The following is a 60,257-nucleotide window of genomic DNA, read 5'->3' as shown; positions in this document are numbered from 1 at the left end:
TTTATTGAAGTCCTGAGGAGTTTCAATCCGTTGGAGATCCCACGCGGGGAACTCCTCCGGCAGAAACCGTAGGCGACACCCAAGTCGGGACGGGAACGTGGTGACGCTCCGCCAGTTCTTGGGCCCTCTGGACGGCCTTGAGTTGGAGTTTGAGGTCCGGGCTTTTGAGGGCTTCTTCCCATTCGGGCTCACTGGAGAGAGGGCCCTTTGGTAACGCGGTACATTGCCATAGCATGCGCGAGAGTGAGCAATAAGGTTCTGCGCAGTCTGGGCAATTTGCCGGGATTTCTGAGTTATAGTGACTTAGAAGGCCTCGTGACGGATACGAGTCCGTTTGTAGCATTCGAAACGCGGCCGCCTGCGCGCGTTCGAGTTTGGCGTGTGGGAGCGGGAATTTGGTTCTGCCTTTCCGATAGTGGGAGGTGATTTTTTATTTTTATTTTTATTTAATACGTACTGCCAGCCTGAATGTCAGGCTTTAGGCAGGAGTGGGGTACATAACAATACAGCATGTAGGAATACAATGTACATTTGGTCGAGCAAGTACGGCATAAGAAGAACCCACATAAGCCATACAAAGCGGAGTACAAACAATATGCCACGACAATGTGAAGTAACGTTAGCTATTGCGGAATGCGCTCAAGAAAGAAGACACCGTCGAACACTCAACCACATTGGCAGGTAGGTTATTCCATGTACGAATTGTGCTCGGGAAAAATGAGGCTTTGAATGTATTTGTTCTGCACAAGAACTCGCTCACCTTCTTTGAATGGAAGGAACGGGTTTGTCGCTGGGTAATTGAATGAAAATATGCATTTTTATTTATTCCAAGTTGGTTATGGTAAATTAAGTAGAACATTTTTAGTTTGTCCTGGTGTCGTCTTACCTGTAGTGTCTCTAAATTGGCTGTTTGCAAAAGGGCTGATGGGGATTTTTTCCAACTATAACAATTATATATGAACCTGACGCATTTGCGTTGGACATTTTCAAGTTTGGTAATATTACACTTTGTGTGTGGATCCCAAACGATTGCTGCATATTCTAGAATTGATCTAATGAATGTTTTGTACGCGAGTAGTCTAATTTCTGTGGAGGATTTACTAAGGGTTCTTCTTAAATATCCAAGTTGTTTCATTGCCTTACTTACGGTGTACGTTATGTGGTCATTCCATTTCAAATCTGATGTAATTATGACTCCTAAGTATTTGTATTTTGTAACCTGAGACAAGGCGTTGTTATCGATGGTGTAGCGGAACTTCAAAGGATTAACTTTACGTGTCACAGTCATAGCTACTGTTTTTTTTAAATTAATGCACATTTGCCAAGTTGAGCACCAGGCTTGAATTTTACGTAGAGACATATTTAACAATTCCTGATCGTCGTTGCACAAAATCTCATGGTAAAGTATGCAATCATCGGCAAACAGACGTATTTTAACTGATATGTTGGCTGCAATATCATTTATAAATACCAAGAAAAGTAATGGTCCCAGGACGGAGCCCTGAGGAACACCGGACTCTACAGGGGCAGGGTCCGAACTGATTCCGTCTATATATACTGTTTGATGCCTGAAAGATAAGTATGCTGTTATCCATGCGAGCAATGTATCATTTTTCAGAATAGGTTTAAGTTTCAAAAGCAGTTTTTGGTGGCACACTCTGTCGAAAGCTTTCTCAAAATCCAAAAATATCATGTCTATTTGGCTGCCCCTATCTAATGCTGCTGCGAGGTCATGGACAATCTCTAGTAACTGCGTTACCGTGGAATGTTTGCGACGGAAACCATGCTGTCGGCTATCAATAATGCAGTTTTCCTCAGCAAAAGTGGAAATATGCGCGAAAATAATGTGCTCAAGTACCTTCGCACATGTACATAGCAAGGAAATAGGCCTGTAGGAAGAAACAAGAGACCGGTCGCTGGTTTTGGGTATCGGTGTGATTTTAGCATGTTTCCAATCGTTCGGAAGTTCAGCACAGGACAATGATTTATCAAAGATCAAGCATAAGTACTTTGCGCACCATTCAGCGTAACGGAAGAGAAAAGAAGCAGGAATGCCGTCAATTCCCGGCGACTTTCTGACATCTAGATTGAGCAGAATTTTCAGTACACCCTCTTCACTAATAGATAGATTATTTATTGCAGGAATTCCTTCAAAAGCATTGAATTGTGGAATTACGTCATCATCTCTGGTGAACACGGAACAGAAGTAAAGGTTTAGTGCATTGGCTACGTCCCCTCGATCTGTTACAGCAGTGCCATTTATGATAAGGTTTGAAACCGATTGCTTCTTTGGCGACAAGTGACGCCAAAATTTTGCTGGCGACGCAACAAGAAACTCTTTTAAACGTACACTCTGATAATGGTCTTTACTTTTTTTTATAGCATTCTTGAGAAGCAGTTGCAGTTCAGATAACTGGTGTGCGCCCTCAGGTGAAGGTCGTTGTAGAAACCGTTTCCTTGCTTTTTTTACTTTACGGCCTGCCCTGGCTATTTCTTTAGTCATCCATGGCTTGCAAGTACGTTTTACAACCTTTTTGTGTGGAATGAAACATTTTGTGCAGTGCATCACTAAATCTTTGAATTGCAGCCATAACATATCAACGGATATGCCATTGCATTCATATTGGGAAACAAAGGAAGAGAATGAATTGTCCAATGCATCGAGTACATCCACATCACTGGCGCGAGAAAAATCGAGTACAAAGGTCTCCGTCTGTTGCAGTTTTGAAACTTTCTTCAATTCCATGACAAAGGACACTATTTTGTGGTCTGAAATCCCTTCAAAAATGTGCACGCTCGGATTCATACGAATAATTTTGTCATTTGCGAGGAATAAATCTAAAGTTGACGCACTTCCACCGTGAACACGAGTAGGCAGTTTCACTAATTGCGTTAAATTGTGTAGCAGAACTATGTCAACAAAGGGCTCCGCAGTAGGAGAACGCGCATTTGGGAACTCATTATCCCAATCGACATCTGGAACGTTAAAATCACCTGCCAACAAAATGCTATAAGATTGGTTCCTATATTCGCATAGAAATTCATTCAGGTTTTCAAAAAATGATCTTCAGGTTTTCATGATTCAGGTTTTCAAAAATGATCTCACTATTATCTGCTCACTTACCAAGTGATCTCTTGGTAAGTGAGCAGCGGGTCATTAAACTGAATGTCCAGCCCCTCGTAGGCCGTGGGACCGTCGCGGCGGGCAAGTTCTCGCGCACGGTCGTGGGCCGTTTCATTGAGGTTAGCTTTTTGCGGGTGAATGTCTTTCCCCATGTGAGCGGGGAACCAGGAGAGGCACCGTTTGCTCTCCTTTGAGCTCGCTAGTAGTATACGCGCTGCTTCTTTAGATACGTTGCCGCATTCGTAGGCCCGAATTGCGGCACGCGAGTCCGTGAAGACATAAGTAAATGTGGGGTCTGCCATGGCAATGGCTACGGCTATTTGTTCCGCTTTAGCGCTGGTGCTCGTTTTAACCGATGCGGATGATCGTAGCGTTCCGTTGCCGTCCACGACCGCTATTGCGAAAGTGGATGTGCTGCCGTACTGGGCCGCGTCCACAAATGCGGTGGCTTCACGATCCGCGTCGATGCGGTCGAGAATCGCGCGGGCGCGGGCCCGGCGCCTACCCACGTTGTGTTGTGGGTGGACGTTTCTGGGAAACGGTGAGACTTTGTATTTGTCACTAATTTCGCTCGGTAGGGTAACCGCGTGCTCGAGATAGGGAGACGGGGAGACATTGGCGTCATTTAGGATTAGCCTACCGGCTTTGGACGAGGATAGGCGGAGTATTTGCGCCATAGTCTGAGCCTCGATCACTTCGTCGATGTTGTTGTGCATACCTATATAGCTGGTCAACCTTTGCTGTACTTGCTCTTTGTGGAATTCCCAAGACCTGTTTGATGCTTTTGCGCATAAGTGTGTTTAGCTTCGTCTTTTCTAGTTTCGTCCAGTTGTGGGCAGAGGCGACGTAATTAATGTGACTCATAAGGAACGCGTGGTATACGCGCAGAAGGTTATCTTCGCGGAGACCCTTCCTGTGCCCCGAGACTCTGTGGATGAGTCTGATCATGTTTTCGGTTTTGGCGGTTAAGTGTTTGATCGTGTGTCCGTGGCATCCGGTGGATTCGATTAGGAGCCCAAGAATGCGTATGTGGTTGACTCGCGGAATCTGTTGTCCGTCTCTTGTGTGTAGTGCGAGCGGAAGTTCGTCTAGAGGTGTTAGGTGGCGGACTCCTTGGCAAGACTTGCGAAATAGTAATAGTTCCGATTTCTTTGAGGATAGTTTCATTCCTGTGTTTAGGAGGTACTGTTCCGTGGCATCAAGGGCAGACTGTAATGCCTGCTCCATGTCTCCCAGGGAGCCTCCCGGGCTCCAGATGGCAATGTCATCTGCGTATAGTGCGCAGTTTACGTTTGGGATGTGTCGTAGTTTGTCTGCAAGTCCCTTCATCACTATGTTAAATAGTAATGGAGAGATGACTGCGCCTTGTGGTGTTCCGACGGAGCCCAGCGCGTAGGGGTCCGACTTAAGGTGCGAGACTCGCAGTCGGGCTTCTCTGTCTTTTAGGAAGGAGCGTACGTACTCCTGAAATCTCTGGCCGAGGCCGAGGCCTGCCACAGACTCCAGTACGAAGCGGTGCGAGACGGTATCGAATGCTTTCGTGAGATCGAGGGCGAGGATGCCTCGAACGTCTCTTGTTTTAACGTCGAAGATCTGTCTCTTTAGGAGAAACATCACGTCTTGGGAGGATAGGTGGGGTCGAAACCCTACCATGTTGTGTGGTAGGAGTTCGTGTTCTTCAATGTAGCGTGACACTCGGTTTTGAATTACGTGCTCGGCTACTTTACCCACGCATGACGTAAGAGAGATGGGTCGTAAGTTGTCGAGGTTAAGTGGTTTGCCGGGTTTTGGTATGAGGACCACCGTGGCAGAGCGCCATTGCGTTGGTACCTCTCCTGTTTCCCACACGTGGTTGATGTTTTTCGTCAGTAATGTAACGGCTTGGTCGTCTAGGTTACGCAACAGTCGGTTGGTTACACCGTCGGGTCCTGAAGCAGACCTGCTGTTTAGATTGTGTAGCGCCTCTCGGACTTCTGCTTCCGTGAAGGCAGCGTCTAGTTCGGGAGTGGTTTCGCACTTTATGATCGGGTAATCATTGGGGTGAGCGACGCCTAGCGGAAGATACCGTTTGGCAATTTCTTCCAAGAAGGACTCTTCCGTTCCCCCTTTCCCTTTATGTGAGTGTAGAAGTCGGTCTAGCGCGTGACTTTGATTATCCTTCGTTTGGCTGTCGTCTAACATGCGTTTCAGGAGGTTCCACTTACCTCCTGTCCGCATGCGGCCGTCTACTGCCGAACAGAGTTCGTGCCATTGGAGTCTTGTGAGCTCCGTACAGTATTCGTCTATGTCTCGGTTGAGGATCGCGATGCGTTTGCGCAGGCGTCTGTTGAGACGCTGCTTTCTCCATCGCGCAAGTATCGAAGCCTTGGCCTCGAGTAAGTGTGCGAGGTGAGGGTCAACCCTTGGGACTTCCAGTTCCGTCTCTATGGTTTTCGTGGCTCTGGTAACGTCGCCCTTTATCGCAGAGAGGAGTTCCGCGATGGAGTCATACGTATTCGTATCTTCCTTCCGTAACTTACGGAAGGTATCCCAGTCTGTGAGGGTGAAAGATCGGGGTGGGGCCGTCGTGTTCGGTATTTCTGTGCGTATGACGAAGTGATCGCTGCCCAGGTTCTCTTGCGTGTTCGTCCATATGTAGTTTGCAACATTTCGGAGTAACGTGAGGTCTGGCGTAGTATCGCGCTGCGTCGACGTACCCAATCTGGTGGGGAACCTGTGGTCCGTCACCAGGGTGAGGGACAGGTCGTCTATTGCGCGCGAGAGGTTGTTGCCGCTAGGCTTGATTATGGGGTAACCCCACGACGTGTGGGGGGCGCTGAAATCACCTGCTATAATGAGCGGTGAGTTTCGTGCCAATGACGTGGCTTTAGTGAGGATCGCGTGAAAGGATTGGTTGTAGTGCGCGGGGGAACTATAGACGTTTAGTACAAAGACACTTTGTTTTAATAATCGGTTAGGGACGAGCTCGATTAGGATCGCCTCGATGCGACTGTTTTTTGGTGGGACGGCGTGAATGATGTGCGCGAGCTTTCTACTAACGAGCGTGGCGATGCCTCTCCTGGCGTCCCCTTCTCTTTTTGAGACGGTGCAGTACCCTGAGAGCGTGAGGGTTTCGCATAGGGTTTCCTGTAATAGTATTACGTCCGGTCTTTGGGGTTGAATTTTGAGGTACTGTTGCAGCGAGGATTTGCGTTTCGCGTAGCTAGCGCAATTCCACTGCCAAATTTCTAAAGTATCCCGTGTCGTGTTAGCCATGATGGTGTTGTGAGGAATTTATTGGCGCCGAAGGCTGCGTAGTCGTGTCCATTTGTTGTGGCTGGCTAGCTTTGTTTTTTATTTTTATGGCGACTTTGTTTTCGACAACCTCTACACGATTTGCTAGGGTACGAATACTTTGTAGGTTCTCTCGCGTGAGGCGCAGAATTTCATCTAGGGTGTCTTGCGGTACATTACACTCTTCTTCCGTCTCTGGGAGCGGAGGTGGTTTGCGTTTCGCTGTGTTTACTTTTACATTTGTCTCCTGGGGTGGTGCTTGTTTGGGAGATTTAAGGTTTTGAATCTCCTGTTTCGCGTCATTAAGCTGCGCTGTAAGCACTTGTATGGTCGCTCGGCGACCCGCTAGTTCCTGTCGTAGAGCTGTGACTATCTCGCTCTCATGCTCGGGCAATGAAGACCGCGTTACCTGTTTCATAGATGAGGCGTCCTGTTGCTGCTGCTGGTGGTGTTTCCCTCGCACTCGGTCGGCCCACGTCAGTTCGGTGGATGGATGGATGGATGGATGTTATGAGCGTCCCCTTTGGAACGGGGCGGTGGCTTGCGCCACCAAGCTCTTGCTACTATGCTGCCTAATATCCTACCTAGGTTAACCCATGAGAAAAAAAAAAACACACTATGAACTACCACGTCCAAATTTTCTGATACCCTATTGCGAACTGTGCTTTTGTACGTCTCCGTCCTTTGTCGTTTCCCTACTTTTCTTCCACCAATCCTCCAATCGCCTCTTACTGATGTCTATTGCGGACCTGTTTGCTTTACCACTGCTCCCGCTGAACCCAAGGGCTTCAAGGAGGCCAGTGGTGCCTAAATCGACCGCTGGATAGATGTCTTCACATTCTAATAAAATATGCTCCGTCGTTTCCCTAGCTTTACCGCAGCAAGCACATGCTTCTTCTTCCTTCTTATATCTCGCTTTATACGTGCGTGTTCTAAGGCATCCCGATCTCGCTTCGAAAAGTAATGAGCTTCCCTTTGAGTTATCATAAATGGTTTCTTTCCTAATTTCGTTTTTTCCCCTTAAGTAGTTACTCATGGCAGGTTTCTTTTCCATTGCCGCCACCCATGAGATTAATTCAGCCTCTCTGACTTTCCGCTTGACCTTCTTTGTTGCTGTGTTGCCCACCCCACAGGCCGCATACTTGCTGGTAAGCTTCCTAGTTCTTTTCCTCCACTGTGAATCAATGTTTTGCCTGTACAGATACCTGAACACTCTCCCAGCCCATTTACTTTCCTCCATATTCCTCAGCCGTTCTTCATACTCAATTTTACTGCGAGCTTCCCTCACTTCAAAACTAGTCCAGCCCATATCCCCTTGCACAGCTTCATTTGTAGTCTTCCCGTGAGCGCCCAATGCGAGGCGACCCACTGACCTTTGGTTCCCGTCGAGTCCTGATTGTACCCCTGATTTAAAGCAAACAACCGCATTTGCAAAAGTAAGTCCTGGAACCATTACCCCTTTCCACATACCTCGGAGGACCTCGTACCTATTGTATCCCCATAGCGCTCTGTGCTTCATTATGGCTGCATTTCTCTTCCCCTTGACTGTTATGGTTTTTTCCTGTGTTTCCATATATCCGTTGCCTTCGTTTATCCATATACCAAGGTATTTATATTCTGTTACCCGAGGTATTTCTTGGCCCTGTATCTCCACTGTCTGTTCACTGTTTTCATTGAATACAATAACACCTGATTTTCTAACACTAAATTTCAAACCTAAATTGTTGCCTTCCTGTCCACAGATATTAGCCAGACGTTGCAAATCACTTTGCTTGTTTGCGAGCAACACAATGTCGTCCGCATAAAATAAACCTGGGAGTTGCTGCTCTATTACTGTACCTGCCTGTTTGTATGAGAGATTAAACCCGATATTACTTCCTTCTAGCGCCCTCTCCATCCTCACCATGTACATCATAAACAGCAGCGGGGATAAAGGGCACCCCTGCCTCAGTCCCTTGTTGATATGAACTTTCTCCGCGCTCCTCATCCCTTCCCATTCAACGCAAACAGTATTTTCTAGGTAAATCTCTCTCAAAAGCTGTATACAATCGTTACCTAAGCCTTCCCCTTCCAGAATATCCCACAAAATGCTGCGGTCTACGTTGTCGTATGCTCCTGTAATGTCCAAAAAGGCCACATACAACGGTCTGCTTTCTGCTTTTGATATTTCAATACACTGAGTAAGAACAAACAAGTTATCATCCAAACGCCTACCTATTCTAAAGCCATTCTGAAGCTCTCCCAAAATGTCATTATTTTCTGCCCATGCTTGAAGCTTTAATTTGATTGCCTGCATTGCTAGCCTGTATATTACCGATGTAATGGTCAACGGTCTATACGAGTGAATTCTGTCTTTCTCCCCCTTACCTTTATAAATTAAATTCATTCTACTTTGTCGCCAACTGTCTGGTATTCGTCTATCTTTTAAAGTTTTTTCAACTGCTTTCACGAGAGCTTCCTTACTTTTTGGTCCCAGTTCATTTATCAGCCTAACGGGAACCTCGTCTAGCCCTGTGGTGTGGCCTAGAGTTACTGTATATGCTACCGCTACCTGCGGTAGCACATACAGTAACTCTAGTGTGGCCGGATGTAGGGCGCCCCCTGGAGCGGGAGCAGATGTTGCGTCGTCCCCTGGAGCAGGAGCGGCTGCTGCGGAGGGCGCTGCGGCGCTCGGGTGTCGGCGTGACTGAGCGACTCCTTGTGGTCGCTACGGGAATTCCCGAGGTGGCGCTCGAATCGCGGTGACTGGCGCCGCTCGGTCCTCGGGAGCGGTTGCGGCCGCGTTGGTTGCGTCTGCGGCGGCGTCTCTGTCGCACGATGTAAGGTACTTGAAACTTGCGTTTGCAGTCCTTGTCGGCGGTGGGGTGTGGTCCACCACACAGAGTGCAGTGAGGAGTACACTGGTGATCTTCTGGTGGTGTTTTGAGGCCACACTTACGGCACCACGTGGTGCTGGGGTTAGGACAGACATCTGCGCGGTGACCGATGTTGCCACAGTTGTAGCAAATTTCCGTGTGCCTGCGAAAGAGCGTGCATCGAACAATGCTTGCTCCGCAGTAGATGTAACTTGGTACTTGCATTCCTTGGAAAAAGATTGTCACGGCTGTGGTGTTCTTGATTCTCTTCACCTCCAAGGCGTTGGGGTTGCGCTTCGTGACGATCTGTTCTCGGAGTTGGGAGTCGTTGAGCTCGAGGTCAATGCCTCGGACTACGCCTTTGCAGGTATTATCGGGTGGGGCCGGGTATACCGCGACCCGATACGTAGAGTCTTTCATGCGAATCTGTTGCACCGTGGCGTATGCTCTTGCGTTACGTTCGCTGGGGGTGCAGATGATGAAGATATTCTGAGTAACGTTGGGGCATATGGAGTCTTCCGTGAGGTCTTGAGGAGCCAGGGCTGCCGCCATTGCCAGGGCTTGCTCAACCTGCACTGGTGTGGATTTGGCCACGTTGAGACCATCTCGGGGCCTTACGATGATATGGAACGTGTCCCTCGGTAGCTGAGGGAGTCTCGAGGTGGCGACGAGGCGCTGGTATGCGCTGTTCGGTCCGGCGGTGCGATCGCCGTCCCTTCGTCTGCCACGTGTACATGACGAACTTGCTCCTTGGGGTTGACTGGCCTTGCCCTTGCGTGGTTTGCGGTTATATGCCGCGATCCAGCCCGGGTCATTCGCGTCTTCCGGCGATATCGTCTCACCGGGGACGATTTCCATGTCGGTAGTGAGTGACTTGCGTTGGTCGCCCTAGGCCTACCTGCCTTTGCACACCGAGGTTGAAAATTCCAACGCAGAAAATGTTGAGAAAGGGTCCACCCACCGAAATAAATCCGCTATCCACGGAATCCGTGTAACTTGCTGCCTTCGTTGGTGCGCAATTCACTTCGATTTGGGCTGAATAACCTCGTGAAATCATTGATGATATAGGGAGCCCTCCGTTCTGCACACAGATATTTTTTTTTCATGGTGACATTAAGGCGAGGCCTTACAGAGTGGAATATTTTCGAGACGCTCGTACACGACTGTCTCTCATGCCGGAAGTAGTTGCTCTGTTTGTATATTAAATGAACCATCTGTGGGCGGTGACTTTCAATGGCGAAGAAGGAAAAAAGAAAGTTCTCGCTGCGAACGCTTTTGACGTGAAGGACCACCGCTTTGTGGCCGTCGACCCATGTGACCTAGACGTCCGTATCAAGCTCTACTGGCTTCTTCACGGAGCACCTGACGACGATGTTCGCACTGCCTTGTCGCCTTTTGGAAAGGTGGCTGATATCACTAGGGACAAGTGGCAGGTGCAAAGATGCGTTGACATAGGATCGACCACCCGTTCTGCCATATTGAAGCTAGAGTTGGGCGTCACCACCGAGGACTTGCCCCAGCAGCTGCGAGTAAAGGAAGATGTTGAGCTCGTGCACGTCCCAGGCAGAGCTCCCCTCTGTCTCCGATGCCGTGGACTCGGGAACATAAGGCGCGAGTGCCGTTTACGACTCTGTGGGCTTTGTCGTCACTACGACCGCGACGAGACCCAGTGCGTGCGTACAATTGTGCCACAGTGACAGGCCCGGCATCGAGGGAAGATGTCACAGATCACCTGATGGACGTGGTAGACGCAGTAGAAGCCATGAAAAAAGGGAAAATCAGACATGCACCCGTTCGTAGCAATTGCTACAAAGGTAGAAGTAGAAGCCACTGGTGAAGAGAAAGATGCCCTGTTCTCGGTGTTAACGCCCCTGTCGAAGGCAACGCTTGCTGATGAAGCGAAGTCATTGGATGGCTGGAAACCCGGGAACAGCACGACACTGACAACACCGTGCTGTCAGCGTCAAGTAGTGCTACTGCTAAGAGGCTTTACGAGGAAGCGGATGAGAAGGAGGAAAATGATCGAGAGACAGGTAGTGACGAGCCTCTACCGAAGGCTAGCACAGGACGCTGACCCGGCGTTCAAGCCCAAGCCCGGCGCTCCAAGCCAAAGGCCGCACTACAACCCCGACGCTTGCGTAGGCGTTCCTAGGAGAGCCTGAGAAGTGTTGTTGAGGTCTGGAGACTGGTATTTGCGGGCAGGATGCACGTCGACCGTCGTCATCGTGCTTTGAAGCCCAGAAAACCGTGGTCCGCCTGACTAGACCGTCGAGTCAACGAAGCAGATGCGAGACGGACGATGAGCGGTAATTGGTTTAGATTTTCTATTCTTTAAATGGCAGCTAACCTTTCGGGCGATCTCTGTGTCGCAACATTGAACGTGCGTTGACTAAGCGGGCGTAGAAAGCAATGCCAAGTTAACCGTATTCTTGTTGAAAATAACATTGGCTTATTGGCTGTTCAAGAAACAAAAATTCCGGTTGATGAACACACGGAGCAATTGGTTAACCTTTTCCACCTCAGATATACCGTATGTGTATGTCACGCAGTGGGGAGGTCTGCGGGCTGCCTTATTTTTATTTGTTTATTTTTTGCGTAGGAGCATTGCTGTGGTTAAATGAATGAATGAATGTGTGGATTTTATTGGCGCAAGGGCCAGGTATGGCCAAAGAGCGCCACGCAGCTGTTAGTAATTTCGCGGTGGAGTAATGGGTTCTATGAAGTTGATGTGACGTGGCTGTCATCATCATCAGCCTGGTTACGCCCACTGAAGGGCAAAGGCCCCTCTCATACTTCCCCAACTACCCCGGTCATGCACTAATTGTGGCCATGTTGTCATTGCAAACGTCTTAATGGCATCCGCCCACCTAACTTTCTGCCGCCCCCTGCTACGCTTCCTTTCCCTTGGAATCCAGTCCGTAACCCTTAATGACCAGCGATTATCTTCCCTCCTCATTGCATGTCTGGCCCATGCCCCATTTCTTTTTCTTGATTTCAACTAAGATGTCATTTACCCGCGTTCTTTGCCTCACCCATCTGCTCTTTTCTTGTCCCTTAACGTTACACCCATCATTCTTCTTTCCATAGCTCGTTGCGTCGTCCTCAATTTCAGCAGAACCCTTTTCGTAAGCCTCTAGGTTTCTGCCCCATATGTGAGTACTGATAAGATACAGCTGTTATACACTTTTCTCTTGAGGGATAGTGGCAACCTGCTGTTCATAATTTAAGAATGCCTGCCAAACGCACCCCAGCCCATTCTTATTCTTCTGGTTATTTCCTTCTCATGATCCGGATCCGTGGTCACTACCTGCCCTAAGTAGATGTATTCCCTTACCACTTCCAGTGCCTCGCTACCTATCGTAAACTGCTGTTCTCTTCCGAGAGTGTTAAACATTACTTTAGTTTTCTGCAGATTAATTTTCAGACCCAGCCTTCTGTATGGCCTCTCCAGGTCAGTGAGCATGCATTGCAATTGGTCTCCTGAGTTACTAAGCAAGGCAATATCATCACCGAATCTCAAGTTGCTGAGGTATTCTCCATCAACTTTTATCCCCAATTCTTCCCACTCCAGGTATCTGAATACCTCCTGTAAACATGCTGTGAATAGCATTGCAGAGGTCGTATCTCCCTGTCTGACGCCTTTCATTATTGGGATTTTGTTGCTTTCTTTATGGAGGACTACGGTGGCTGTGGAGCCGCTATATATATCTTCCAGTATTTTTACATGTGGCTCATCTACACCCTGATTACGTAATGCCTCCATGACTGCTGAGGTTTCGACTGAATCAAACGCTTTTTCAATCAATGAAAGCTATATATAAGCGTTGATTATATTCCGCACATTTCTCTATCACCTGATTGATAGTGTGAATATGGTCTATTGTTGAGTAGCCTTTACGGAATTCTGCCTGGTCCTTTGGTTGGCAGAAGTCTAAGGTGTTCCTGATTCTATTTGCGATTACCTTAGTAAATACTTTGTAGGCAATGGACAGTAAGCTGACCGGTCTATAATTTTCCAAGTCTTTGGTGTCCCCTTTCTTATGGATTAGGATTGTGTTAGCGTTCTTCCAAGATTCCGGTACGTTCGAGGTCATGAGGCATTGTGTATATAGGGTGGTCAGTCTTTCTAGGACAATGTTCCCACCATCCTTCAACAAATCTGCTGTTACCTGATCCTCCCCAGCTGCCTTCCCCCTTTGCATAGCTCCCAAGGCGTTCTTTACTTCTTCCGGCGTTACTTGTGGGATTTCAAGATTCTCTAGACTATTCTCTCTCACATTATCGTCGTGGGTGTTACTACTGTGTAAATCTCTATAGAACTCCTCAGCCACTTGAAGTATCTCATCCATATTAGTAACGATATTGCCGGCTTTGTCTCTTAACGCATACATCTGATTCTTGCCTATTCCTACTTTCTTCTTCACTGCTTTTAGGCTTCCTCCGTTCCTGAGAACATGTTCAATTCTATCCACATTATAGTTCCTTATGTCAGCTGTCTTACGCTTGTTGATTAACTTCGAAAGTTCTGCCAGTTCTATTCTAGCTATAGGGTTAGAGGCTTTCATACATTGGCGTTTCTTGATCAGATCTTTCGTCTCCTTCGACAGCTTACTGGTATCCTGTCTAACGGATTTACCACCGACTTCTATTGCACACTCCTTAATGATGCCCACCAGATTGTCGTTCATTGCTTCAACACTAAGGTCCTCTTCCTGAGTTAAAGCCGAATACCTGTTCTGTAGCTTGATCTGGAATTCCTCTATTTTCGCTCTCACCGCTAACTCATTGATCGGCTTCTTATGTACCAGTTTCTTCCGTTCCCTCCTCAGGTCTAGGCTAATTCGAGTTCTTACGATCCTATGGTCACTGCAGCGCACCTTGCTGAGCACGTCACATCTTGTATGATGCCAGGGTTAGCGCAGAGCATGAAGTCTATTTCATTTCTAGTTTCGCCGTTCGGGCTCCTCCACGTCCACTTTCGGGTATCCCGCTTGCGGAAGGTGTTCATTATCCGCATATTATTCTGTTCTGCAAACTCTACTAATAACTCTCCCCTGCTATTCCTAGAGCCTATGCCATATTCCCCCCCTGACTTGTCTCCAGCCTGCTTCTTGCCTACCCTGGCATTGAAGTCGCCCATCAGCATAGTGTATTTTGTTTTGACTTTACCCATCGCCGATTCCACGTCTTCATAGGAGCTTTCGACTTCTTGTTCATCATGATTGGATGTAGGGGCGTAGACCTGTACGACCTTCAATTTGTACCTCTTATTAAGTTTCACAACAAGACCTCCCACCCTCTCGTTCATGCTATAGAATTCCTGTATCTTACCAGCTATATCCTTATTAACCCGGAATCCGACTCCTAGTTCTCGTCTCTCCGCTAAGCCCCGGCAGCACAGTACGTGCCCTCTTTTTAGCACTGTATATGCTTCTTTTGTCCTCCTAACCTCACTGAGCCCTATTATATCCCATTTACTACCCTCTAATTCCTCCAATAACACTGCTAGACTGGCCTCACTAGATAACGTTCTAACGTTAAACGTTGCCAGGTTCAGATTCCAATGGCGGCCTGTCCGGAGCCAGGGATTCTTAGCACCTTCTGCTCTGTCACAGATCTGACCGCCGCCGTGGTCAGTTGCTTCGCGGCTGCTGGGGACTGAGGGCCGGGGTTTGATTGTTGTATTCATATAGGAGGTCATATATATAGGTATTCATATAGGACGTGGCTGTAAAGGGGCTTAAAGATAGTCGCTGTAAAGTGCGTAAAATGTACATGTAATAAGATTATGGCGATGACCAATGACGTGTACTATGAGCATTAAGGTGCATTGCTAAATAATGATACGAGATAAAATATATGTAAGATGCTAAAATTCACTAGAATACCACTGCCTCGTTAGAGCCCTTGAGACACAAGGGCCTGGAGGCATGCGCTATGCAGATCAACTATCACAGCGGCATCCTCTGGAAAGAGAATGCGCTGCGAATTTAATGGGCTGATAACATGTAGGACGACATCATTTAAATAATTTAGGACTGCTTTGGTGCTAAAAACCGGTTCTTTACCAAGAAACATAACTGGGTGGAGAAGGACGCAATAATGATATGCAAGAGGGAAATGTTTCTTTCAGATTCGGCTTTCCGACACCCCAAGAGGACGTGGAGGACGGTCAGCTACTCACCATATCGACCACAGTTTGGCGGTTAATTTTCAGTAAGCAAAAAATTGTGGGTACCAAATGTGTGCCCTATTCGGAGGTGACAGAATAGGACATCTGTTCGCCGAGATATTGTTGGGGAGGGCCAAAAACCTAACTGTGGCTTTATAACGTGCAGTTTATTATTTGTTTCTGCGTTCCACATGCATTGCCAGTGTTGTCGCAGTTTCTTTCTTAAGAAAGGCTTAAGATGTGTGGCAGGGACAGCAGCCGTAGGAAAGGTGGTTAGGAATGTGAGTTATGTGGCCATTTTATCAGCTAGTACATTACCCTCGATGTCTCTATGCCCAGGCACCCAGTATATTACATGTTTATGTGATAGATAAATATTGCATAAGAGAGAGTAGAGTTCACTGAAGACAGGATTTGTATGTTTTCGTAACGAAATTAACGCTTTTACAAGACTTAACGAGTCTGTAAGTACTATTGCTCTGTCGAGTTTTATTTATATGTTCTACTGCAGACAGTACTGCATAGGCTTCTGCAGTGAAGATGCTTGTTAAGGGATTCAATACGCCAGAGTCAGAAAATGAGGGACCAACAGCAGCAAAGGATACGCCAGAATGTGATTTTGACGCGCCTGTGTAGAATTCTGAGTGTATACGTCGATTGAAGTTCACGGAAATGCGCAGCGATTTCGAAGTCAGGTGCGTGCTTTCTGACCTCTACAAAGGACACGTCACAGTCTATCACTTGCCACTCCCAGGGCGGTAATGGCTTAGCTAGAGGCATTACGCGATGTTCGAGAACTGGGACATCCATTTCTTCGCTAAGTTCTCTTGCACGGAGTGACAAGGGAAGTCTCATGGAGGGTCTATTACGAAAAAGTGTTTCGCAGGTCAAGCTGCTTACAGTTGTGAAGCACGGATGTTCTTTATTAGAGCTGACTTTGAGGAAATAGGCGAAGCTGATGTATGTTCTCTGCAAATGGAGTGACCACTCATCTGACTCTACATATAGACAGGGTTTGTTCTGAAGGGCTTGTTCTGAAGGGCTTGTTCTGAAGGCGCCAGTGGCTAGGCGGATACCCAGATGATGAACGGGGTCTAACATCTTTAGCACGCTCGGTGCGGCAGAGTGGTAAACCATGGCACCATAGTCCAGTCGTGATCGAACTAGACTCCTGTAAATATTCAATAAGCACTGTCTGTCGCTACCCACGTTGTGTGGGATAGGATTTTAAGTAAGTTCATTGTTCTAAGACATTTTTCTTTAAGATATTTTATGTGAGGAATGAAAGTAAGCCTTGAGTCAAGTATAACACCGAGAAATTTCTGCTCTTTGTTGACAGGAATTTGTTGTCCGTCCAGTTCTACAAAAGGATCTGGGACCAGGCCTCTCTTTCTTGTGAAGAGAACACAATAACTTTTGTGGGGGTTGACTTTATATCCATTTTGGTCTGTCCCTTTGGACACTGTTTAAGCCCTGCTGTACCTGTCTTTCGCATACTATGAGGTTGCAGGATTTAAAGCCTATTTGTATAGCATCTACGTATACGGAATAAAAAAATGGCCCTTGGCAGTGAAGCACGCAGTGTGTTCATCTCAACGATAAAGAGAGTGCAGCTGAGCACGCCTTCCTGTGGTACACCAGTTTCCGGCGTAAAAGGACATGACAGTGCATTGCCGACTTCTACACGGAAGGTACGATTGGACAAATAGCTTTAAATTATTTTCAACATATTTCCACAGATGCCCATTCTCGACAAGTCTCGCAAGATCCCGTTACGCCATGTTGTATCATATGCCTTCTCTATATCGAGGAATATCGAGAGTAAATACTGTTTGTGTACAAATGCATCGCGGATATATCCTTCAATGCGCACAAGATGATCGGTTGTCGACCGCCCTTGTCTGAAGCCATACTGACAGGGATCGAGCATATTGTTGAGTTCAAAGAAATGTATGAGTCTGTGATTAACCATTTTTTCAAAAAGCTTACACAGACAATTTATAAGAGCTATCGGACGATAACTTCCTGCCAAGGAAGGGTCTTTTCCCTGCTTCAGAACAGGAACCGCAATCGCTTCTTTCCATGTAGATGGGAGGTATCCCGCAACCCAAATAGTGTTGGATAGTGTGAGTAGTGTAACTTGTGTGTCAGTATGTAAGTTTCTGATCATGTCATACATGACTCTGTCAGGTCCCGGTGCAGTGCTTTTGTATGTGTTCAAGGCAGCTCTCAACTCGGCAATACTGAAAGGCCGGTTATAGGGTTCATTCTGTCTGGATTTTCCTATCTTTGGCTTACATTCTTCTATTTGTTTAATTTGAGAAAAGATTGAGAATAATTTGGTTGAGCTCGACACGCTCTCAAAGTGCTCCCCAAGTGAGTCTGCCTGATCTTGCAGGATATCGCCTTGTGTGTTTACAAAAGGGAGTGAATATGCTTGTCGCCCTCTTATCCTATTAACCCTGTTCCACACTTTGGCCTCATCTGTGTACGAGTTGATACTCGATAAAAACTTCTGCCAACTGTCTCTTCTGGCCTGTCGGCGGGTTCTCCTGCCTTGGGACTTTACTTTCTTAAAGTTGACAAGACTATCTGCAGTGGGAGAAGCGCGCAGCAACCCCCACGCTTTGTTCTGTCTCCTACGAGCGATCCTACATTCGTCGTTCCACCACGGGACACGCCGTTTGCATGCCAAGCCACTTACTTCAGATATGCATTTAGATGCGGCATCTATCATGAACTCTGTAAACTACTCCACTGCAGCATCAATTCCTAACGAAGACATGTTAGCCCATGAGATAATAGTAAGAGTTCGAAATTTCTTCCAATCAGCTGTATCAATCTTCCGCCTAGGAGCCTGTGGTGGACATTCTTTTTCTTTAGGGGATCTTATTAGTATGGAGAAGTGGTCGCTCCCGTAAGGACTGTTGGTAACTTCCCATTCAAGTTCAGGAAGTATAGACGGGGAAGCTATGCTAAGATCAATTGAAGAGAACGTTCTGTTTGCAAGACAGTAATATGTGGGTTCCTTAATTAACAGGCACGCACTAGTAGAAAAAAAGGAACTATTCAACGAGACGACCTCGCGCATCTATACGAGAGTCGCCCCATAGGCTGCTGTGCACATTGAAATCGCCAAGAACAACATAAGGTTCTGGCAATTCATCTATGAAGGACTGAAATTCAGGTTTCTTTAATCGGTAATGTGGGGGTATGTAAAGCAAGCAAATGGTGATGAGTTTGTTTAGGAGGGCAACGCGAACCACCACTGCTTCAAGGGGCGTTTGTAGCTGTAAAGGTTGACTGGCTATATTTTTATGAGTGGCAATGGCAACACCACCCGATGATGCGGCGGCATCATCGCGATCTTTGCGAAATGTAACATACTTTCGGAGAAAGTTTGTGTGTTTGGATTTTAAGTGTGTTTTCTGTAAACACAGCACTTATGGATTGTATTTGTGGATGAGTTCTTGCACATCATCAAGGTTTCTAAGAAGACCTCAAATCACATACACAAATCATTCCATTGAATGATTTGTGTATCCACATTTAAAGTAAGTTGGTGCTGTGTATACAGAAACAGAAGTGATGCCTTAGATTACAGAGCTCTTTCCAGGCCCTCTAACGGGGATTTTGCCCTTTTTGGAGCGTTCGAGGGAGCCTCGCCGCCTCAAATTCCAGGACTCTGATTTTATCAAGCCATGCGCGCTGCCTGATCCTGCTAGTCATACCGAGGAACCGCGTTTCTTATCACTGTTCTAGGTAAAGCATCATTTCCAGCCGGCAGTATTTTTTCTTTTGGTATAATCAATGCCTATTTTGCTAGTGTTTCCTGACGGAACTTTTCGGATTCCACAATAAAAACTTCGCACGAAGGCCGCGTTGTGTCTACACACTCTAAATCTAGGCTTTTTGTGCTGTAGCAGGTTTTGCTGAAATGTTTAATTGTAAAGTGCTACGCTGACTTGGTGTGGGGTGTAAACAAGGCAGATGGATCCTGCGCATTTTATGTTTGTTCTAAATATTCTCTGTTACACCTTGTGTGTAACAGAGGAAAGCGATCGCTATCCGCACACCATGTTCGGCTTCCGCCAGATGCTCTCCACGCAGGACGTCCTCTTCCAGCTTAAGGAAGATATTCTGGACCATTTGAGCAAACACAGCAAGTCTTCCATTCTAGCGCTAGACGTAAAGGGCGCCTTTGATAACGTGAGCCATGAAGCCATTCTCGGTAACCTAGAAGATATCGGCTGCGGTGCCAAAACATACGCCTACATGCGCGCTTTCCTCACCAACCGTACGGCTACGGTGGGGATTGCCAACCTCCGGAGCAAGACATTTCACCTACCTAACAGGGGTGCGCCACAAGGTTCGGTAGTCTCGCCACTCCTCTTCAACGTGGCCCTCCTCAAGCTTCCCCGCCTCCTAGACACCGTCCCAGGGATATTCCATGCTCTGTATGCAGATGATATCACACTGTGGACGAGAGGCGTGAGCACGGGTGAACAGAAGGCCCGTCTTCAGGAGGCAGTCAACATCATCGAACGGTACCTCAACACTTGCGGCCTCCACTGGGCTCCAGATAAATCCGAGCTGTTAGTACTCGGGGCACGCACCCGGGGCCGGCCCCCGAGCCACGACGCACCCGACCCGCAAGTCCTTCTTCAGTGAGTCCCGATACCGAAGGTCGACTCACTTCGAGTCCTCGGGGTCCATATACACAAGGACGGGTCTGGTTCCGCGACACTCCCCAGGCTACACAACACCGTGGCCCAGCTTACTCATCTGATACGACGGGTGGCCAATCACCGCAATGGCCTCAAAGAGCACGACACTCTGCAAATGGTACAAGCCCTCCTTTAAAGCCGCATTACATACGGAACGCCTTACCTCAACCTGAAGACAGCCGAGAAACAAAAGCTAAACCTTCTAATAAGAAAGGCCACGAAGCTCGCCCTAGGACTACCGACAACCGCCTCCACTGACCGATTGCTTCGCATGGGAGTTCACAACTCCTGGGAAGAACTCGCGGAAGCGCACCTCGTCAACCAGATCGAGAGACTTAAGCTCACAACCACAGGCCGAGCAATTCTCCGACGCACAGGATACGCAACCAATCTAGAACACGACGGAGAACGTAAGGAAAAGATCACATCGAAGCTGCGAGAATGTCTACAAGTTCTTCAGATCCCTCGGAACATGCATCCAGAATACCATCGAGGCAGACGGCTCGCCAGGGTAAACGCCATCAGGAACAAGCACCATAACGACCCGCAGGCGCGCTACGTGGATGCAGCCAAGTATCCGGGCCGAAACGCCTTCGCCATCAGCGTCACAGACTACAAGGGGACGACACTGGCGTTGGCGACAATTCTCGCCAAACGTGCGGATACAGCCGAGGAGGCCGCTATAGCACTCGCCACCCATACAAGCGAGGATGCCATAGTGGTCTTCACCGACTCTCAAACAGTGGCACGCAACTACATGAAGGACAGGATCTCCATCAAAGCGATCAACTTACTGAAACGTGGCGATATTCCTCCCCCTTACACCTGCGTCAAGTGAGTTCCGGGACACGAGGGACTCGAGGGGAATGAAGCGGCACACACCGCGGCCCGCGCAAGCATCAACCGGGCTTCCCCACACGACATTCTAGACAGGTCCCACCCACCCAAATCAGAGGAGGAAACGGAAACAATACCGTTAACTTACCAAGCACTGCTACAACACTATCGGCTTGGACGCAGGATCTACCCTCCACCACATCCAAAACTAACAAGAAACGAAGGCACCGACTACAGGCGACTCCAGAGCAATACATTTACCCATGGAAGCATACTGCACCATCTCCACCCGACGCCATACAGTTACATCTGTCCACATTGCAACGTGCCAGACACCCTGGCGCACCTCCTCATGCAATGCAAGAACGCCCGAGCAAATATCACAGCGCCCCAACTAATAGCAACAGACGCAGACCCAAACCTCCTCGCTGAAATGTGGGAGGCTGCGATCTCCAAGCCGGACCTGGTCGACCAGCGCGAACTCGTCGTCCAGGACCGGAGAGCGATCCAAGCCAGAGGGTTCCTGGAATAAGGGACCCTCCCACCTCGACTGACAAATCACTACCTCAAATAAAAGTTTCTTTCTCTCTCTCTCTCTGTAACGCCTTCTAAGAAATATGCCATATATGTCGAAATATTAAAACGTGTTACCTGACAAATCTTTTGCAAGAAAGTTTCTTGATTCACCCTTTCAAACTGTCTGCTCAAACTTATATTATTCTTGCGGTGTGGCGATTTTTCAAATGAAAACACTGCCACATACATTTGTGATACCAACATCTCTGATAATATTTATTTTTATTTTACAGTGCAAGCATCTCCTCCAAGTAATGGTGAAGTCGCTATGGGAAGTGGTAGCAAATTCAACGAAACCACCGCGTTATCGTGGTCCCCAGGGGCCTGACCAGCCCGCAGTCATCCAAGCACTGACCAACCTGCCTACCGACGTCAGCTCCCTGCCCTGAAACCCCTGGCCCGCCCACCGTCTTCGGCACCTTGCCCAATTCCTATCCTGAGGGCAGTGCCTGTAAATGAACTGTTTGAAGATAACCGAGCGTCACCCATCTAGGTCAACAGAAAATGCCTGTTTGTGAAAATTTATTCGCAAATAAACTGTCATAAAAGTCAATTTCAGTATTTTTATATTATTATTTGCGAGCATAGAGGACTTCTGCTCCTTGACATAGTATCTCTTTGTCGAGCTTTCCTAGCTACTATAGAGGAAGATGGTACGGGGACAATCGCTATAAAAATTGCCGCTGGCAAAAGGTTTGCGGTAAGAATGGCTGCGTGCTCTAGAGCCAGTGTATCTAAAATATTCGTCATGCACAGGGCATTGGCTCAAAGCTGGCATTAATAATGGCAACGATATGGCTCAACACTGTTCCTACGCTGGCAGCACAATGGCTGCTGCATTGGCTCAAAGCTGACATTAATAATGGCAACGATATGGTTCAACACTGGTCCTACGATGGCAGCACGATGGCTGCTGCATTGGCTCAAAGCTGGCATTAATAATGGCAACGGAATGGCTCAACGCTGGTCCTACGCTGGCAGCACAATGGCTGCTGCATTAGCGTAACATTGGTCCAATCTTGTCTTTAATGCTGGCCCAGCCCTGAATTGGGTTGCACTTTGACAATATGCCAACATCGGTCTAATATTGGTAGCAATTTCTGCCAGCATTGGGCCATGGTTGGACCATTGCTGGTGTGCTGCCTGGGTGGTTTAGATTTTCTATTCTTTAAATGGCAGCTAAGCTTTCGGGTGATCTTTCTGTCGCAGCGTTGAACGTGCGTTGAATAAGCGGGCGCAGAAAGCAATGCCAAGTTAACTGTATTCTTGTTGAAAATAATATTGGCTTATTCGCTGTTCAAGAAACAAAAATTGCGGTTGATGAACACACGGAGCAAATGGTTAACCTTTTCCGCCCCAGATATACCGTATGTGTATGTCACGCAGTGGGGAGGTCTGGGGGATGCCTTATTATTATTTCTTTTTTTGCGTAGCAGCATTGCTGTGGTTAAAGCGATCACGTCATGCGAGGATGGTAGAATAGCCTTCCGTGATTTTTTCAGAGATGCCTTGTATGCTCCGAACGTAGCACGGGAGCGGGAAGTCCTTTTTGGTGTTGTTCAGCAGTACTTGAATTGCGAAAGTCGTATGTTATTTTACTGGGTGATTTTAATTGTGTTTGCTTTCTAGAAGATAAATCTGAGATGAAAGATGTTTGCGATAAAAGTGCCGTGCTTTTAAGTTAGATTGTAAGCGAACAAGAACTTGAAGACATTGATTATGTGTTGTCAAGCGAAAATCAAGCCATGTATATGCACTACCAAGGTGAGTGCCATAGCAGGCTAGGCAAAATTTATGCTCCGTTAACCTTTCTACCTCTATTTTTATATTATCAAGTGTTACATGTTAGTTTTAGGGATCATTGCCTGTTTATATGTATATGTCAGCCATGGAAAAGAAACAAAAAGCGTCAAAATTCTATAGGACTTATGAAAGCTGAAGGATAAGCTTTCGCAAGACGAGGTTTTCCAAAAGGCAGTGCAAGCTCAAAAATTTGCTCAGCACAACTACGTTAGCGTTCCTCATTGCAGAATGAGAACTCGCCAAAAGAGACGTTAAATTAACCGCAATTGAAAGAGCATGCGTAGTCCAACCCAAAGAAAAAGAGCGTGAAAGAGAATTGCATCTCAGGTTAAAATACATGCTCTGCGCAGAAAGGTTTCCGCCAGGATTATTCTTCAAAGAAATTGAAGAAGGTAAGTCTGAACTTGAATTCATGGATGAAGAAAGGTATAGGGGCGCGGTATGAAGGGCATGGGCTGAGAATTTATGGATGGGAGAGACGCCAACCAAGCGAGCATTAAGCGACGAGAAGAAACACACAGTTTCCAAAGAAATACCAGAAGTAAGGTATCAAGGGGAAGTCGCTAATGGTGTTGGAATGACAGAGCACGCATTTTGGCTTTATTATGAATGTTTGAAGGCGAAAAACTATGTGATATTAAACGTTTTAGAACTGACTTCTTGCCATTAATGCGAACATTATCAGATGAGATCTGTGAAGCGCTCGACAGACCAATAAGCCTTTCGGAAATTGAGGATGCGATTGAGGAACTTAGTCCCGGAAAGTCGCCGGAGCCTGATGGTCTTTCAGGGGATTTCTACAAGAGCTTCAAAGTGGAATAGCTGTAGCATTACACTGTTAAACCGGTTGCACCCTTTGGGGTGTATATTTGTCCCACAACAGTAATCGTCATCTACCTTTCTTGCGTTTTCTTTCTTGAAAACTCGGCGCTGGCTACTTTCCTGCCGAGAATGCTGCGTCACACTGATAACACGCAAGCCATTCGTGACTGGGAAGTACCGGGCTCGCAGCTTTAAAGAAAGGGAACGCGGGCAAGACAGATGACGATAATCGTTATTGGACTTGATAAGCCCTAAAGGATGTAATGTTTTTAGTAGTGTTCTCTTTAAAAATGTTAACACCATTTGGGGCTTATCTTGTCCCACAGGTGCACGCAAGGGTGCAACTGTTTTTAGAGTGTTAGGGAGATGTGCGAAAACAAGGAAGCGCCTCCTTCTTTATGGACATCGCACGTTATTTTATTCTTGAAGCGAAAGACAGTGCGACGCTTGTAAAGAATTTGTGGGCCCCCATCAGACATGCGGTATCAAAGGCAGGTCAATCTTTTCGAATATACATGCTGCAATGTCCGTACTGGAATGTTGTGATAAAAAGGAGGACCGAGTCGCCATGATACAAATTGACCTTGAAAATGCTTTTGATAGAGTCGTCCATGATGTATTAGCCTTGCTTTTACAACCTGTTAACGCCGGTGCAGTGATGACATATGGAGTAAGAAAGGTGTAAAAAGACTGCACTGCAAAGTTAGTGGTTAATATGAAATTAAGCGGTGGTATATAAGTGGTAGGATCAGTAAAACAAGGATGCTGTTTGTCGCCTCTTTCGTTTGCCTTGCATTTAGAGCAATTTTGATTGAAAACAATTAAAAGCCAATCTATTTGTGGGCTTATCTATGCTGGAATGGAGACTAGAGTTTTGTTTTATGCGGATGACGTGGCAATTTTTTTGCTTTGATACAGAGAGTGTGAATAAAGCTATGAAAGAGGTTCTTTCTTTTTGCGCCACAACTGGAAGTGTAGTCAGCTGAACTAAGTGCCTAGGCTTATGGCATGGCAGCTGGCCACAAGCACCCGAGTATTTTTGAAACATGAGCTGGAGCTTCCCCTTAAAACTATCTTGGGATTCCAGTGCAACATTTTCGGGACAGTGCAGAGTATTGAACCGAATAAAAAGAAGAGGCAAAGATCAGACAGAAAAGTGGGGTGGGCATAACTTTTCGATGTTTTCTAGAGCTAGTGTTTGCAATTTGTTTTTAGTTACAAAAGCGTACTATGTACTACAGGTTTTATGCATGGCAAGAATTGAGGTGCAGAAATTTAATAGAGTGTTTACGGTATATACAGGGTGTCCTACCTAACTTTACCTAGAGTTTAAAAATATGCGAATTCCAAGTAGCCGGACAGAACCAAGGTAATGTTTGCCGTCACTTGGAGATACTGAAATTATTTTTTCATCACGCCTAATTACATAAGTAGTCTTAATTAATTAATCAACTTCTCAAATATAGTTCGCTCAAGAGTGTCAAGGAGGAAATTGGAGAGCAACATGAAAAACTCCCTATGTAGCTTTCTATTGCTTGATACGTACTACATAAAGTGTTTTTTCGAGCGTGAAAGAAGCCCGCGAATACACGCAAAGTGCCTCGAGCGGCCAGTCACGCCGCAATTTTGCGTGCATTTCTTTCGTGCAATTTTGCCTCCTGTTGCTACAGCGATCGAAACTCAGCAATCTCGGATATTATGCGAAACTAACTCGCATGCAGAACGTTATCGCGATGTTATACAGTCGGGCAGCGCTTACTAAAAAACGTAATGCGTGCATATAACTTCTTGCTGTCTTTTATCACTACGAACAAGCTATGGTGAAATCTATCGCCACTCCTACATTTACTTTCCCCTGCTTTCGATACAAAACGCAGGCGTTCGCAACAAAGGTGGTGCGGTGGGGGACCCGAGTTTGAAATCCGAGTCAAGGGAAACGCCAAAATCAGTGCTGAAATAATTACGCGCAAGCGCGAACCATTTCTGAGCGCACACGCTTGAAGCTTGAGAACACATTTTTCCCTCCGGACACGCTGCGCCATCTGGCGGGGCCGCCGCGAAGTCATGGCGTGGTACGTGTGTGAAAATATGTTCAGACAGGATCGTCTGAATATGTATGACGCGGGTTCGATGCCGTCCAGCACCGGATAATAACATCTTAAATTCTTTTTTCGTCGTCGTAGAGCTACATACACCCAATGACATACCCAGTGACCCAAGTTGGCCTACTTTGCCACTCCATCACGTCTGACTGTGGCTAACTTTCCACGTTTCTCATTGCTAATTTAACGTACTCATACTGCTGTTTTAATTCTTCATTATGACGACTGGAGGTTGGCGCACAAGCTTGTACTACCTTTAATCTATTATCCTATTTAGCTGTATTACGATGTCTGCTACGCTATCATTATTGTTGTAGAGCTCATCAACGTTTATTGTACACTATATAGTTATAAACAATATAAACGTTATATATTATTTGATAGCGGCGCTTGTGTATGTTCGCTGTGGTGTGGCTGGTTTTCGCGCCGTTAAAACGAATGTATAGCAAAACGCACCAAATTGCCGAGCAACAAGTTCTTTTCATCAATCGTTGACTGCTATATCCCTACGAAATAAAATCCTACCCCCTATTCTCGCTTATCTGAAGACATCTGCAGGGGAAAACGCGACCATTAGTCTCCATTGTATATAGCTCTCCAGTTCTATAAGCTCACTAAGCCCATGATATTGCAGACAATGCCTGAGAGTTCCTCAAAGAGCCCTGATAAGCCAGATTTACTGAAGAAGGCTTACATGTTGAACGTTACCGGGCTCAGCTTCCAGTGACGGCCTGTACGTATAAAACGATTGTTATCACTTTCCGCTATATGTATATCGCAAGTCTGACAGCCACCTTGGTCAGATTTTCCGCAGTCACTGGGGACTGAAGACCAGGCGTTAATTGCAAGAGTCATGATGGAAGTAGTGGCCAAATACTGCACCTTACAGTGAGGTCAATTCTTGTTCGGGTGAGGGAGTGTCTTGTTGAAGCTCTGTGGGCTTTCCAAATTTGGCGGCAGCTGGACAAGTACAGCCGTACCCGACTTCGGCGATTTTTCTTGCCTGTTTCAGGCACCACTTTAGGCCAGGAAATAGCTAAGACGAGGATATAAATGTGGCACCATGGATATAAAAACCCGATGGTTTTCCTCTACACCTTGCCACCACTATCCCATAATGCTTCTCATGGCCAACCGCACTTCCACTAGCACTACCTGCAACAGACCTGCCGGCTACCGGAGCCACAAAAAAGTGCTCAACAGATTCGCTATTCAACTACGTCATAATTATAAACGTCCCTCCCCAACTTCGAAGTGAACAACACCCCAGTGCCGAATGGAATCATCCCTGCGGCTATTCGCGCGTCCTGCCAGAGGGACAGCAGTAGCTTTTACTCCACAACGTCAACCATGTATGGCGAAGAAGTGAAATTGCTTATGTCAGCAGGCGACTGTCGTGCATCGTGCCAATCTCAAAGCGAGGGAAACCGCCCAAACGTCCGGCCGGAGAGTACCCATTTCGTTCACTACCAATGCGTGTGAACTGATGGAACCGGGACATAAAATTTCTTCTAGAATCCGCCGACGTATTGCTCCACGTGCAGATTTGTTAACCCAGTGGTCTCAGCACATCGATCATATCATCCTGCTTTCAAAGGCAGGGGGTATTCCGAAAATTCTGCTTGTCATCGATAAGAAAAGGCAGTTCGAAACAGTACCGCACGTTAGTGTCCTAAAGGGCGCTTGAGCAGCTGGCATTCCGAGCCTGTTGCTTACTTTTCAGAATCATTCAAAATGCGTGGTATAGTTATATAAAATTACGACACCGCGCCGAAATATGCTTTTTTTTTCGCCGCCTGACTTCTCGTTTGAACCACTGAGTGATCTTTGTCTTGTTCAATGTCACGACTGCTAACCGTGGTCGTCGCAAAATCACGCCAATCTTCGATCCACGCCTCGCGCGCGAAGCCCAGGACAGGGGCGTATTGGTTGGCTAATAGAGGCTGTTGGTTCAGCCCGTTGGCGAATTGACGCACATGCCACGGCACAGTGGGACCGGCAGCTGTGCTTCTAGTCTGTCGTGCCACTTCAGCGCACAATCGAATAAAGAAAGTAAAGAGAAAAAAAAACACATTCAAAGCATTAAAAGAGAAAATATTACTGTAAAAAACGCAAGAAAAAAGAACAAGACCGAAAGGGTAATTATCAAAAACACTACAAATTGTGGAACTATTCGGTAGGAAACTGAAGTGTTACATAATAAAATTAAAAAAAAGGAAGAGGGAAGGTTTTCTATCAGCAGGGCTTTCCGTTCAACAAGACACCCTGTTTGCACCTTTTCTGGTTGCGCAAGAATCGCACGTCGGCCGTCAACAAAATTTAGTGCTGCAGCAGCCTACGCACGAAAGGTGCGTGCTTCGCCCGAACATGGCCAACTTAGTGGGCGCACGCTAGGTTTGACATCACTTCTACACAGGGATCAATACCAATGCACTCTCGAATTCTCATTCTCCACATTCTGGAAAACATCGGCATCGACAACGGGCAAACAGCAAATTCTAGAATCGGCCCAGCACGCTCGACAGCGACATTTTGATTGGTCGAGACAGGCCACCGAGACGCGGGCAGCCAATAGGAGTGCAGAGAATGTGAGGGCGAGAAGGATTTGCGTATAAATCACGTGCCCTTATGCTAATTCACGATGGCCTAGCAGAAAAGCGTAAAAGGACTCCCGTGTACATCGTTGAGTCTTTCGAAAGAAATCGGCAGAGGACCACTTGCATCTGAAACGGTGCGAAGAAGAGTGAAAAAAAAATGGCGCCCCTCTGGATGTTCTGCTTTCTTTTGAGCCTGACGATGGTCGCGGTTTGCGACGACTCGAACACGACGACCGAGCCTGCTGCCGCCACCACCACGACCACCGTTGCGAACGCCGTCACGAAGGAAGCTTCGCACTGTGAATGTGAGTGCATGTACCATGTACTTGCTTTTCTCAGGGCGATATTGTTCTCGCTGTAGCATCAATAGATGTTATTTCTGCTTCGAAATCATGCATGACTTTGAAAGTAACCGATATAAGTTCCCAGGCTGCATAGCGAAAAATAAGTAGACTTGCGGTATGTTGATTGCACACTGCGACCGAAACAGCTATCAAGAGTAAGCTAGTGCTTTTTCTGTTGTGTTCGTGATCAACTTCAGCATCAGGTACATGCTGACAAACTCACGCTAAAAAGACGCAGATACTAAACGTATTCGCGAAGTATGTGAGTTTCCTGCGGCACAGTATTGTGGTATATACCTTCTAGAATGCATCGTTGAATGACGGCTGTAATATTTACTATCATACTGGTGCAACTTCTGCGTATTTGTGCCTTTTTATTGAATGATTAGACGTATAACCCACGACATTGCTCATTCAAGATAGCAGGAACCATTGCAAACATTCGAAGATAAATTTTGAAAGATTACACACCTCGAAGGCAACCCGCCGTGGTTGCTCAGTGGCTATGGTGTTGGGCTGCTGAGCACGAGGTCGCGGGATCGAATCCCGGCCACGGCGGCCGCATTTCGATGGGGGCGAAATGCGAAAACACCCGTGTGCTTAGATTTAGGTGCACGTTAAAGAACCCCAGGTGGTCAAAATTTCCGGAGTCCTCCACTACGGCGTGCCTCATAATCAGAAAGTGGTTTTGGCACGTAAAACCCCAAATATTATTATTATTACCTCGAAGGCATTTCATTTTATGACCCAAGGAAGGCTTCGGACAGAGCGCTCCAAGAACCAGTGCAAACACAAAGTTGAGGTATGGAGAACCAGCGCTGGATAGGCGGCGCGTCGAAAAGAGTGCGTTGCACGTCGCCCTGGCGACCAAACGCGACATATTCCAGCCGCTCGACCAGACGACACATCCGCGGCCGTTTTATAGTTCGTATGCTTTCGTTTTCGCGTCGCTTCAAGTGGACAGTTTTCGTAAAGAAGCTAGCGCCATCAAGTGAAGAAATGACGAAAGAAGCTTTTTAAGCTTTATATATTTTTCACAGTGTGTCGCGGCGAGCACGTGTGTTTCTTTAACGGTTGCGCCGTGTGCCGTTGCCATGCTTGTGTGGCAGCCTGCCTCGCAAATATAGCAGCTATGGCGCCGGTCGTGCTGCGCTATGGTTTCGGAAGTATTAGTTGACCTGAAGACATTCCATATTTCTCTGGCTAGAGATAAAAAATTATGATGTTACTTCGCCACAGGAATCAATGGAGAAGAAAACTTTATCGCATCAGCTGATTCGCGCAAACAAAGGTTTGAGTGCTCCGCTGCTTGATCCGTAAGAACCCTGGCTACATTTAGCACTAATTACATAAATTTACCGGATGCATCTCAGCGTCGAGTCATCATCCGCATGCGGATTTTTAAAAACACATAGGCGGCTTAGTCGCGCGTGCGCCTGCAGTATGCGCACACAACTCGTATTACAAGACAGCTTCCCTCTCACGTAATTCTTGGCAATGAATGGATATATTTACCTTCCGTATCGTTCGCTTGGTGCGGTGGCATTGGAAGGGGCTTGGCGATGGTATTGCGAAGGAAAAATGGTTGGTACATATGCCGGATGGTGCATGCTATTGCTCATTTTGTTTCCGACGAAATGCGGACTGCAGATTCTGCTGTTTGGTACTGGCTACCATGGGCACGTTGCAAGTGCTAGGCGGCGCTCTGTCTTTCTGACCCCTAGCGCCATCTGACGAATAGTTGTGCGAATGCGGTAGGATTACTCACGGCGTCAGCAGCTCGCGCTGCGTGTTTGGCGCCCTGTCAAACGGTAGCGAAGGCGCGAAACAGCGTGCCGATATTAATTTTAACCGGGTTTCGGGAATTACGAGATCTTGACAGCTTTTTTCGTGAAAAGAATTTAGAGAAAGGAAGTCGTCTATTTGAAGTGGGGCACGTCTACGACATGAGGAAAGTGTTGAACTCGCACTGATCGGAAGTGACTACTAGGTGTATTCCGCAAACGAAACATAACGCACCAGCGAGATGCGTGAAGCTCAGCGTAAGGCACTTCGTTACCTACGGTGTGGACGCATAAAATTATAGGTGGCATTGATTCTTGAAGATCGGCGACGGCAGACAAATACTAGCGGGGAGCTGCGATTGCCGTGCTGGCTTCGCAGGGAAGTACAAGGACGCCGCGGTGGTTTCGCTGTACATACAGGACGGCAAATGCGAATCCAAAACATCTCATCCAAGAACGTGGGGCGTACGAACGAATCGTAAGACCTACCCAAGCTATTCTAACGTTGCTCTCCCCAAACACAAATAATGGTGAGGAACTTACCAGTTATGTTAGACTACGCTGGGAAAATATTTTCGCCCAAATTACTGGAAGTGCGATACATTTATGTTGTGATTTTTCAGTGCGTGCAAAGCAGGTTCCAATAAACCACGTCTTCACAAATTTTGGTGATCTCAACTGCCCCTTAGTTGATATGCTGGGCGCAGAAGGGTGTACGCCAGCTTAGCCAGCTGCAACCCCTCCTCAAATCTCTCAGCAAGCCCTAGCGCTGTTTGAATGGGAGAGGATTGGGAAAGAGTTCCACAGCTTTACTGCGGTACAGTGTGGAAACAAACAATTTTTTTGCTGCATATCTGGTACGCACTGCAGGTGTCCCGCTGCTGCCATCATTGTTGTAAAAGCAAATAATTCAGCGTTATAACGCACTTTGCATAACGCCGGAACATAAAACAGCTTATGCCGTCGGACGAGCGCTATCCAGGGTTGACGCCGTTCTGCTTCATACGGTCGGCTTGGAAACCTGTAAAACTTAGTTCCTCGTGAGTTGGTGTACGTGTTGTTGCAGCCCACTACGCAACAGCTCGGATTGCACTTCGGCATTGCTCAGAAAAGGCAACAGCTACGTGCGAAACAGTGCACAGGCAGGCTTTCCGAACGCAAGCGGGCCGGTCGTATCCTGCCGGTGCCGCGCTCGCCGCCGCGAGGGGCGCCCTAGTAGGCGCGGGAACTACTTTCGCAACCTGCCTATGGCTGACCGTCTTCGCTATCGAATAAACCAAGCACACACACTGCAAACTGAGGTTGGCCACCTCATCTGTAGTTACCGGCAACCATAGTTCACTCCGGTAACTGAGGTAACTGAGACCTAGGTTTGATTCCCAATCGCAGCCGCTGGCATGAGGAAGCGCGGCAGCACTAGCGAGCCAACTGACCTTCGTACTGCCTCTCGCTCCAATGCCAAGAGGCGAGAGCACAGCGCAAACGAAGCTATCATCCCTCGGCGCACCTAGATTCTGTCCCCCATCGCAAATCGCTTTCGGAATAGGCCTCGCGCGGCTGTGCCATATTGGGGGCGAGCTCCACCATGTTATTGGTTGGTGCTAATTAGCACCAAACAATGAGTGTATACTGGATTAAGAAAACAAAGCAGCCAGAAATTTCTCGCCGGGAAGACTGATAAACATACAGTGCCGTGCAACGTGAGAAATAATGCTGTTGAAAGGTCCAAGATGATAGAAAAAATGAAAAAAAAGAAAGATTGAATCGTCGCGACGGCACATCACAAGTCGCCGTAGGCGTCGAAGTCCATATAGTCAGAACGAAATTATTTTTGAACATCTCTGATAGCGTCTACGCTACCACGGTTGCTTGTGCACTGTCAAAATGTTGATATACCGCGGCCTTATGCTCACAAAACGGTGCGAAAACGCGCTCGCAGCGAAAACGAAACATTGTGCGCGGATATGCATGCAGACGCGTAGTCGGTCGCTGCGAACCCGTGCGATCGCTGCATTGAGGCTTCATTCTGTTATGCTCCATTTAATTATAGAGACAGCCCGCTATAAGAACACATTTTACACAGTTTGCGCACAGCGACTGCCTGCCTTTCACGCACGAAACCGATTCGGGGGACCCAATCGCGGCGACCGCGCGCAGTGGGCGTTCACTGTACGTATTCGCTAGAGGGATTGGGTCTGTAAACCATTCTGTGCTTTCTTTTTATCCAAGATTATTATTTTGACAGTAAAGAACGTCTGTCGTTTCGGGAGTACTTACAGAAACGTCCATGGAGAGCTCCCGGCCGCGTGGTGTTTTTATTGAGCAACGACAGCCAAACTAGAGTGCACCACACTCTAAAGACAGTTTACACTGTTTGGAGCTTATCTCATCTCCAAACGATAATCGTCATTTGCCTTGCTTGCATTTCCTCTCTTGAAAACTCGGCGTTCGCTACTTTCCTGTCGAGAATGCTGTGTAAAGCTGATAACACGCAAGCCATTCGTGACGAGGAAGTACACCGGGCTCGCTGCGTTAAAGAAAGGAAATGCGGGCTAGGCAGATGATTATTGTTTGGGGGCAAAATGCAACCTAAAGGGTGTAAGCTTTTTTTTTAGATTGTATTTACAGTTGAATGGGATGAACGGCTGGGGCGGCGCATGCTTTGCATTGAGGCACGCGACGACGAAAAATACTGTGGCCGTGCTGTGATCGATGTGGATTGGGTAGCACCAAGGTCGCGCCGTTGGAAACTGCTGACGATTTTGCTCGGCGTGGTCGTCCGTACAGCTTCGCGCGCTGCTGTCGCCTACTGGACCGCTCAAGTGGTGTTTATAATTGGATATGACATGTATTTATGCCTTAGGAATAAATGACTTTCTTTCTCTTATTTCATTTTGTTTATTTTTGATGCCACTCGGTGACTGCGCGTGCATTGTGGCCGCAGTGTCGGCTTACATTATACTATGTAATTGTACGGTTCCCTTTGGAGCACAAATATTTTCTTGTTCTTCGAGCAGTATGTATCTGTCGTGTGTATTTTTGCGCAATATTGTCACGATTCACAAGCAGCAGGAACTGAGAAAACAGGGCAGGACACTTTAATTATAGGCAATCTGAAAACGATTACGCAGGGACCTCGTCTTCTCTTCTTCAATGCGCGAGATCTTCGTCTTCCTCTACGTGCCGCATATTGGATGTGGCATTTGCCACTCTCCAGAGAGAGCATCGTTCCGATGCTCACTGCAGGAAGATATGCCAGATGAGGTGCGGGCACTTCATTTCATTCCGAACAATAGGGTTTCATGCGCACAATGCGCACGACTTCTGGCGGACGCTGCCTCGCCCTGGAGGAAACAGGACTGTCAGGGATGATCTCATAGTTCAGGTCGCTGAGGCACCGTACAGCCTCGTACGGCCCAAAGTACCTCCTGAGTAGCTCTTCTGAAAGCCTTCGCCGACGGATGGTACTCCGAACCCACACTTTGTCGCCTGGCTGATATGTGATGTATCGGTGCTGTATACATAGAGTGTAACGTCGAGCGTCACAGTCCTGTTGTCGGGCGATTCTGACGTGGGCGAGTTGTCTTGTTTCTTCAGCCAGTTGACTGAAGGCTTCAGCGTCCGTGCCTGTATCACCGCAGTCATGTGGCAACATCGCATCGAGCATCGTCGTCACTTCACGGCCATGAAGAAGGCAAAATAGTCTTTTCGCGTTGTTTCCTGTTGCGCAGTGTTGTGAGCGAATGTGATGTATGGCAGAATGTCATACCAATTTTCGTGTTCCACGTCTACGTATACATACTCAGCATGTATGCGATAATCTTGTTCAAGCGTTCTGTTAGGCCTTTCGTTTGCGGGTGGTAGGCTGCGGTCTTTCGGTGAGCCGTGCTTCTGAGGCTAAGCACTGTCTTTAGCAGTGTAGCTGTAAAGGCAGTCCCTCTGTCCCTTATTATCCCCATTGGCGCACCAGGCTTCAGAAGCACGTTTTCAATAAATGATCGCGCTGCATCGACTGCGGTGCCGCTTGGAAAAGATTTGGTTTCTGCATACCGTGTCAGGTAATCGGTGGCAACTGTTATCCACTTATTGCCAGTATAGAAAGTCGGGATTGGTCCGAGAAGGTCCATCCCGATTTGGGCAATGGGGTCATGGGCACTTGCACTGGTTGTAGTAGCCCAGCTGGTTTCATATGCGGTGGTTTGCGCCGTTGACAATAGAGGCACTTGCGCGCGTAATGTTTCAGAAAGGTGGCAATCCTTGGCCAGTTATATTTCTCTTTGACTCAGGCCAGTGTTCGCGTGTAGCCGAAGTGGCCAGACGTCCGTTCATCGTGGCAGGCTTGCAAGACCTCATGACGGAGGCACGTTGGGGCGACAAGTAGGCGGCTGCTTCCGCTTGAAAAGAAGTTCTTGCAGAGAATCTGATTACGGAAGCAGAGTGCTGCCAAGCTTCTTGCAAATGTTTTGGGCGCGCTTGTAATCCGGCCTTCTGAAAAATCAATCATCGGAACCAGTTCGCTGTCTTCCCGCTGCTAACGAGCAATGGTGACCCTGTCTAGAACTCCCATAAAATCCATGTCTTCGTCATCTTCTATGACTTTCTGCGCAATCAGTGACCTCGAAAGGCAGTCGGAGTAGGAGAGCTGTCGTCCGGATTTGTACAACATTGTCATATCGAATCCTTAAAGCCTTAGGGCCCAACGTGCTAGTAGACCGGATGGATCCTTGAAGTTCGGCAGCCAGCAATGTGAGTGATGGTCGCTGACAATACTGAAGGAACGGTCACAGGGATATGGACCAAACTGCATAGCTACCCATACCACCGCAAGGCATTCCTTTTCTGTGGTTGAGTAATTAGGCTCAGCACGTGAGAGCGTCCTGCTTGCGCATGCAATGACTCCCTCGGCTGAGTCTTGCCACTCCACGAGCACAGCGCCTGGACCTACGTTGCTAGCGTCCGTATTAATCATGGTAGGAACGTCCTGGTCAAAGTGAGCCAGTACAGGAGGTGTTTGCAGACGCTGTCTCAGATCATTAAACGCTGCTTGTTCTTCGCCGCATATCAAGGCAAGGTCTTCTCTTGTAAGGCGCGTTAATGGTGAAGCTATATGTGAAAAATTGGCTATAAATCTTCGGTACTGCGCGCAGAGACCTAGGACCGCAAAATTGAAGACGTCGTGTTGCATAACCCATGCCTCAAATATGTATACGTAGCAAAATGGTGTCAATATAACTTTGCAGTGGAAATAAAGCATTATTATACCAGCGCAAGCGCGAAAGCGGTCTCAGGGCCGGCAGTGAAATTACGGAAGCAGAATGATGGCAAGCTTATCGCAAATGTTTTGGACGCACTTGTAATCCGGCCTTCTTCCGTCTGGACAATCAACAGCCGTCAGCATGAGCCCCAGGTTTTCGCTGGCTTACGCGGGGAAGACGCCGAAGACTGGCTCGATAACTACGATCGAGTCAGCGACTACATTAGGCGGGACAATTCTCATAAAGTGCGCAACGTCCTTTTCTATACCTTTCTGGCATAGCTATAACTTGGTTCTTGAACCATGAGCCCGACTTCCTTGACTGGACCACTTTCACACAGAACTTTCGTGCTACTTTTTGATGTTCCTGCTATTCGCACTGAGATCGCGAAAAAGAAGCTCGACCAGTGTGTTCAATTTTCGGGGGAGTCGTACATGTCTTACAGTGAAGATGTCCTCGTCCTGTGCCGGCATGCAAACTCCGCTATGTCCGAAAGCGACCGCATTCGTCACCTAATCAAGGAAATCAACACTATTGGCTTCAACTGCACAGAAACCTACCACCGTGCCAGATGTCATCACCTCGTGCCAACGCCTTGAGGAACTGCAATCTCTTCGCGTTCACATCGATACGTATGACGGTCGCCTCCCAAAGGCCACGGCCCTGCGCACTTTGATCTGTACTATTAAATTAAATTGTGGGGCTTTACGTGCCAAAACCACTTTCTGATTATGAGGCACGCCGTAGTGGGGGACTCCGGAAATTTAGACCACCTGGGGTTCTTTAACGTGCACCTAAATCTAAGTACACGGGTGTTTTGGCATTTCGCCCCCATCGAAATGCGGCCGCCATGGCCGGGATTCAATCCCGCGACCTCGTGCTCAGTAGCCCGACACCATAGCCACTGAGCAACCACGGCGGGTATCTGTACTATCATACGTGAGGAACTTCACGCGCAACGCTCTTCATCTGCTTCTGGCGCCGTCACTTCCCCTTCTGCGGCCGCCATGCGCACAATCATTAAAGAAGAACTCGCGTCTACTCGCCGTGCCATGTGTACTGACGCTACCGGTGCTCCTATTGTACGTACCTGCGCCGACATCGCCGCGATGTCTTCAATTACGACCACGCCTAGGACCACACGATCTGCACACACCATCCGTGGCTTCAGTATCGGCGCAGGTTTGTCCTCATCCTTCTTACCCTGCTTGGCGTCCTACCCGTCCTCTTAGTTATAATTGCGGATAACGAGGACTAATTTCTCGGTTCTGCCGACGGCGCCAGCAGGACGAGAGGCACGGTTACGTTCCTCAAGAACACTCCGATGCCCGTGTACCTACGACTTACCAACGGATGACATACCCACCTTCGTCGCACCGTTCTCCATGCCCCCCATACGCAGACGATATGCCGTCCACCTGCCGTTCATCTCGGCGCGGCTCATCTTCCCCACGCTGTCGCTCAGTGTCCCCACTTCGGCCCGCCTCACAGCCCCGTGACCTCCATTTGGAAAACTCCTCGCTGCAGTTTTAGGAGGGGAAACTGCATCCATCGGACTGCCTACCATTCCTCCAGAGCGCCCGTCGAACTATCATTAGTGTTTGTGAAAGGTCTTCGCGTAGAAGCTCTTATGGACACTGTTGCCGCCACTATACTCGGGGCAGTACCCTCGCAAAATTTTTCCACATGCGGCACCTCAGCAGCAGAGCGCCGTCCGGCCCACCCGACCATTATCTAGTACGCTCTAGCGAAACCTGTGAGGAGCGCGTCGCGTTATCCCTCATTGTACGCAAGCGAGGCGCTTCCAATTGATGGCCACTCCGTAAGTCCTCGCCGCCAATACGCAGCCGCCGCTGGTGTAGAACACCTCCCCCTCAACTCCCACCTCGGTGCCTTGCGTGCGATGGAAGACGGCGTGCTTCCTCCCCGCCTACCTTCCTTGCGCACGCGAGATCGAGCCACCATACTCGGCTCATCCTCGCACACCTTCCCTCGAACATGCAGCATACGGTGCGCGGCCATGATGTTATAGCACTTGGACTTTATACACTTGGACTTTGTATATCCGCTTGGAATGTCCATATTATTCCAATAGAAATCAGTAATGGCTCCACGGATACCATATGTAGTGACAACAAAACCCGGCTATGCTTCACAACCTTTTTTCCCACGCCTTAACAGTATAGCCACTACGCCATGACTTCCACTCACTGCTAGCCTTTCACTCTGATTTGATGTCTACAGAATCGAAAGTGATATATACTACCTAAAGAACATATACCCAACCAGGACTGCTGATTGTCTGGAAATAAAGAAAAAAAGCAGGACTGTGACCGAGTCATTAAAACACTCGGTGCAGTGATGGTAGGTCAGTGGGTCAGAACCCTGATCATGTGCAGCACATAGCACATTTACATTGCAGGGCACCCACCCACTGCGCCGGGAGGCTGTGGCGTTATGTGGTGCTGTCTGCCAACAAGGAACCATAGAAGCGCGGGTGAAGCTGTGCGGTCTGGCGAGCACCCACGAGCGCTGGACAGGGGTTCGCCGGTGGTAAAAAAGTTCTGGGGCGTTCATCCGTCCAGTGTGTAGTGAGGTGCCGCGGCAGTTCGTCCTGAACCACCGTCCGCGACTGCCGCCGTGACTGCACGGTGAAAGCACCACCTAAAAATCACCCGCAAGAGTGGGCCACAGTCTCTCTTTTAGGACATATAGGGTGTTGCAGCGAACACCTTCAAATTTATTTAAACTGCCCGTCCACAAGCGGACATACTTTGTAGCAAAAAATTTGAACGAATAATCGACTAACTAACAAAAAGCCAACCGTTGGACCAACTTGGGCCACTGAGTATGTAGCAATGTGCACATATGGGCCGCTCTTTCAGCGAACCTCTTTCCCGCCCACTTGGGCCGCTGTAGATGGGGGACTGCGGGTTGCAATGGCTATGTGCGAATCCGCCTCTCAGTGAATCTTCAGTGAACCTCTTTGATGCCAGCTTAGGTAAGTGAGTATGCGGCATTGAGCCCACGTCACAGCGGGTTCCTCAGGGACAGCAGCAACCCGACGCTCCGCACGCACCGGTTCGCCGTGAATTTCGGCCGCCACGCGCAGTCTGCGGGGCGGCGCCACTAGATGGTGACGAATGTTCCTAGCGAAGCACGTCGACGTTCGTGTTGTCCACTTCTCTACTCAAGTTTCGTGTCTGCACGCCTCCCCTCTTTTTTGCATAATGAATCCTTACCAACTATCTCAGCTCTCTGTCGTTCTAACGCATTACCCTCTGTAGTGGTCGTGAGATGGGTTCTGTCGGTTTCTTGTCAATTATTCTAGCTGGGTTTGGCTGGTTAATCGGTCGAATGGTGCCACCGGGAATTATGTCGCTCTTTAATGGCCGCTTTTTACGCCAACTTGGGTCACTGGATATGTGCCACTGAGTACCACCCTTCACAATAATTATTATGTAAAACATATCATCAGCAAATACCCTTCAACCATATAAGATAGATTAATAATAACGCCACAAATCACCAGTTATCACTGCTGGATGGATGCACCACAAGTTTTTTTTTTTTTTTTACATAGGTGATAATTCATGCGCGCACGTTTTAGCTCGCGAGAACATTGACCCTAAAGCGTACGGCGGGGTGGAGATTATACGGGGATTGTCTCAAAGGTGACAGTAGCGATTTTTCGTTGCACACGGTAAAGGCCCCTGCAGCATAGAACGAGTCCCTCTGGGAGCCCCACACGACGGCAAGGGAACCGAAGCAGCACAGAGGATCCCGGTAAAAAACCATGTGTCGTGGAGCAAGCGATTGGCAAACCCACTTTTGAATTCCTTGGGACACCAACAGATGAGCTCGGAAGAGCTGGCGTGCGTGGACAGCATGGACGATGAGATCACGTGCTTACTCGCTTCTATAGCGACACTAACGCAGGGAAGCGAAGTGCCCTAGAATAACGGAAAGCTATACGACCGAACAAGCGGTAAAGTGAAGAATAAGCGGCAGTTTCGAGGCGTGAAGAGTTACAGGTGGACGTGGCATCCGGCAGATTAATGTCCCACTTACGGTGGTAAGGCAAAACGTGCTTGGCGCTGAGAGTCCCTCACAAGGAAGTAACCATGTTATTGCCTACGCCAGCCGGCTGAAGGCCTGCCACTTTCAGAGCGAAACTGCTCCATTCAGGACTAGAATGTCGCTCTTGCGTGGGCAGTTGCGAAATTCCGTCCATACTCGTACGGGCGGATACTTCTCCATTATGAGATCACCCCGTTCTCCGTTGGTTTATGTCACGAGAAGACCAGACAAGGCGGCTTAGTCATTAAGGTTGGCGCCTACATGATTATTCGTATTCCGGGGTGGTTCTAATTTTTTTTTCGCTTCACCGCCTCACCCGAGACCTTGAAATCGTAGAGAGGATGACTATACTCGCCCACAACTTGCTGTGGATATGTTAGCTACGGGGGCGGGGCTTCTGCACATGGGTTACCACGCCAAAGCAGTCCACCAACCAGCGTTTGGCAGTGGTTTTGGTGGCTCGGAACAGACGCTGAATCGGCGCAGCTTCCGCGTGAGACGGCTTCGCGTTTGCCGAGACGCGGAAGTGAAAAGCCGCAAAATGAGTAAGCTTTTACATTTGGCGGTGTGGTCTGTTTTATTGAACTGTTGCTAATAAACTGTCAATGTTTTCTCTTCCCCAGCTTAAACGAACGTGGATGAAAACACGGGGCTGTTTTCAGAAGCGATCTCACTTGAGCGCGCTTTGCCTCCGTAGCTTTCCATTCATAGCCACAGAAAGTTGTCCGCGAACTGTAGTTCGGCGTCGTGAATGCTGCGTTCTGCTTATTCGTACTTTTTAGCGTCCCGCGCTAATAACAAGTAATCTTAAATTACTGCGATTCACTCTAGAAATCACTTAGATCCATTCACTTAGAAATCATAACGGAAGATTATGTGATGTCAGTGTCATGCGAGTGCATGTGTGTGTTCTGTCGAACTTTGATCTCTGGTTTTATATTAAGGAGAAAGCCTTAGATGGCTCATGGCTCACGAAAATTTCACCGTCCGGGGTTACGACCCCGAAATTCAATGGCACCGAAATTGGGGGTTGAACTCTTGACCTTTGATGTTATTACGGCAAATTGAATTAAGGCACAGTTAACTAATATATAGGTAATTAAGTCACTCTAACCCATGACCTTTGGTGGGAGTCGAACCCCCAAACTGTGGTGCTAAGGCAAAGTTAATTAGGACACACGTAAATAAGATACAGGAAATAAGGCACTCGTACCCAGAAACTTTGGTGGGAGTCGAACCCACATAGAGATATGGGCGAACAGGCAATATCTCAAAGTTGGATTCCACTTGACATCACGAAGATCGAGAGCCGAAACCACGACCTTTGATGTTAATTACGGCTAAGAGAATTATGGCACAGTTAATTCAGATGTAGTTAGTTAAGTCACTCGATTCCGCAACCTTTGGTGGGAGCCGAACCTCGACCTTTGGTGGGAGTCTAATCAGCTTGGAAAAATGAATTATGGGGTTTTACGTTCCAAAACCACTTTCTGATTATGAGGCACGCCGTAGTGGGGGACTCCGGAAATTTCGACCACCTGGTGTTCTTTAACGTGCACCTAAATCTAAGTAAACGGGTGTTTTCGCATTTCGCCCCCATCGAGATGCGGCCGCCGTGGCCGGGCCATATCTTGGAGATATGGGCGAACGGGCCATATCTACAAGTTGGATTATAATTGACATCGGGAAGGTCGAGAGTCGGACCCACTACTTTTGGTGTCCATTAAGGCGAACTTAACTAAGATAGAGTTAATTAAATACTCGAACCCGCTACCTTTATAGGAATAAAACAAGTAATAGGAAGTAACAACGCGTTAAAATGCCAGTGTCGAGTAATGTAATGGATGTCTCGTGAGCGCGCAGGCTTTTTCCTTCCTCTTTTAGCGTTCAGATAAAGTGACTGACTTTTTAAACCTGTAGTAGCACGCCAAACTTTTTGTTCCGCTAACTACCCCAACACTCACACAAATTTCTCTCACCAACACGTACGTATTTTCACTGCTGGTTTATATTACAGTTTTCTCGTGGAACATCTTTGGCTGTGCGTGATGTACAAAATACGATGAAAGTGCGTGCTAAAGATATCATTGCCCTTGGTTATCGCATGGTCTGGCATAACACAGCATCAACATTCTGAGCAGTTTATCTCACAGGACTCAAACGCAAAATATCGTCTCTTTCTGTGTTCACTACTGTATGTGCGCAGCGCTTGTGCTTAATGCGTATACTTCACAAAATTCCTCGTATCACCATTATCTTCTTCATAAAAGTAAGGGACATGTTGCACAAGGAGATGGACACTTCAAACGATCAACATTAAACAAACAAGGGAAACAGCGCCACTGTTTCGAGACTTCGACGAGACTTGTGTTCGTCAGTGCCAGTCGACGAGGACGCGTCCGCTTGTAGAACCGCTGGATCGAGTTCGCTATTGATTGCCTCATCATCTTGTGTAATGCTCTAGGCGTGTAGCCAGGCAAACATTTCCAGTTACAATAAAGAATGATTCTTTCTGTCTTCCTAACCCTTCCGATTTCGCAGGCAAGCTGCACGACGAAACCCAGAGACAAATGCGGCATTGCAAACTAAAGTACCAAGCACCCACCAAGACTCAAGCCATCAAGGTAGGAGCATCCGTGCTAACATCGATGTACTACCAAGCGCGCTTAACTAACCGGCATCTGTCGCAATACTAACGAGACGCAGCTGAAAAGCAACACTAGCACAGTTAAGACAAATTATGTGTTCCTTTAAAGGCACACTTTTGTTCGTTTTGCGTAGAAAAAGTTCACTACTACTGGAGACAATGACGTCACAGTCAAATAACAATGGTGGTACGCCACTGTGACGTCAAAGATTTTGAAATGTATTTTCGTATTTGCGCATTTGGGCCGTGTTGACGAAGAAAAGCTTTTAAAACCTTCCTAGGTTCAGTATTAAGCATGAAATGTTTTTAGCTCCGGTTGTCGGTGACCTTCAAGTGACTTTAAAGCCGTTATCGGGGCACTCGAACGAGAATATCCGGGCAAGTTGCGAGAGCGAGATCATCCGGGCAACCAGTCAAGACCGCATTACATACGCTAGTTACTTCCAAAACAAGTTACGAAAAATAAATGGCCAAGAGTTATTTGCCACATTATTTACCCTGGACGTTCAGGTTTCAAGCTGGAACCAGTGTCACAGAGACCGATCTGTACGGAGGAAACGGTCGTTTTAAACACGCGAAGCCGCTGGATGTAAAGAAAATAAGCGAACATCATTGGCCTGCGCATCTATGCAAATTGAGCTCCAGTCGGACAGTGTACATATAACCTTGTAATTCTTGGGTTGTCATCGACTGCGCTCGAAACAGCTAGCCCAGCTTTCTGGCCTAACTAATGCTATCAGTAATATCAATAGAAAATATTTCCCATCGATATGCTGATACTGCTTCTACAAGTGATTGAAGCTTTTATTGGCGGTCATAATTTTGTTGCGGGCAAGTATATAGGGCAACAAAATACATAATTAAGAAATATTTGTTAATTAGCTTCTTTGAATTTTGCGATTGCTCTATATATGTTGCGTATTTGTGACAATTGCATTCGAAGACAACTCCATCGTTGGATACGTGTGGAGGGCTTGCGTTCCGAGATAGTCATGGTGAAATTTGGCAGTCAGACTGCTAATTTCGCATTCAGAAGCTGAGCACACCCTCGCCCATCCCTCCTTCCTTTCCCTATGTGTAGTAGGTGAATCCTAGTAGCACGTCACTCCAAAATCTGGCAGAATGGGGTGACAGCTGCATTCCAGTTCTCGGCTGCTCAAAACGAGTCTGGCTTCCATCGCCGTTCCCAAGCAATCAGCTTCATCGTTTGTCTTCGCGTCGAAAGTCCCGCCTCTGAATGAGAAATTAGCCTACTGGTTCCTAAATTTAATTTAGTATATCTCGGGACAGAAGCGTTCTAGAATTATCATGAAAAAGGGAGTTGTGTTCGAATACAATCGTATTCGAACACAACTTCCACCTGCCTAGCGTGCAAGAGGTCCGTGGTTCGAATCCCGGTGTCGCGCAATTTTGCACCGGATAAAAAAAAATCCGCGTGTTGATAAAATTGCATAAACAGGCCTGGAGTGTGGCGTGATCCCGGTAACCAGAACCGGTAACGCACTCCCTCACCAGAGCAGCATTGGCCACCCTGGTGCAGTATTTGGCCATAACCTCCTGTGTGAACACAACAATCAAACCCCGGCCCTCAGTCCCCAGCAGCTGCGAAGCAACCGACCACGGTGGTGGTCAGACCTGCGACGCAGCAGAGGGTGCTAAGAATCCCTGGCTCCGGACAGGCCGCCATTGAAATATGAACCTGGCTACGTTTAACGCTAGAACGTTATCAAGTGAGGCGAGTCTAGCAGTGCTGTCGGAGGAATTAGAGGGCAGTAAATGGGATATAATAGGGCTCAGTGAAGTTAGGAGGCCAAAAGAAGCATATACAGTGCTAATAAGCGGGCACGTCCTGTGCTAGCCGGGGCTTAACGGAGAGACAAGAACTAGGAGTCGGATTCCTGATTAATACGAATATAGCTGGTAACACACAGGAATTCTATAGCATTAACGAGAGGGTGGCAGGTCTTGTTGTGAAACTTAATAAGAGGTACAAAATGAAGCTTTTAGAGGACTACGCCCTTACATCCAGTCATGATGACCAGGAAGTCGAAAGCTTCTATGAAGACGTGGAATCGGCGATGGGTAGAGTGAAAACAAAATACAGTATACTAATGGGCGACTTCAATGCCAGGGTAGGCAAGAAGTAGGCTGGAGACAAGCCAGTGGGGGAATATGGAATAGGCTCTAGGAATAGCAGGGGAGAGTTATTAGTAGAGCTCGCAGAACAGAATAATATGCGGATAATGAATGCCTTTTTCCGCAAGCGGATTAGCCGAAAGTGGACGTGGAGGAACCCGAATGGTGAGACTGGAGATGAAATTGACTTGATACTCTGCGCTAACCCTGGCATCATACAATATGTAGACGTGCTCAGCAAGGTGCGCTGCAGTGACCATAGGATGGTAAGAACTCGAATTAGCCTAGACCTGAGGAAGGAAAGGAAGAAACTGGTACATAAGAAGCCAATCAATGAGTTAGCGGTACGAGGGAAAATAGAGGAATTCCAGATCAAGCTACAGAACAGGTATTCGGCTTTAACTCAGGAAGAGGACCTTAGCGTTGAAGCAATGAACGACAATCTTGTGGGCATCATTAAAGAGTGTGCAATAGAAGTCGGTGATAAATCTGTTAGAGAGGATACCAGTAAGCTATCGCAGGAGACGAAAGATCTGATCAAAAGCGTCAATGTATGAAAGCCTCTAACCCTACAGCTAGTATAGAACTGGCAGAACTTTCGAAGTTAATCAACAAGCGTAAGACAGCCTACATAAGGAAGTATAACATGGGTAGAATTGAACATGCTCTCAGGAACGGAGGAAGCCTAAAAGCAGTGAAGAAGAAACTAGGGATTGGCAAGAATCAGATGTATGCGTTAAGAGACAAAGACGGCAATATCATTACTAATATGGATGAGATAGTTCAAGTGGCTGAGGAGGTCTACAGAGATTTATACAGTACCAGTGGGACCCACGACGATAATGGAAGAGAGAATAGTCTAGAAGAATTCTAAATCCCACAGGTAACACCGGAAGAAGTAAAGAAAGCCTTCGGAGCTATGCAAAGGGGGAAGGCAGCTGGGGAGTATCAGGTAGCAGCAGATTTGTTGAAGGATGGTTGGCAGATTGTTCTAGAGAAACTGGCCGCCCTGTATACGCAATGCCTCATGACCTCGAGCGTACCGGAATCATGGAAGAACGCTAACATTATCCTAATCCATAAGAAAGGGGACGCCAAAGACTTGAAAAATTATAGACCGATCAGCTTACCGTCAGTTGCCTACAAACTATTTACTAAGGTAATCGCAAATAGAATCAGGAGCACCTTAGACTTCTGTCAAGCAAAGGACCAGGCAGGATTCCGTAAAGGCTACTCAACAATAGACCATATTCACACTATCAATCAGGTGATAGAGAAATGTGCGGAATATAACCAACCCTTATATATAGCTTTCATTGATTATGAAAAAGCGTTTCATTCAGTCGAAACCTCAGCAGTCATGGAGGCATTACGGAATCAGGGTGTAGATGAGCCATATGTAAAAATACTGGAAGATATCTATAGCGGCTCCACGGCCACCGTAGTCCTCCATAAAGAAAGCAACAAAATACCTATAAAGAAAGGCGCTGACAGGGAGATACGATCTCTCCAATGCTATTCACAGCGTGTTTACAGGAGGTATTCAGAGACCTGGATTGGGAAGAATTGGGGATAAAAGTTAATGGAGAATACCTTAGTAAATTGCGATTCGCTGATGATATTGCCTTGCTTAGTAACTCAGGAGACCAATTGCAATGCATGCTCACTGACCTGGAGAGGCAAAGCAGAAGGGTGGGTCTAAAAATTAATCTGCAGAAAACTAAAGTAATGTTTAACAGTCTCGGAAGAGAACAGCAGCTTACAATAGGTAGGGAGGCACTGGAAGTGGTAGGGGAATACATCTACTTAGGGCAGGTAGTGACGGCGAATCCAGATCATGAGACGGAAGTAATGAGAAGAATAAGAATGGGCTGGGGTGCGTTTGGCAGGCATTCTCAGATCATGAACAGCAGGTTGCCATTATCCCTCAAGAGAAAAGTGTATAATAGCTGTGTCTTACCAGTACTCACCTACGGGGCAGAAACCTGGAGGCTTACGAAAAGAGTTCTACTTAAATTGAGAACGACGCAACTAGCTATGGAAAGAAGAATGATGGGTGTAACGTTAAGGGATAAGGGTGAGGGAACAAACGCGAGTGAATGACATCTTAGTTGAAATCAAGAAAAAGAAATGGACATGGGCAGTACATGTAATGAAGAGGGAAGATAACCGATGGTCATTAAGGGTTACGGACTGGATTCCAATGGAAGGGAAGCGTAGCAGGGGGCGGCAGAAAGTTAGGTGGGCGGACGAGATTAAGAAGTTTGCAGGGACGACATGGCCACAATTAGTACATGACCGGGGTTGTTGGAGAAGTATGGGAGAGGCTTTTGCCCTGCAGTGGGCGTAACCAGGCTGATAATGATGATGATGATGATGATGATGATGATGATGACGGTTGTATTCAAGTACCTAATGTAAGCGTTTACCATAATCGCGAAACGAAAAATGTTAAGTAACGAATATTTGTTATTTATTTATTTATTTATTTATTTATTTATTTATTTATTTAAAGGTAAGAATTGTGACCGTCAAAGCGCGCAAGCCACCATGTGGAAGCACCGTTTGCGTAGCTAGCATATAGCCTTTATATTAAAATTACCGATAGAATTAACTTTGAAGGCCCTGCATATACCATTCAATATGAAAAAGACATAAGCAAAGCCACATACCGTAAATCTGACCATGTTAAACCACCGACAAACTCGCACGTGCCCTCTGCTACGTCCAGCGGATCCACGTCGACTACGATGGTTGGGCGCACAGACACCGCTGTACTGAGGGTCTCGAACCTCGCGTTGTCGCAAAGCACTGTCTAAACACAAATTAACGAGATGCAAACCCAACATTATATATATATATATATATATATATATATATATATATATATATATATATATATATATATATATATATATATATATATATATATATATATATATCCCAAGTCGCACGTTACGGCGATGCCAACAAGGCCTTGTACAGATAATGCGTCCCTTCTACCAGCCCCTTGTAAAGATCTAGTTCAAAATATCCCCTTTTTTCTTTGGAAATGATCAAGCCGAGTCTTATATAGAAAGGGTACATTACAGAAGAGCTTTTCGTGCAGCCTCGGCAGGCTGACAATCGCGTAAAGCGCATATATGCCCCTCCCCTCCTACCCCCTACCCCCCCCCCCCCCAACACCGCAGCTTCACTGCATTGTTTCTCTAGGAAAGAGCCTTTGCAACGTCATCAACTTTGCGTAATGAATGCGCACACAGCTAACTCATACCGAGAAAGAGTTTTACTGGTTAAAACACTGAGAAGATTCGAGATGACGAAGTCGCATTTCTCTGACATTCTAGGCACATCGCTGTACAGTTTTCAATGATTACGTACGCAGTGGTCGCCGCGCATTCGACGGTGCAAAATTTAACAGTTATCCGTAGTTGATACCGCACGTAATTGTCCTGCGCTTTTCAAGGCTTCCTCGTCTGTTTGCTTGATGTAAACGTTCTAGAAGTACATAACGGTAATATAGCGTTCTTGTGCATCCAGTAGGCGGTGAAGCGTAACGCATGTTTTAATAAGAGAACGCCTATTGTGATTATATTGTGCAAAAGAGAGAGAGAAAAACTGATCGCGAACGCGGCTGTCGTCTCACTGCGCCACTGCGTCACACAGGTGCGACGTATGGTCGGCTTTTATTAGCCTCCCCATTTGTGCCAACAGTGCGACGAAGCGCCTGCTTAAAAGACAGGCACACAACTCTGCACACATATGTTGTCAAAAAAGAAAAGTTTCCATGACGAGTTTGTACCCTCAGAGGTCCAGCAAAACTTGTGGAGACATGCGACTTATACAGTGATGGATGCCGCATAACCTTGATCCGGACGAGTCGGTTCGCATTGCTAACGGCATTTATGCGGCGCCTGCTCCAACGCACTCCTTTCTTCTGCTCATTTGGCGATGTACATCAACGCCGTCAGCACGGCAGGCGCTTCGCACTGACGCGACCAGACACCGCTTGTCGAGTGTGGTGCCGACGCCCTTCTCTCCTCTGCAGGTGCGCAAGGCCGGGCGCGAGGCGTACCTCAACTGCACGGCCGAGCACGCCCGGGACATGCATGCCACGGAGTTCATCGAGCGGCTCTTCGACGACGAGTCCTACCGCAAGGAGGTGGGCGCGGCAATCTTGGCTGATCGCGTAACTTAGCGTCCGCATTAAAGTAGCTTCCGGGTTACGAGGGACGGCGTGGTGGGGGACTTTGGATCAATTTCGACCGGCTGGGGTCAGTTAACGCGCACCCAAAGAAACGTACGTGGGCGTTTGGGCCTTATACTGCCCGACCTTGAATGCGGCAGCCTTCGCGAACGGGAATCAAAGCTGTGACCCTTTCTTCGGTAGCAGAACCCTACAGTAAGTGGATAAGAGAGCGAACGTGAAAGGCCTGTATTCTAGGTGATACTAAGAGAAAAAAGAAAGCAGCTGTACAGGCCATGTAATGCGTATGGTCGATGACCAGTGGGCCATTACAGGTACACGTAGAATGGGTGCCGAGGGAAGAGACGGCAGAAAAATTATGGGGCGTTATTATGGGCAAATCGGGAAATTTGCAGGCGCAAGTTGGAATCAGCTAGCGCACGGTAGGGGTAATTGGATAACGCTCGGAGACGTCTTCGTCCTGCCCCAGTAAGCACAAAAAATTTTTTTAAAATGCGCTGCTGATGATGATAGTAAGCCACCGCTCCAGGTGGTGCTTGAATTTGGAGAATATCGGCGTGTTTCTGATGACGTCGCGAGCGCGCAGTGTACCGCTCACGTGAGTGTGACGAAGCGTTAAACTGACACAATATGTCAAACTTGAGATGCTTGTCTGTGCAACTGCGTCGTGCGATTCCCGTGTAGAACCGCAGCTCACGCATATATAGGGGCCTTCTGCCGAAGATACGCATCGGGTGCATTAACTTGTTAGATCGCCTTCCCATGCAAGCACGTGAGCCGAGCTCTTCGTTCTTGACTTGTTGACGCTGCAGTGAAGCACTTGACTTTTCGATAGTCAAGTTCCAGCACTCGCCACAGCGTGCTGCAGAGCAAGCTGCAGCGGCTCAGTCTTGCACGACCTTCGCTTAGTAACTGGTCGATTCCCAAAAATCGAGCTTCAACTCGACTCGACGCCCACAAAGCTGTTTTAGAATTTTTACCGGCGATTAGTGTGATGACTATTTGATGCCACGTGTTTGGAGTGCCTATACCTTTGCTTTATTTCCCTTCTTTCTGCCCTCCTCTTAGAGCGGGCGAACGTCGTGTGATAGTTACTTGTTTTCGTGAAATATTATTACTGAGGCAGGCATCTACGAACGAGTACTAATTGGCCAAACTTCTGAAGACCTTTATAATAGGAATCGTTACTTCTCGATCGGCCTCGATAACTAGAAACATTTTGGCCGTCGTAACAGCAATGCTACGTTACAACTGCCAAGCGGCCACGTGGGCGTCGCCACAGAGACGCGGACGGCGAACCCAGGGCAGGTCCGCGCAGTGTCTAAAAAACACTGCTTGCTATCACGTGCTTGGATGATTTTACCCTGATAGCTCCTTTTTATTACTAGGCTTCAAGCCTGTCACGTGATGAGGGAGCATCGCGTGACAGCCTTGAAGTTCCTAGCCTTTCTTTCTCTCCTCCATAGCGCTGAAGCTCAGCCACAATAGCCCGGAATTTTGGAGTCAGCAATCTCGTCGCTCGCGTCGGTGTCGCCATTATGATCGCTCAATGACCGACGGTCCACTTGTGACCCCTGCCTCGCAATGCGTTGGCCCCCGCGACTGTGCCGTCATGGGAACCATCGGTTGTTAACGCCAGAAATCAGCGGGCGTGGAGCTAAGAGACACACAAGGGCATAAAAAAAAGTACAAAACAGGTGTCATCACATTATTGAATGCTACGTGGTCGCGGATTTAACGCGGGACTGTTTCTTCTTTCCAGATGTACCAGTGCTATGACAAACAACGAAAGGCTATAATGGTTTGTAAATGTCTTTATTCTTAATTACTCCCCCCTCCCCTCCCCCCCGACACACACACACATCAGTTGGACACGTTGTCACATGTTGCTGCGATGCGCAATTAATGGCTGCGCTGCCTGTGTGTGGTATTCGTATTAAAGAATCACCCGCGTTTTTATTAGTTTCGTGAATTCGATTCAATCGTTTTATCCGTCTTCCTCAACCGTTCGTCGAGACAGACGATTGAGGGAGACGAGAAGAAGGTTGAAAAAGATGTCTGTTTCCATGTTGAAAGAATATGTGTAGTAGCACCTCTTACCTCGTACCCAGCAGTGTACATTAAAGAGAATATTGGTGCCTTCAGATGTGGCTGAAATGCCTGGCTAGCTAGAGCTCTGGGAATCCGCTGATTCGTGTTCATTGAGACCATGACACAGAGAAGGCTGGCCATCTGTACGTCACCATGTCTACTGCTCCCAGTCAATCGGCGATCCTTATTCATGCACTTTTGTGAGAATAAGAAGCACAACCACTTATGCGCCACGTGGTAAGTGAATTAGCGCATAGGCGGCAGTGTCAGTGACTGACCGAGGGAACAGCCTATACTGACGACGTAATAGAAGTCACAACGTTTCCGGAAACATTGGAAGATGATTCTTTAGGCTATAAATGCTGCTTTAAAGGAAAATATCGATGAGCCTATCCTTAGGCGATGAGACGAATGAAGGAAAGCGTCATTTCTCTCTTTCAGGACCGCGTTGACGTAAAAGTACTGCACGAAGAAACAAGGCGAAAACACAAATTGTCTTGCGTATTCGTTTAGTACTTCTTTCTTCATGTATAGTGCTTGTAAGTCAGCGCATCCTTAAAAAGAAACTAAAGGTGTAAATGCGCACCATTCAGAACGCCCCGCATAGGAAGCTGAAATGACAGAAGTATCCACTCTTCCTCCCTCGACATCAGTGCTGCTTCGACCTGTGACTTCCTCCGGTTTCTCATTGCAGCTGGAGAGAGGCCTGGCACCGGAGCTGTCTAACCGGGCGTACAGGGTGAGTTACAAGGATACGTATTTTTTTACTGGCACCGAAAATTGTCGTCGGGGCGGCCAGTGATCGGGCTGATATCGAACGCTATGCTGCTAATAGCAAACATTTTTCGCCAAAGCCCGTTTCACTGTGACCGTCGACGTTGATGCGATCAGTATTTAGGCAACGTAGCGGCAGCATTTAGGCAATGTAGCGACGCACCATACACTTGCATCGCCGAAACGTGCCATCTCTGATCCGCGGTTCCATCTGGACACGCTGCGCGTCAACGAGTGGCGCACGCGCGCTATCCGCCACCGAAATTTCGTGACCTCCGAGGCGCGCAGGTGGATGCGTACTTGCGCTGAGAATTGTTCCCTCGCGGCCTGCAGGCGCATGTGTCACAGCGCTGAATAAAGCATTCGGCTGCTGTGCTTGAGGAACCCGTGTTACGCGTTTTCGAATCCGACCCACACCGGTGAAATGTCAGATATCGTTAGGGGCCGAAATGCAAAAAAAAAAGAAAGACAGCCGTGTAATTAGATTCACTCGTTAAAGAACCCAGGTGGTCAAAGTTAGTCCCGTCTCCCCCAACTATACGGCGTGCCTCAACATCAGATCAAGGTTTTGGCACGTAAAATCAGACAATTTAATTAATTAAAGACTCTTTCATTCTCCAGGCTTTCGTGTGGTGGTTGGGGGCTCTACTAAGGTACCAAATTTGTTTCTGGTTGAAGCGAACATTAATTCTGCGCAATGGAAAGCAGATATTCGAAAACTTCGGCCATCTGTTTTGCAGACGACGGGGCCGAGAGCATACTGGGAGAAAAGCAAAGCTAGTCGGCGTTGCAGTTATTCACATAAAATTTTCGAGTTAATATTTTTTTAATGTAAATTAACGTCCTTGACCTCGAAGCTGGTAGAATAAACATTGGCAAGTGCAGAGCACCGCACATAAGTTTACGATAATAGTTTTTTTCTACAAACCATGTGCGTCCTAGGAGGTGTATGCGTCAAGACGTCATACATGCAATGTGGTCACGTGGGAGCACAACATCGCCACGTTCTGTTACTCGCTCCGGCTCGCTATATGTCGTCTTCTGCGCTGCTCCTCGATAGCTGTGCGGCCCGACGTGGCCCGGCATGACACAGACCCCTCCTGGAGAACGAAACCAAGCTGGTTCGTAAGAAGCTACTATAGTAAATTACTTACCTTGGCGACACCACGCGCATGACTCTGCTGGCGTGACGACACACGGAAGCGCGAGGAGGATCACGAGATTGTTTTTGCCTTTTTTTTAGAATTCGTGGCTTCCCGCGACGCGTAGCACTGCCATGTTCGCCGCAGGTGATCGCCACGACACTTTGTACATGATAGCAGAGTTTACTTAAAATGTGTTGAAAATGTCAGCAGTGGTTAGGGTTCTTTAGGGAGCAGGTAACCACCGTGATCTATAAGAATTTCAGAAGGGGTTCCAAGGGAAGACACCAGCTGGGAGCGGCAGAGAACTACATGGCGCGAAGAAATGAGAAAATATGTAGGTACAAGATGGCGTCAGCTGGCTCAAGACACGAGTAATTGAAGATCGCTAACACAGGCCTTCGTCCGGCAGTGACCATAAAGTATGCTGATCAAACACGGCAACGTTTAAAAGATGCACATTGTTGTATATTCATGGATAGCGGTACTTTTGATCTTAATGTTAACGTGTCCTAAATAACCGTAATTTGACTACGTAATCGTAATATGAAGCCTAAAGTAACATTAAGCTTAATTTTATTCGCTAGCAGCTGACAAACAGCCAACAGATGATGTCGATCATCAATATCTGTCCAGCTCTTTCTATGCACTTCCACGCGGCACAATGTCTTAAATATCTCAATCCTCTCTATTTATATCTCTCGCTCAGTCTCACCCACATGCATGCATGCATACATACATACGTACATGCGTACATACATACATACATACATACATACATACATACATACATACATACATACATACATACATACATACATACATACATACATACATACATACATACATACATACATACATACATACATACATACATACATACATACATACATACATACATACATACATACATACATACATACATACATGCGCACATGCACATATGAATATGATTGTCTGGATACCCGATAGGGCCCGGTATAGCATGACAGCAGTTTTTCGGACATGCCGACACGGCAGAAGAACGAAATTTCCTGTGTCGTACCGAGTATTTTGTGACGTTTGAGACACTGTAACTGAATCATAGGCAATCTGGCGAGCCATACGAGCCCGACCAACGGCATCATGGACGTATTCCATGGTGTGTCGCGACACCGAGAGTAGTAGGGTGTCAAAAGACAATGGGATGGCGACCAAACAAAAGGTAGAAAGGAGATAAACTGGTGGTATCATGACGGGACGAATCATTAGCAAACGTCACGTAGGGCAAAGTGTTGTCTCAATCGCGATGGTGTGCTGAAACGTGCATAGACTACAACTCTGCAAAGGTACAATTCAGTCGTGCAGACAGCCCGTTGTTAGTGGGTGGTATGCCGTTGTGACGTTGTGTTCGGTAAAGCAGGAACGAAGTATGTCTTGGACAACTAGCGACAGGAGGTAGCGGCCACGATCTTTCAGGAGATGCCTTGGCGCGCCGTGGTGAAGACCTGCGATCCGGTTACTGGCAGATTTCGTTTGATGAACTCGACCATGAGAAGACCGCTTTCGTTACACCGGACGACCTTTACCATTTCAAGTGCCTTTAGAGCTTTGTAATGTCCCAACAGCTGTCGAGACAATGATGGACTGTCTGGTCCACCTGTCCATGTTGTCTGGACGATGTTATCGTATTTTCCCCTACCTTTGGCAGCCACCTCAGTCACTTCTCCGCTGTCTTTGATGTCTTGTCCGCTTTTCTGTTAGGAGGCTGGTATTCCCCTTTAATCTTATATCAGCAAATTTCGGCACCGCGAGGTCAAAGTTCTTCGCGACCTTGTCAGTGCTGCTGGCATACATCCTGAACCTGATAAGATCCCCGCTGTCAAGAACTTTCTTGCACCCTGCTCTGCAAAATATGTGCACAGCTTTGTGGGCTTATGCTGATATTTTCGTCAGTTTATTAAAGATTTTGCGTATATCGCACGGCCACTGACAAAACAATAACATTGCGTTCCTTTGGGGGCCGTGAACAAGCCGATGCCTCCTACACCCTCATCCGCTTGTTGATAACGCCACCGATATTAGATCAATTTATTCCGTCTGCACCAATTCAAGTTACAATATGCGCCATGGCATAGGTGTTCTCCTCGCCCAACAGCAAAAGAGAGACGAGCGCGTCATTGCCTTCGCCAGCCGCCTCAATACTTTTCAGAGCGCAATTTTTCTATCACCGAACACGAGTGTCTCGCTCCGATGGGGGCAGTGGCTAAATTTTGTCTTTACTCGTTTGGCCGCCCATTTTCTGTCATGTCGAACCATCATGCCCTGTGTTGGCTATCGTCACTGAAAGACCCGATTGGCCGCCTCAGTCGCTGGTCACTCTGACTCCAGGAGTAGTTTTTGGTTGTAATGTTCAAGTTTGGCCGCTTACGTCTGGACGGCCACGGCTTGTCTCGTCACCCCGTCGTTCCTCCTGACAACGCCGAACAGGAAGCGTGGTGCACAAATGTATATACAACTTTTTACATGTGAAAGGTTAGCGGCAAACACCCAGGCTGGTACATAGGTCACAGCTCCAGTAGACAGTCTACCACTTCTTCGTCTCTCTATTGCCCACACGGTATTGCCCAAATGCACCATAACAATATATACAGACAGTCATAATAATCCGCCACAAGTTTTAGGACCACGGGATCTCACAATACGCTGAATTTCCGACCCCTTTGCCACCGTAGCCAGTACTAGGACCTTAGAAGATTACGTTGTTGGCATATAGTACTGAAAATCCCAATACCAGGTTCCGTGGCCGAGCTGCCGAAGTAATCACCTTCCTCTCAGACCCCGTGGCCCGTGAAATTTTGCGGCTTAAGTTCGTGCGTTCGGACGAATAGGAGGCTCAGCAAGAAAACAAAGCGACAAGCAAAACTATTGCAGCAGTTAAGTACTGGATTGATGTAACCTTCCGGTGATGTGCTAGTGGCTGTATGGTGGTAACACTTCTCTCTTTTTTTTCTTTCTAGAAATGCCTCGCTGACGCCATGAAAACCAGCGGCAAGAAAATCTGAAAGAATATGGGGCGCGGGGACCGAAACGTGGGAGCTTTATAATGACTGTTCCATTCGGAGGGGCCTCCTTTTGGAGCCATAATGGGACGTGGGCTGCGGACAGCTTGACATCCAAGGCAGAAGAGACCACGATACTGTACATCCAAAGGAACGCTACGTCTAAATTCGCCAGCTACACGCTTTAACACGCCTTTCAAAGAAATAATATTTTCACAGTTTTATAGGTAACGGCAATTTTATGGTCTTCACATGTGACGATAGTGTCGGGTTATATTGGGTACCATTGAAAGACAGGAAAGTGCCGCTGGTAGTTAGGGCAAAGGATTAGAGTACGGCTGCATTTTAAGGGCGAGGAAGGTTTCACGCTGAACACTCAGCGGCCCTCATTTGGTCACATGGCACGAAGTCGCAAGTGGACTTCTGGTTCTTATGAACAGACCCTGTCAAAAACGTGCACTAACGCACTAATTTTAAGAAACGTCATGAGAAACAGAAAACAAAGATTTTTTATATGATATAAATCCACCCAATCATAACATAACCTTTGCACTTGCATACCAATTATACATGCACACGCAGACAGAGGATATTTTTGTAGGCAAGGTTAGCGCACCACCACTGAGCTCGACGCCAAATGGGAACATCGATTGCACGCACCATCAACGGCATTTGCAACTGTGCAGGATAACTGATGCAAGAAGCAAGATTCACTTCTTATTCGCATTAGGAGCGTTATGAATGTACGCCTGAATATAGTGAGCTGTATACAGCCGTCATGCAAAGGTGCAACCGTTGGCATCTCACGCCGCTTCACAGCATGTCGCATCACACAGCACCGTTTCGACCAAGAAAAATGCAACGAACTGCAATAAAGGCTTTTGTGCTCGCTCGTTTCATGTGCTTGCTTGTTCCTTTGTTTATTGCCCACGAAGGCGCACGAAGAGCCATCTGTATCGCTCTCCACTCATTTTTTAAAAATGTAGCAGAAGCCATCTCAGGATGACTGTCGAGGCTAAGGCACTCAGCGTTGCAGCGATATAGGGACACAACGTGCTGCCACCGCCCAAACGTATAAGCCGTGCGCTGCAGCAGGATCCTTTCCTCACGCCATGTCTATTAGCACTTTGTGCTACTCGGCGGTGCCAGCGGGAAGCATTCGCGTGGCCTCCGAAATGCAGGGCACGCCGGTGCTGAGGAAGACATCGTACGGCTCCTTTCTCGCGCTTCTTTCTCGACACCCCCGCTTTTTTTTTTTTTGCTCGTGCTTCTTTTTGGCCTATTTGGCGACCCACCTGCCTGTTTTTTCTTTATTTTTTTGGTTTAGCCTGGTTTGTTCAGCACTACCTAGCTAGCACAAGGCCTGTTCATTCAGACTTCTGCAAACCCGTTCGTATCCCACTCCTCGGTCCCTTAACAGGATAGACCCTGACTACTCACAGACGTGCCCCAAACGTGCTCATGACTCAGGCTCTTTTGAACACATGCTCTGGCTATGCTCAGTCCTTAACGCCTCTTCACCCATTACGAAAGAACAATGGGAAGAATCCCTCAAGAGCAGCAATCTCTACATTCAACTCCAGGCCATCCAGAGGGCCCACGACATTGCGGTGGGACTTCATCTCTCCGTCCCATCGTGGGCGGAGCCACCGACTTGATCTTCGGAAGCCCTCGGTTTTGGCTCCCCAAGATCTCGGTCCCTCAGGACTCCAATAAATTTCTTGTGATGTCATGTCATGTTCATTGCGATCCATGACGTCATTCTACTGGCCCGAAATTTCCATTGCTGAGGCAAGCGTGACGAAAGCGGTGACGTCAGAATCACCGCGGCTTACTCGGGAGCATACCCATTACATCCTACGGCAGTCGGGCCAGTAGCATGACGTCATGGATGAGAGTGAACAGGCCTTGTACTATCTAGGTGGTGTTAGTTTGTTGGGGTCGCGGCGTATTCTTGCGTTCCTTTTGCACTTTGACTAGGCACCACTGCACTTTTGGACTGCGGTATGGTTAGACATTTTGTTTGACAATCTGCGACGCATTTAAAGCAATTAGGCTTACGGCACGGAACCTAGGTTTGTCACGCAGTTAGCGAGAAACAGCTGAATCGTCCTGGCGCGGTTTATTTGAGTTAATGACGCTTTCTGTGAGTCCCACATTATTTCAACTGATTTCGATAGTTCTTGGGCGCACTCGCCGCGCCTGGTGTCGTGACGCAGTTAGTGAAAAGCATCTCGGCCATGTGATGCAGTTAGTTTCACGCGTACAGATTCTTATTAGAACAAGTTCGAGACCCTTTCTCTGACCCCGAACATCATTGTAATTATTTGTTTACTTTTTGGGATACGTTTGAGGCCCGCTCGCCTCGCATGGCGTTGTGACGCAGTTAGCGAAAAGCAGTTCGGCCGTGGGACACAGTTTCGCGTGTACAGGACTTCACTGGAATAAGTTTTTATTTACAGATACTGCTGTCTCAATACATGAGACATAGCAGGAGTGGATACATCAGAGATCCGATCAACACAACATACAATGAACTTGAAACGTAATTACAAAATATGGTTAGACAATTCTTCACAAACTCACAAACTCTTCACAAACTCTTCATTAGGTTTTTCCCGCAAGGAACCAGCTAGGTTGTTCCAAATTTCAACAGTGCTTGGAAAAAACGAATACTTAAAACAATTTACAAAAGACTGGAAAGGAACAATATTAAGTGGGTGTGAACGGCGCGTGGCACGCCCAGTGGGATGACTGAAGGAAATCGGGGCATCAATGCAACTTTGGCCGTGTACAATCTTGTGTAGCAAAGTGATACGTTCAAGTGTGCGTCGATGAGCCAAGGGTTCTATTGATAATGCGCATGCGTGAGATGAGGGAGAAAAGTTGCGGTCATATTGGCTAAAAATGAACCGTATTGCTTTCTTTTGTATAGCTTCAAGCTTACTAATGTCAAGTGCAGTGTATGGTGCCCAAACCACTGAGGCGTACTCTAGTAATGGTCTGACGAGGCATTTATAAGCTGTTAATTTGCAGTCCTTAGTTGAGAATTTGAGGGTTCGCTTTAAATATCCCAGTTTCCTAAGTGCCTTAGCGCAAATTGTTTCAATATGAAGATGCCATTTTAAGTTTTGAGTGAAGGTAACTCCAAGATATTTGAAGGTATTCACAGAATTTAGGTAGTGCCCATAACAGCTATAACTGAAATTGAACGGCTGCTTTTTATTAGTGAAAGTCATTTGTACAGTTTTTTGGTAATTAATACTCATTTGCCACGCATTGCTCCAACCACAAAAGGACGAAAATACATTGTTGAGAACCTCTTGATCTCGTCTGTTAGTTACTGTGGTATAGAGCACGCAGTCGTCGGCGTACAATCGCAGTTTCACTGGTGTGTCCCTAATGACCTGTGTGACATCGTTAATATAAATAATGAACAGCAGGGGCCCAAGGACTGAGCCCTGTGGTACCCCGGAAGTGACTGTGGCCGACGATGACTGCGCGTGATTAAAAGTAACATACTGAGATCTTAAATGTAGCCAATCAGCTATCCAGCCAAGTATTTTATCATCGTTAATAATTTTACTGAGCCTAAGAAGAAGTTGTCTGTGGCACACCATATCAAACGCTTTGCTATAATCTATGAATATGGCATCAACCTGACCTCGATTATTTAGAGCCGAAGCGATGTCATGAGTGAATTCAATGAGTTGAGTAGTTGTAGAAAAACCAGAGCGGAAACCGTGTTGATTCTGCGACAATATATTATTAGTAGTTAAATACTGAAGGACATGTTTGTGGATTATGTGCTCTAAGAGTTTGCAACAAGTGCTTGTTAACGAGATAGGCCTGTAGTTTGAAATTAGTT

The 60,257-nt window shown here is 47.3% G+C and overlaps 1 protein-coding gene across 1 annotated transcript; it reads left to right on the top strand.

Annotated features, from left to right (window-relative positions):
* The first annotated feature begins 28,938 nt into the window (after positions 1-28,938).
* On the top strand, positions 28,939-57,282 carry LOC139059311 (uncharacterized). The gene is made up of 6 exons (XM_070537533.1): positions 28,939-29,193; positions 42,893-42,975; positions 49,183-49,296; positions 51,104-51,142; positions 52,127-52,171; positions 56,348-57,282. Exons 1-6 carry the CDS (start codon positions 29,046-29,048, stop codon positions 56,390-56,392), a joined length of 474 nt encoding a protein of 157 aa, XP_070393634.1. The 5' UTR covers positions 28,939-29,045; the 3' UTR covers positions 56,393-57,282.
* Positions 57,283-60,257: the final 2,975 nt, after the last annotated feature.

Source organism: Dermacentor albipictus, chromosome 1, assembly GCF_038994185.2.
Source record: "Dermacentor albipictus isolate Rhodes 1998 colony chromosome 1, USDA_Dalb.pri_finalv2, whole genome shotgun sequence".
NCBI lineage: Eukaryota > Metazoa > Arthropoda > Arachnida > Ixodida > Ixodidae > Dermacentor > Dermacentor albipictus.
This window is presented reverse-complemented; position numbering and strand designations above follow the sequence as displayed.

What these genes read in the sequence shown, in the direction of transcription:
- LOC139059311 (XM_070537533.1), top strand. Translation starts at nt 29,046, where the DNA reads ATGGCGCCCCTCTGGATGTTCTGCTTTCTTTTGAGCCTGACGATGGTC. An exon ending in GGAAGCTTCGCACTGTGAAT is followed by an intron (nt 29,194 to 42,892) that starts GTGAGTGCATGT and finishes CCGATTTCGCAG; the next exon opens with GCAAGCTGCACGACGAAACC. An exon ending in CCAAGACTCAAGCCATCAAG is followed by an intron (nt 42,976 to 49,182) that starts GTAGGAGCATCC and finishes TCTCCTCTGCAG; the next exon opens with GTGCGCAAGGCCGGGCGCGA.